The 72,089-nt window shown below is 45.7% G+C and overlaps 1 protein-coding gene across 1 annotated transcript; it reads left to right on the plus strand.

The window, feature by feature from the left end:
• Nucleotides 1-7,298: 7,298 nt before the first annotated feature.
• LOC138662160 (histo-blood group ABO system transferase-like) lies at nt 7,299-53,688 on the plus strand. The gene is made up of 6 exons (XM_069747367.1): nt 7,299-8,192; nt 8,572-8,619; nt 17,510-17,581; nt 19,609-19,644; nt 47,450-47,584; nt 52,913-53,688. The coding sequence occupies exons 1-6, from the start codon at nt 8,080-8,082 to the stop codon at nt 53,595-53,597; spliced, it is 1,089 nt and encodes a 362-aa protein (XP_069603468.1). The 5' UTR covers nt 7,299-8,079; the 3' UTR covers nt 53,598-53,688.
• The last annotated feature ends 18,401 nt before the right edge of the window (nt 53,689-72,089 follow it).

Here is a 72,089-nt window from a genome sequence, read left to right on the forward strand (position 1 = left end):
GAGTCCCCTTGTCCAGGTGGAAATCAGTAGCCTTCCCTTGCGCTGCAGTGTTGTAGTTCCTTACTGCCTAAGGCTCCACATAAGGTCCTCACAGATGTAATTTCTCTCTCTCTCTGTCCCCCATATAGGATAGGACAAACCCGTATGAATGGTGGCTTGAGGTGGTTTATAGGGACTCTATCATGCCCCAGCCTCTAAGGGGTGCCACCGTGCCTCCTGGGTGTAGAGCAGACCGGTAACGTGAAATTAGCTGTCCTGCCGGTCTCTGGAGCAAGGCATAAAGGTCGTTACTCCCTCGGTGTTCCAGCTACCGGGATACTGCGCCTCAGAAGGAGGTAGTCTATGTAGGGCTGGTCCCCTTCTGGTATCCACTCCTTTGCTACGACTTCCTTCACGCTCGCTGCGATACAGTTCTGCCTTTGATGTCTCTTCCTAGGAGCTACAGCTCTGAGGACATGCACAGCTCCATGTCCTTATCCTTCGTTCTCTGACAGGATCCCACCCCTGCCAGGGACCAACTAACTGAGCGGAGCTCAGCCAGCAACTGACTAACTTTCCCTACAGGCGACTAGTTTTACCTATGTGGGGACTGACCTAATAAAGAGGAGCAAGAGCTCCCCCTGGTGGCCTGGAGTGTGAAATGTGTTGCATGTTTGTGATACCTGGATGCAGTTAACCTTCTTTGCCTCCAAACGTAGCATCACTCTCCCCGAGAGGAAAGCAATACCACTGCGACAACCAGAACCCTGGGGTGCCGCACCTCACACAAGGTCCTCACGTTTTCTCTCTGTCCCCCTTTAGGTAGGACTCTACCTGTAGGACAGGTAGCTCAAGCCTTTTTATAGGATCTCTATCATGACCCGGGTTCTATCTGCTACTGTGTCCTCGGGCATTTAACCCCTTCATGACCCAGCCTATTTTGACCTTAAAGACCTTGCCGTTTTTTGCAATTCTGACCAGTGTCCCTTTATGAGGTAATAACTCAGGAACGCTTCAACGGATCCTAGCGGTTCTGAGATTGTTTTTTCGTGACATATTGGGCTTCATGTTAGTGGTAAATTTAGGTCAATAAATTCTGCGTTTATGTGTGATAAAAACGGAAATTTGGCAAAAATTTTGAAAATTTCGCAATTTTCACATTTTGAATTTTTATTCTGTTAAACCAGAGAGTTATGTGACACAAAATAGTTAATAAATAACATTTCCCACATGTATACTTTACATCAGCACAATTTTGGAAACAAAATTTTTTTTTGCTAGGAAGTTATAAGGGTTAAAATTTGACCAGCGATTTCTCATTTTTACAACGAAATTTACAAAACCATTTTTTTTAGGGACCACCTCACATTTGAAGTCAGTTTGAGGGGTCTATATGGCTGAAAATACCCAAAAGTGACACCATTCTAAAAACTGCACCCCTCAAGGTACTCAAAACCACATTCAAGAAGTTTATTAACCCTTCAGGTGCTTCACAGCAGCAGAAGCAACATGGAAGGAAAAAATGAACATTTAACTTTTTAGTCACAAAAATTATCTTTTAGCAACAATTTTTTTATTTTCCCAATGGTAAAAGGAGAAACTGAACCACGAAAGTTGTTGTCCAATTTGTCCTGAGTACGGTGATACCTCATATGTGGGGGTAAACCACTGTTTGGGCGCACGGCAGGGCTTGGAAGGGAAGGAGCGCCATTTGACTTTTTGAATGAAAAATTGGCTACACTCTTTAGCGGACACCATGTCACGTTTGGAGAGCCCCCGTGTGCCTAAACATTGGCGCTCCCCCACAAGTGACCCCATTTTGGAAACTAGACTCCCCAAGGAACTTATCTAGATGCATAGTGAGCACTTTGAACCCCCAGGTGCTTCACAAATTGATCCGTAAAAATGAAAAAGTACTTTTTTTTCACAAAAAAATTCTTTTAGCCTCAATTTTTTCATTTTCACATGGGCAACAGGATAAAATGGATCCTAAAATTTGTTGGGCAATTTCTCCTGAGTACACCAATACCTCACATGTGGGGGTAAACCACTGTTTGGGCACATGGTAAGGCTCGGAAGGGAAGGAGCGCCATTTGACTTTTTGAATGAAAAATTATCTCCATCGTTAGCGGACACCATGTCGCGTTTGGAGAGACCCTGTGTGCCTAAACATTGGCGCTCCCCCACAAGTGACCCCATTTTGGAAACTAGGCCCCCCAAGGAACTTATCTAGATGCCTAGTGAGCACTTTAAACCCTCAGGTGCTTCACAAATTGATCTGTAAAAATGAAAAAGTACTTTTTTTTCACAAAAAAATTCTTTTCGCCTCAATTTTTTCATTTTCACATGGACAATAGGATAAAATGGATCATAAAATTTGTTGGGCAATTTCTCCCGACTACGCTGATACCTCATATGTGGGGGTAAACCACTGTTTGGGCACTCGGCAGGGCTCGGAAGGGAAGGCGCGCCATTTGACTTTTTGAATGGAAAATTAGCTCCAATTGTTAGCGGACACCATGTCGCGTTTGGAGAGCCCCTGTGTGCCTAAACATTGGAGCTCCCCCACAAGTGACCCCATTTTGGAAACTAGACCCCCCAAGGAACTTATCTAGATGCATATTGAGCACTTTAAACCCCCAGGTGCTTCACAGAAGTTTATAACGCAGAGCCATGAAAATAAAAAATAATTTTTCTTTCCTCAAAAATGATTTTTTAGCCTGGAATTTCCTATTTTGCCAAGGGTAATAGGAGAAATTGGACCCCAAATGTTGTTGTCCAGTTTGTCCTGAGTACGCTGATACCCCATATGTGGGGGTATACCACTGTTTGGGCGCACGGCAGGGCTCGGAAGGGAAGGCACGCCATTTGGCTTTTTAAATAGAAAATTAGCTCCAATCATTAGCGGACACCATGTCACGTTTGGAGAGCCCCTGTGTGCCTAAACATTGTAGATCCCCCAGAAATGACCCAATTTTGGAAACTAGACCCCCAAAGGAACTAATCTAGATGTGTGTTGAGGACTTTGAACCCCCAAGTGCTTCACAGAAGTTTATAACGCAGAGCCATGAAAATAAATAAAAAAAATATTTTCTCAAAAATGATCTTTTAGCCTGCAATTTTTTATTTTCCCAAGGGTAACAGGAGAAATTTAACCCCAAAAGTTGTTGTCCAGTTTCTCCTGAGTACGCTGATACCCCATATGTGGGGGTAAACCACTGTTTGGGTACATGCCGGGGCTCGGAATTGAAGTAGTGACGTTTTGAAATGCAGACTTTGATGGAATGCTATGCGGGCGTCACGTTGTGTTTGCAGAGCCCCTGATGTGGCTAAACAGTAGAAACCCCCCACAAGTGACCCCATTTTGGAAACTAGACCCCGAAAGGAACTTATCTAGATATGTGGTGAGCACTTTGAACCCCCAAGTGCTTCATAGAAGTTTATAATGCAGAACCGTGAAAATAATAAGTACGTTTTCTTTCCTCAAAAATAATTATTTAGCCCAGAATTTTTTATTTTCCCAAGGGTTACAGGAGAAATTGGACCCCAAAAGTTGTTGTCCAGTTTCTCCTGAGTACGCTGATACCCCATGTGTGGAGGTAAACCACTGTTTGGGCACACGTCGGGGCTCAGAAGGGAAGTAGTGACTTTTGAAATGCAGAATTTGATGGAATGGTCTGTGGGCGTCACGTTGCGTTTGCAGAGCCCTTGGTGTTCCTAAACAGTAGAAACCCCCCACAAGTGACCCCATTTTAGGAACTAGACCCCCCAAGGAACTTATCTAGATATGTGGTGAGCACTTTGAACCCCCAAGTGCTTCACAGACGTTTACAACGCAGAGCCATGAAAATAAAAAATCATTTTTCTTTCCTCAAAAATGATGTTTTAGCAAGCATTTTTTTATTTTCACAAGGGTAACAGGAGAAATTGGACCCCAGTAATTGTTGCGCAGTTTGTCCTGAGTATGCTGATACCCCATATGTGGGGGTAAACCACTGTTTGGGCACACGTCGGGGCTCGGAATTGAGGGAGCACCATTTGACTTTTTGAATACGAGATTGGCTGGAATCAATGGTGGCGCCATGTTGCGTTTGGAGACCCCTGATGTGCCTAAACAGTGGAAACCCCTCAATTCTACCTCCAACAGTAACCCCCCCACACCCCTAACCCTAATCCCAACTATAGCCATAACCCTTATCACAACCCTAACCGCAACACATCCATAACCCTAAACCCTAAGGCTATGTGCCCACGTTGCGGATTCGTGTGAGATTTTTCAGCATCATTTTTGAAAAATCCGCGGGTAAAAGGCACTGCGTTTTACCTGCGGATTTTCCGCGGATTTCCAGTGTTTTTTGTGCGGATTTCACCTGCGGATTCCTATTGAAAAACAGGTGTAAAACGCTGCGGAATCCGCACAAAGAATTGACATGCTGTGGAAAATACAACGCAGCGTTTCTGCGCCGTATTTTCCGCACCATGGGCACAGCGGATTTGGTTTTCCATAGGTTTACATGGTACTGTAAACCTGATGGAACACAGCTGCGAATCCGCAGCGGCCAATCCGCACCATGTGCACATAGCCTAATTCTAAAGGTATGTGCACACGCTGCGGAAAACGCTGCGGATCCGCAGCAGTTTCCCATGAGTTTACAGTTCAATGCAAACGTATGGGAAACAACAATCGCTGTACACATGCTGTGGAAAAACTGCACGGAAACGCAGCGGTTTACATTCCGCAGCATGTCACTTCTTTGTGCGGATTCCGCAGTGGTTTTACAACTGCTCAAATAGAAAAATCGCAGTTGTAAAACCGCAGTGAAATGCGCAGAAAAAACGCGGTAAATCCGCCATAAATCCGCAGCGGTTTAGCACTGCGGATTTATCAAATCCGCAGCGGAAAAATCCGCAGAGGACCAGCATACGTGTGCACATACCGAAACCCTAACCCTAGCCCTAACCCTATCCCTAACCCTAGCCCTAACCCTAGCCCTAACCCTATCCCTAGCCCTAACCCTAGCCCTATTCTAACATTAGTGGAAAAAAAAAATTCTTTATTTTTTCATTGTCCCTACCTATGGGGGTGACAAAGGGGGGGGGTCATTTATTATTTTTTTATTTTGATCACTGAGATATAATCTATCTCAGTGATCAAAATGCACTTTGGAACGAATCTGCCGGAAGATGGCGGCGCCCAGGGCGAAGACGGACGGACCCCGGCAATGATCGGTAAGTATGATGGGGTGGGGGGGGAGCACGGGGTGGGGATCGGAGCATGGGGGGGTGGATCGGAGCGCGGGAGGGGTGGATCGGAGCGCGGGAGGGGTGGAACGGAGCACGGGTGGGTGGAACGGAGCACAGGGGGTGGAACGGAGCACGGGGGGTGGAACGGAGCACGGGGGGTGGATTGGAGTGCAGGGGGGGTGATTGGAGCACGGGGAGGGTGATTGGAGCAAAGGGGGGAGCGGACAAGAGCACGGGGGGAGCGGAGCACAGGACGGAGGGGAGCCGGAGCAGTGTACCGGACAGATCGGAGGGCTGGGGGGGCGATCGGTGTGGTGGGGTGGGGGCACATTAGTGTTTCCAGCCATGGCCAATGATATTGCAGCATCGGCCATGGCTGGATTGTAATATTTCGCCAGTTATAATAGGTGAAATATTACAAAATCGCTCTGATTGGCAGTTTCACTTTCAACAGCCAATCAGAGCGATCGTAGCCACGGGGGGGGGGTGAAGCCACCCCCCCTGGGCTAAACTACCACTCCCCCTGTCCCTGCAGATCGGGTGAAATGGGAGTTAACCCTTTCACCGGATCTGCAGGGACGCGATCTTTCCATGACGCCACATGGGCGTCATGGGTCGGATTGGCACCGACTTTCATGACGCCTACGTGGCGTCATGGGTCGGGAAGGGGTTAAGGTGGACAGGTAACTTGCATTCAGCTGTCCGCCGGTTTCTACTGTGAGACATAAAGTACTGCTCAACCTTGCTCTTCTGGCTACATGTATATACACGCAGCGTGGAGGAAGTTGTCGTAACTTCTCTCTCCAGCTCTTCACTTCGCCTTTCCTCCTTCCTCCTTTCAGTCTCTTTACAAGTTGCTCTGCTCTCTTTTTTCTTTCCCAGGAGCTGCAGAATCACTTGTCTCCACGGCCCCAGCTTTCCTTCCTCTCTCCTCGCTCTCCTCTCACCAACTGTCTACCTCCAACTGCCTAGCAACTGACTCCTCCTCCCGACCAGAGAGAGCAGCTTCCATTATAGCCAACGACGGACAGTGTAGGATCCGTCGCTGAGCAATTTTCCGACGTACACAAAAAACATTCCTCTGTGCGTTGTCTCCGCCCGACAGACAGCGATTTTATGACGGATCCAGCGCACAACGGATGAAAAGGAAGGCCATCCGTCGCTAATACAAATCTATGAGAAAAAAAACGAATCCAGCAGAAACATTTGCTGGATCCGTTTTTTTTTTTCACAAAACGATGCATTGTGACGGAGAAAGAAAGCCGGAAGTGTGAAAGAGGCCTTAAAGGAATCTTTCCTCGCTTCCAAGCATGACATCACTCTGTACATGAGGAAAGCAATGCACTGTAACAACTGGTTACCTGGGGTGTTACATAGCCTACAGTCTAATATGGTCCCCTTAGTAGTATACAACAGTCTAATAAGACCTCTTTAGTAGAAATCCACCATACATCAAAACACAAAAACACAATCTTAAAGGGAACCTGTCACCCTCAAAATGGAAGTTGAGCTAAGCCCACCGGCATCAGGGACTTATCTACAGCATTATGTAATGCTGTAAATAAGCCCCCAATGTATCCTGAAAAATGAGAAAAAGAGGTTAGATTATACTCATCCAGGGGTGGTCCCACTGCGGTGGGCGTCGCGGTCTGGTCCGGGGCCTCCCATGATCTTACGATCACGTCCTCTTTTCGTCTTCATGCCACAGCTCCGGCGCAGGCGTACTTTTTCTGCCCTGTCAGAAGCCCGGGCCTGCGCACCACAGTACTTTGCTCTGCCCTCAACAGGGCAGACAAATAACTCCTGCTCCAGAGCCGCAGCGTGAGACAAGAAGAGGACGTCATCCTATGAAGATTGGAGGCCCCGGACCGTGACGCCCATCGGACCGGACCGCAGCGGGGAACGCCCCTGGGTGAGTATAATATAATCTCTTTTTCTCATCTTTCAGGATACATTGGGGGCTTATCTAGCGCATTACAGAATGCTGTAGATAAAACCCCTGATGCCACTGGGTTTAGCTCACCTTCCATTTTAGGGGTGACAGGTTCACTTTAAAACAAATAAACAAACATCATATACTCACCTAAATTCAGCGAATCCAGCAGACAGCAGGAGGTCCTGGGCAGCCTGACACAATGATGTAATTGCGCAGGTACTCTGACGTCCGGTGCGTGGAGCAGCACGATGACATCATTGTGTTATTCCTCCTTAGACCGACCTACCACTCTGTAGGCCTCAGGCCTAATGCGACCTGCGGCCTACAGAATAGAGAGCAGCAGTGCAGGGAAACCATCTCTCCCTGCTCTGTGCACCCGCCAATACAGTTAAGTGTAATATAGCTACGGGCTGGCCCCTCAGAGCGCAGTGCCCCGATGGGGGCAGCACCCTCTGATGTAGAAACCATACCCTCATCTTCTCTATGCCTCACATAGCTGGTTCCAAAAATCTCACATTTTGACTCATCGACGGACAGTACAGATTTCCATTGACCTAATGTCCAGTCCTTGTCCTCAACCCAATACAGATAGTTTGGTATGAGTTGGATGCAGAGTGAAGACAAAGTAGCTGACAAGAGCTCAGCGCCTCTGGCAACGTCTTCATGACTATTGGAAGCCATTCCAGAATGACCTGCGAGAGAGAAGTCAAGGGGTGTAACACTGTCAGCACAGTGATGGGGGGCACATGAGGAATCTGAAATGTAACTCATATTCTCCTTTATTTTTCATGTCTCTTTACGACTTGTTTCCAAAAAGAGCAAAGAAAACCATTTCATGAACAGAGGAGTCCAAACGTTTGACCAGTGCTGTATAAATTCTGCATAGTATCGCTCTTCTGGCCATAAATAGTGGCATCTTTATGTGTATTGTAATGTTCTTGTCAGTTCTTCCCTTAGTTGACAAGAGCTGTGGGAGGAGATGCTGCTGTCTTCTGAGTTACCTGCTCGTTCTCCTGGTTCTTGGCGTCTTTTGGTGAGTTTGTCATTGTGAACCTCACGTTACAAGCAACTGGGCTGAATAATGGGTGGCGGGCAAGTACTACAGAACATCTCTCCCACATAGAACATGGTGAGAATTTTCCTCAGACCATGGAGAAGACATATACCATTTTCAACCAATTTCTTACTGCTTTTATCTCACATTCTGATATGAGTCAGGCCACATGTTCTGGTCTTTTCAGATATTTTCCCCTGACTCTATTGTGTAAAACCTTTACTGCTTCCAATATGTTATTTTTTTTCTGTTTTCACCATTTGTTGAATTCCATCCAGCAGGTAAATATAAAGTTTGTGCCAAGCAGCTGCTAATAAAGTCTTCTGGAATGCTCCTAACTTTTGATTTTTTTTGTCAGGTTTGGTATAAGATGGCATCATGGAGTCCCTCTGTCTTGTAGACTACAGTGAGTAGTTATTGTCATGTGTGGAGTTTGTCACTTATCACCAGCTCAGGAACTGAAATGATCGTGTCAGTCACACAGATAAATGTCAAATATTACTTCCATTCATATACCTAATTACGGTACACCACAAAAACGGATCACAGTGCACATAAATGATGCTACCATACCATGCTCACAGCTAATGCCATCACACTGTAAATAACACTGGTCTACAAAAAAAAAATTCTGGCATGGACTTTAACACTAGAACTACTGATGGAGTCATTTTGACTCCTTTCGTTTTTTATTTTTCTTCTGTGACTACATTTTTCAGAATTCCGGCTTGAAACTCGGTGACTTTTCCTCAAATATGATGTGAAAAAAGATTTTGTGAGAATAAATAATTTTGGTAAAAAATGTGCGCGTTTTTTTCAAAATTTACCAAGAACTACTGAAGGGAGTCATTTTGACTCCCTACTATATTTTGAGGTCCTTTTGTCACTAAATGTTGCTATAAAGTTTTGTGCATAATTTTTTCACTCTGTCTTATTTACCCTGATGTTCATATAGATGTAGTTCAATTTACATGTCAACTTTTCACATTTTCCTTGTGTTTTACCTGCTTGTATTACTGTGTAATGCTGAACAAAATAGCTTGTTTACTCTAGGCTCTTATCTTATGCTAATGAAGGGTGGTGTTTTTCTAAGGTCCTAGCAGGAGACAGTATTCTGGATAGTAACTTTACTTTCAGTTCAGCTGAAGAGACAAAGAGAACAGACGCAGACATACGAGCTCTGAAGACTCATACAGGTATGAATTGTTATGAAATAGTTTAGCTGTCTGTCAACTGATTCAGCCCACCTACTTTTGAAGGTGGCAGAACAGTTATTATTTCTTTTAGTTTTCATTTCATTTCTATTTTTCAGCAGGGAACTATATAGAATTATGGAATTTGTGAGGAATATGGAGAGAAGACGTTTGATAAAGCCTCAGGATATTCTGGCTACTTTGCAATCCATACCGGAGGATGAATCGGAATCCGAATTGCAGGAACATGTATTTGATTCTGACAGTGATGAAGATTTCATTCCTCAGAACATATCAAGTGAATCTGAAGACTCAGAAGGAACAAATCCAGAGGGTAAGTAGTTATGTGTATTTATTTGTTCTTCCACACACTGAGTTAGGGCCTGTGCACACTAGCAGAATTCTGGCTGAATAGCCATCTGGATATTCTTGCCGCAATACAGGCCGTACCTGCCCGCTCATGCCTGAAGCTCCGCTCCAAACCCCGGGCTGGAGCCGCTGTCAGGGACAGAGCAGCGCTTGCTTACGCGCGAGCACGGCTCCGTCCCAGACAGCGGCTCCAGCCAGGGGTTCGGAGCGGAGCTTCAGGTATGAAACTCCGCTCTGTACCTGAGCGGGCAGGTACGGGCCGGATTGTGGTGAGAATATCCGGACGGATATTCCGCCGCTAATCCAGCCAGTGTGCACGGACCCTTACAAAACAAAAATTCTAAATATTCATCAACTTTTTTCCAGATATTCCAAGCACATCAACTGGGGATCGGGCTCATGCAGTTATGTTGCCTCGTGACCATCCTCCTGGTCGTGGACAGAAAAAATCAGCAAAACGTCCCAGAAATGAAAGAACAACAGATAACGATGGCGGCGAAGGTAATGCAACAACAAACACCAGAGAAGGCGAATCTGAAGGAATACTAGTTTCAGCGGATGGTATTCAATGGAAACCTGTTGAAATTGGACAATACTTGACTGGTAGGCGTGACAGCCAAAATATTCTTCGAGAAGCACCTGGCCCTACAGGATACGCCAGAAGAAATATAATTATCGATAGTCCTTTGAGCGCATGGCGTTTATTTTTTGATTCATATATATTGACACATACAGTGGGGCAAAAAAGTATTTAGTCAGTCAGCAATAGTGCAAGTTCCACCACTTAAAAAGATGAGAGGCGTCTGTAATTTACATCATAGGTAGACCTCAACTATGGGAGACATACTGAGAAAAAAAAATCCAGAAAATCACATTGTCTGTTTTTTTAACATTTTATTTGCATATTATGGTGGAAAATAAGTATTTGGTCAGAAACAAAATTTCATCTCAATACTTTGTAATATATCCTTTGTTGGCAATGACAGAGGTCAAATGTTTTCTGTAAGTCTTCACAAGGTTGCCACACACTGTTGTTGGTATGTTGGCCCATTCCTCCATGCAGATCTCCTCTAGAGCAGTGATGTTTTTGGCTTTTCGCTTGGCAACACGGACTTTCAACTCCCTCCAAAGGTTTTCTATAGGGTTGAGATCTGGAGACTGGCTAGGCCACTCCAGGACCTTGAAATGCTTCTTACGAAGCCACTCCTTCGTTGCCCTGGCGGTGTGCTTTGGATCATTGTCATGTTGAAAGACCCAGCCACGTTTCATCTTCAATGCCCTTGCTGATGGAAGGAGGTTTGCACTCAAAATCTCACGATACATGGCCCCATTCATTCTTTCATGTACCCGGATCAGTCATCCTAGCCCCTTTGCAGAGAAACAGCCCCAAAGCATGATGTTTCCACCACCATGCTTTACAGTAGGTATGGTGTTTGATGGATGCAACTCAGTATTCTTTTTCCTACAAACACGACAAGTTGTGTTTCTACCAAACAGTTCCAGTTTGGTTTCATCAGACCATAGGACATTCTCCCAAAACTCCTCTGGATCATCCAAATGCTCTCTAGCAAACTTCAGACGGGCCCGGACATGTACTGGCTTAAGCAGTGGGACACGTCTGGCACTGCAGGATCTGAGTCCATGGTGGCGTAGTGTGTTACTTATGGTAGGCCTTGTTACATTGGTCCCAGCTCTCTGCAGTTCATTCACTAGGTCCCCCCGCGTGGTTCTGGGATTTTTGCTCACCGTTCTTGTGAACATTCTGACCCCACGGGGTGGGATTTTGCGTGGAGCCCCAGATCGAGGGAGATTATCAGTGGTCTTGTATGTCTTCCATTTTCTAATTATTGCTCCCACTGTTGATTTCTTCACTCCAAGCTGGTTGGCTATTGCAGATTCAGTCTTCCCAGCCTGGTGCAGGGCTACAATTTTGTTTCTGGTGTCCTTTGACAGCTCTTTGGTCTTCACCATAGTGGAGTTTGGAGTCAGACTGTTTGAGGGTGTGCACAGGTGTCTTTTTATACTGATAACAAGTTTAAACAGGTGCCATTACTACAGGTAATGAGTGGAGGAAAGAGGAGACTCTTAAAAAAGAAGTTACAGGTCTGTGAGAGCCAGAAATCTTGATTGTTTGTTTCTGACCAAATACTTATTTTCCACCATAATATGCAAAAAAAATGATAAAAAAACAGACAATGTGATTTTCTTGATTTTTTTTTCTCAGTTTGTCTCCCATAGTTGAGGTCTACCTATGATGTAAATTACAGACGCCTCTCATCTTTTTAAGTGGTGGAACTTGCACTATTGCTGACTGACTAAATACTTTTTTGCCCCACTGTATAAAGAACTGTACGCTTGCAGAAGCATGCAGGAACAATAATTTACAGTTTACTCTATCTGATGAGGAGCTAGATGCATTCATTGCGATATTCTATGCTCGTGGAATATCTGCCACGAACCGTCACTCGATTAGCAGTATTTGGTGTAATGACTGGGGAATACCGTTTTGCAAAGCGACAATGTCTAGGGACCGCTTTGTTGAAATTATGAGGTTTCTCAGATTTGATGAGAAATCTAATCGATCGGAGAGACTGCAAACGGACAAGTTTGCTCTATTTTCTACTGTGTGGGACAGGTTTATTGAAAATTGTATTGCGTGTTACAAACCTGGCCCATATATAACGGTGGATGAGCAACTTTTCCCAAGCAAAACTAGGTGTCCATTCACGCAGTACATGCCTTCCAAACCAGATAAATATGGCCACAAATATTGGCTAGCTGTTGATAAGGAGAGCAAATATCTGGCAAATGGCTTCCCTTATCTAGGCAAAGATGACACACGCCGTGCTGAGGACCGTTTAGCTGACCATGTGGTAATGAAGTTATTGGACCTGTTTTTGAAAAAAGGTCGCAATGTTACAACCGATAATTATTTTACTTCATTAAAATTAGCTAAACAGCTAAAAAGCAAAGGAACAACCATCGTGGGAACACTGAATAAGATAAGGCGAGAAGTGCCTAAAGAAATAAAATCCATGAAAGAGGAATTGTACAACACTAAAGTGTTTAGAAATGAAGACAATTTTACACTTACAGTATATCAAGGAAAGCCCAACAAAAATGTTGTCATTTTGAGTTCCGTCCATCCAGATGTTGTTGTTGCGTCTGATTCCGCTAAAAAAACTCCAGAAACGGTAAAGTTTTACAATGAAACAAAATATGGAGTAGATGTAGTGGATCAGATGGCACGAAAATATACCACACGAACATCCACAAGGAGATGGCCTGTTCATGCATTTGAAAATGCCTTAGACTTTGCGGGTATAAATGCATGTATAATATTCAAGGAGATTACCCACCAAAAAATGTCACGCAAGGCATTTTTGCAAACGCTTGTGAGAGAGTTGAGTGGTCCTTATGTCACAGATAGGGAAAAGGGTTCCACGTCCCAAGTTTCTACATGTTCAGAAGTGATGGTTCAAACAAAATTTTGCCAGATCAAAGAAAAGTGCAAGAAAAATAGATCTGTCGGCAATTGTAAGACTTGTGGTAAGTCTTTGTGTGGGCAATGTACTGCCATAAATCAAAGGCAATGCCTAAAATGCGAAACAGCAAATGTTTAGAAGGTGAATTCTGCGCCATATTTTCATTTTTATGCTCCTCCACCTACATTTTCTCTGCTTTTTGTTCTTCAGTTGTTGTTTATATGTGTGCACTTGAATAAAAAAAATGTTTGAAAAACGTCTATTATAATTATTGCTATTTTCTGTAGAAAAATAAGAAAAGCAGAAAAAAAACAAAAGCATTACTGTTGGATCTCACAATAATAATACATTACAAAAAATATAATTATTAATAAATAACCACAAATGAAACTCTAAAAATAAACGAAAACAAGCAAGGAGTCAAAATGACTCCTTTCAGTAGTTCCAGGCGGGGTCACGAGTCCAGTAGTCCTAGTGTTAAGAACAGTTTTAGACTAATTTGAGGGTGCTGAATTCAAATCTGATCTTATAATTTCTCTATCACATCACGTTTTGCGCTATAGGTATATAGCCCATTTTCATGAATTCCATGATAAATATAAGCGGTGTATGAAAAGTGCCGGTTTATACGGTTCACTAAGGTAAATTTAGTTTTCATTTAGTCTTCCAATAAATGTGAGAATATCTTTGTTTTCTTTGAACATGCATAATTCCCATTTGTTATGATAACACCCTTGTTTTCTGTGCTACTGGGACAGTAGAGCTAGAGCCAGGGCCGGCTCCAGGTTTTCGAGGGCCCCGGGCGAAAGAGTCTCAGTGGGCCCCCCCCCCCTTTAACACATACCCCAATTTATGATGCACAGATACGGCAGAGAAATGTATAGTACAATGCCAGATTTCACTTCTTACATGAGTGACAGCTATTGTAAATTCTGCAGTGTATATATACAGGACAGGAGGAGTGGTACTGTGCAGTGTATATATACAGGAGGAAAGGTACTGTGCAGTGTATATATATAGGGGGAGAGGTGCTGTGCAGTGTATATATACAGGGGGAGAGGTGCTGTGCAGTGTATATATACAGGGGGAGAGGTGCTGTGTAGTGTATATATACAGGGGGAGAGGTGCTGTGCAGTGTCATGAGCAGGGCGTTGTTGTATCAGAAAATCTTTTCAGTTTTGAGTTTTTCTATGAAACAAAGACTTTTCTACATAAACAACGTTGTTTGGTTTTGCAGCCCCAACAGATCTGTGCTACAAAGTAACAGGCGGCTCGGTCATTAATGAGGGACCTGATGCTGAATCCTTTCCACAAACCCTAATGACCCAATTAGTGCCCCGTCATTAGAACCTCATTAAACACCTCCCTGTCCTGAGCAGTCATGTACAGTATGGGGGGATCCTGCAGCCCACCCCCTGACTGCTCCATACCATACACTGCCCTCTGTCGCGCTCACTATTATCCTGTGCATTTCTCCTTCATCATTACCCCATGTTACACTTGTCACCCCCCACTACAGAGTAGCAGGGCAGCCAATGTCACCCCGTCCCGGATCCTAATGGCAGCAGGAAATGTCTGCTCCTCTATTGGGTTGGAACCTGATTTAATCAAGGAATAATGTGGATTTGTTGCCGGTGGCTGCAGGGGAAGGGTTAAGTGATGCCATGTCCTTGGTGGGAGCAGTGGCAGCTGCTGGGACCTGGACAGAGACAACCAATGTTGCTGTGACTGCACAGTGTGATGTGGAGGAGAGAAGCTGAGACGCAGAAATCACCCACATGCCAGCACTGGGCAGAGTCCCTCCAGCCACCAGCCTGGGGCCACGGGGCCCCAACGTACAGCCCACAGCTCAGTTTTATCCATGGCAGCAGCTCCCCTTCCTCCTGGCATCTGGTTAACCCCATTTATGCGGGTCGGATTGTTATCTTTATGGTTCAGCAATAACCTTCATACAGATGGGAAAGGGTTAAGCTTCTTCCTACCCCACTGGTGCAGGTTTGGTGCAACATGCATGTATTCTGGGAGAGCTGGGTGGCTGCAGGTTGCAGGCTGCACCCCACCAGCTGCTCCTCCAGACATCACCCACATTTTTAGGCAGCGGAGACAGACAGCAGCAGACAGCCACAAGTCCATCTGCAACCACTGCTCTGCTGGATACCTTTGCACTCACTCAGTCACTGGTAGGAGCTCCGGAATCTGCCTGATAAACTTCAGCATGGCAGCCAGCCAGGGGCCAGAGCAGGAGAAAGTGCTCTCTCCACCCACAATGTCACACTGGCTGCCTTCTCTTAACCCGTATGTGTGCCTGCCTGGCTGCACTGACTGAGTGAGAAGATGCTTGTGTCAGAGCTGGCACATAGGGGTTAAGAGAACGCAGCCAGCAGTGACTTTGTGGGCGGAGAGTTCTCCTGCTCTGCTCTCCCAGCTGTATCTATGACAGCTGAGTGGGCCCCCCCCTCTCCCCAGGGCCCCAGCATTTGCCCAGGTGCGCCGGGTGCTGACGCCGGCCCTGGCTACAGCAGAGCATTGGGTGAAAACTGAATGGCCTCAGCGACAGAGTTTGGCATCTGGCGATAAGAATGTCATCCATGATCCTCTAGTGCAGAGGTCCCCAACGTTTCTGACTTTGAGAGCCACATCCAGCCTTGAGAAAGGGTCGCGAGAGACATTCAGCTCCCGCCCTTCTCACAACAGAGGCAACTAAAGCCCCATTACAGGCATAATGGTAACCAAAGCTTTTCCACAAAAATTAATCACCCCAAAGCAGTATACAAAGATCCAGGGGTTCCTACAATACCTCCCATTCAGTATTCTCCTATAAAACTCTCCCAAGACACTGTCGCATACAGCTTCAAACACCTCCTCTGACAGGTGGTGTCATCTTGTCTCCAGCGTACTATACTTAAATCATCTCAAAACCTCTAAGATCTGCTCTTTTATGCAGGGCTGCTCACAAAATTCACCATTTTCTGATGTGCTCTTCATACCTGTTTGCTAGAACTGGATCTAATGCATCAAGCTGCCAGACAGCCATGAGCCACAATTCATGTGACTGCGAACCACATGTGGCTCCTGAGCAACAGGTTGGGGACCCCTGCTCTAGTGGATAGGAAGGACATTGTCTTTCCTCCCTTACACATAAAACTTGTATTGATGAAGCAGTTCATCAAAGCTCTCAATCACAGTGCAGAATGCTTTAACTATATATGTTCAACTTTTCCTGGTCTTAGTGAAGAGAAAAAAAAGGCTGGAATATTTGATGGACCTCAAATAAGAACAATTATGAGAGACGCAAATTTTATCACATCAATGAATGAGACAGAAGAAAGAGCTTGGAATGCATTTTGTAATGTGGTGCAGAAATTTCTAGGGAATAAGAAAGCAGACAACTATGAAGAGATTGTGGAAGAGCTACTAATGAGTCTGCAAAATCTTGGATGTAGAATGAGTATCAAGATTCACTATTTACACAGCCATTTGGACTTTTTTCCAGAGAACGTTGGGGATGTGAGCGAGGAACAAGGGGAGCGTTTTCATCAGTACAATAAAACAATGGAAGAACGGTATCAAGGCCGGTGGGACTCACATATGATGGCTGACTATTGCTGGAGCTTGATGAGACGCAACCCAGAAGTTGTGCATCACAGATCAGCCAAGAAAAGAAAGTTCAAATAACTGCCACTTGTAATTCATCCATGTGCTATATATATATGTGTGTGCTTTTATATTTTGTAGTTTAATTCTGTAAGTATATTTGATTTGCTGTACATAGACTTTGTAATCTCTGTTATTCCTTGATTAAAAATATACAAAATGTAGTACCGAAAATCATGTGTTTTTATCATAAAACATTAGGAGTAATTTTCATCAAAAATTGAAAATATCTCGAAATCATGATGTGATAGCCAAAAACGGAGTTCATATTCGTAGTCAGCAGCCAAAATTGACTTAAAATATGTCTTAAAACCTTTTGCCAGAAAAATTGCGTTGACCAGTGTAATCAATGGCTCTACAGTATACATAAATGATGCTACCATATCATACACATGACTAATGCCACCACAGAGTACATAAATACTACACTGATAGCAGCATTATCAGAATACCTCCATTACCTCCTAGTCAGCAAAGTGCCCCCTGTACGAAGCTGAGAGGAACGTGTTATGCGCTCAGTAGGGATGAACTGTAAGGAGCTTCTGCTCCATCTCAGGCCGTAACATAATATTTAATATCTCCTGTCTCCACACAGGGGCAGCGCCATGACCTTCTCCACTGGTTCGTCCTTACTACAAGACCTTTATAAAAACAATGCTATCCAAAGGTAAACTCTGTTACATCAGTAGTAACTCGCTAATTAAAGAAAAGTCCATGTGACGGTGGGGGCTGCCGACTGAGATCAATTTGAGGTCTGTCCACTGAACAGCGGATGGCGACAATGAGGGCCCCTAACTGTGCCTGATATGGGGGCCGTTGACTGAACTCCATGTGGTGGCCATCGACTTAGCGGCAAATAGTCTAGTACAGACAGGGGTGGGCAATTAATTTTGCCATGGGGCCGCATGAGAAATTGAGATGGTTTTAGAGGGCCGGACTAATATAATTAACTCATTTTTACCCAATAGTATACATATGTCATATGCTATCTTTTCATATAAAAAAACAGTATGTTAAACAATGCAAAGATTTACAATACAAAGAAAATATGGAAGACATACTTATATCATTATTTAATGATGAGATGATGAACTGCAACGAGCTTGTTCACTGTAGAAAACTGTAGAAAACTTGCTGTTGTAGATCAAGATATGTTAGTTTTTTAGCCAGGAAAACAAGGATACAGCCATGTATAGCTATGGAAAAAAATAAACATATCTGGTATCGCTGTATATGAAATTGTCAACTATCGGCCAGGTGGGGGTGTGGATGCAGGAAAAAATAGTATTTAGTACCCCTCTATCACATAGTAAAAGTGCCCCATCTGTGCCCTCATACCCCACTGTGCCTCCATATAGAAAATAGAACACCTATGTCCCTGCATATAGGGATCAGACCCCTCTGTGCCTCTAGCAATCCCCCCGTCCCCCTCCCCAGTATGTGATGTCACCATTTTAGGTAGTATTCCCCATGTAGCACCCAATATGTAATATCCCTTAATGTAGCCATCCCTTGTAAGTAATCCCCATTGGTAGCAATCCCGCCTCCCCCCCTCCCCAGTATGTGATATCCCCCACTTTAGGTAGTATTCTCCATGTAGCCCCCAATATGTAGTATCCCTTAATGTAGCCATCCCTTGTAGGTGATCCCCACTGATAGCAATCCCCCCCTGCCCTGCCCCCCCCAGTATGTGATAGCCGCGGCAGCCCCATGTAGTAGCCCCCCTCCCTCACACTCCCCAGCAACACAGGGACCCCCTCTCCCCCCGACCGCGTGGATACTCACCCTCACCCGAAAGGAGACCGCCAGCCAGCAACTTTCACCGCAGCACATCCCGCGCGGCGCTGGAGTGATGTACGCACGTGACGTACAGGACCGATGCGGAGCTCAGCCTCTTGTGACCGGTGGCACAATGCTGCCTCCGGTCACAAGAATGATTGACACAGCCGGGAGCCAATGGCTAATGATGCTGTGTCAATCACATCCTGACCCTGGAACTATATGCGCTGCAAGCGCATACAGTTCCGACAGCGTGTGGATGAGCTCGGGGCCTTCACTCCAGCGGTCCTCCTCAGAAGCGTCTGGCGGCTGGCCGAGCGGTGCCGGGGGCGGCTGTCAAAGGTGACAGCTAGCTGGCGGGCCGTTTAAAATCATCAGGCGGGCCGGATGCGGCCCGCGGGCCGCATCTTGCCCAGGTCTGTTCTAGTAGCTTTTCTACATCACATACAGCATCTGTGAAGGAGGCCTCATGGACATTACTAGGACAGTGTTTGTATTAAAGTTGGAAGTTTAATCTTGGAAGATGTTGGGTTAAGTTCTCGGAGACCTGAGTGTCACAAGCGCGTTTCCAGGGCAGTTGGAGGCTTTGCAGTATTGTAGTTTCTGCTGAATGTTTTCGGTCTGAATCAGACACATCGTTCCCAAGGACAAATTTTTGAAAAATGTTCTTGTCTCTATAAGGGAAGTCTACTGGCGGTTGCCAAAGAAGCACTTCCCGAGAAAAGAGCAAAGGAGAAACTTACCTATTCCATAGGAGGAGATGTCAGATGTGTGTTTCCGCTTGATCAATACTTGTTTCTTCACATGTGTGAATTCCTTACATGGGGGCACTGACTTTTACATGGCCAGGGATGGAAGTTATTTCCATGATTTTATTAATATTAGGCGCTGATTAACCAATCCACTCTTTTACAGGATGCTATATGAGAAGCCGGACGCCTTGAAGCCTCCGTGAGTATCTCCATCAACTGAATGTATACAGTATATCTTTTTCACTCCTGTCTAACCTCTTGCAAAGTCATAATTCTTTCAAAAATAGAAGTGTTAACAGTTTAATTTTTTAATTTGCAAAATGAAAAGTTATGTAGTTACATAGTTAAAGGTTGAACAAAGACCTAGGTCCATCAGTTTCAACTTTTCTCCACCAATTATACATTTAGTCACTAATTTGAATAGAACCCATAATATTATTGGTACTGAGGAAATCGTCCAGTCCTTTTTTCAAATCTGTTTAGTGTCTGCCATTATTACCTCTAGTGGTAGAGCATTCCAGTCTGACTGCTGTAACTGTAAAGAACCCTTTCCTATTTAGCTACCGGAATCGCCTTTCTTCCACGTGTAATGAGTGCCCCCTGGTCCTTAGTATGGTCCTTGGAAGAAATAAGTCATGTTCCAGTGTTTTGTATTGGCCACACATATATTTATACATGTAAATGAGATCTCCTCTGAGGAGTCTTTTTTTCTAAGCTAAACAAGCCCAATTTTTCCAACCTCTTCTCATATGACAGGCCTCCATCCCTTGTAATAATCTAGTTGACGCCTTTGAACTGACTCTATCTTCTATATATCCTTTTTTAAATGTGGCGCCCAAAACTGTATCCCATATTCTAGATGTGGTCTTACAAGTGATTTATAGAGAGGTAGCAATATATTGGGATTATGGGATACTTTCTTTCAATACACCCTAAAATCTTGTTTGCGTTTGCGGCTGCTGCTTGGCAATGAGTACTGCTGCTCAGCTTACTTGTAACCACAATACCCAAGTCCTTCTTCTGTTCTGTAGTCCCGAGTATACTCCCATTTAATGTATATGCAGCAATAGGATTACTCCGTCCCAGGTGAATTACTCTACATTTATCTACATTAAATCTGGTTTGCCCTTTCAAGCATCTTATCCAGATCATATTGCAATATTGTAATGTCAAGGTCAGATTTTAGTATCCTACATAGTTTGGTGTCGTTAGCAAAGACTGGTACTTTACTCTCAATCTCATCCACAAGGACATTAATAAAGAGGTTAAAAAGAATCGGTCTTAGTACAGATCGTTGCGGTCACAGGGCACCTATTTGCCTGGAGAACATGGCAGGGCTCCTATATGGTATGGAGAACATGAGGGGGGAAGCACGGTATGGACGGCATGTGGGGGGGAGCATAGTATGGAGAACATGGGGGGAGGAATAGTATGGAGTACATGATGGTGTGAAGCACGGCATGGAGAACACTTGACTAATTTACATGAATTTAAATCTCCTGGTCCAGATGAATTACATCCTAGGGTACTGAGGGAAACTCAGAGGAAATTGCAGAACAACTAGCCAGAATCTTTGAAAAATCCTGGAGAACAGGGGGAAGTCCCAGAAGTTTGGAGAAGGGCAAATGTTGTCCCTATCTTCAAAAAAGGAAAGAAGATGGAACCAGGAAATTACAGGCCAGGAGCCTTACTTCTATCCCAGGAAAGATGTTTGAACAAATTATTAAACAGCATGTATGCAAGTACTTGAATAAGAACACAGAGCTGGAAGGGACATCAAGGGACATCATGTCCAACCCCCTGCTCAATGCAGGATTCACTAAACCATCTCAGACAGATGTCTGACCAGCCTCAGTTTGAAGACTTCCATTGAAGGAGAACTGTGACGACATTGGATAATTCAGATTAAATATAGTCTTATTATTTCAGTAGGCCCAGGGACATGAGCTAGAGTTCATGCGAGAATGATTGGTGACTCTTATTGTTATTGAATTATTGTTCACTGGCTGCATTTGTTGACTGGCTGCTGATTAGCTATTGTATCTGTCCTAGTATTGCAGTCCTAGTATTGTTCTGCTATCTTTGGGAAACAAAGGCACAATGTTTGAATTTTTGTTAATATGTTGACCCATTGGTGCTCTGCAATATGAAGGACAATCTATGCATGTTGTTTGAACACTCCAGCAGTGAAAGATGGCCTCCTACTACCTTCCACCAAGCCTGTGGTGGAATGACTGAATGAGAAGTTGTGACTTGTAATGTAGACTCCAAGAACACAGGCAGATCCTCTTTTCTCATAGAAGTCATGGCATGATCACTCTAATTGAAGAAATACAGAGCTGCCTCATTGATCATCACTGAACACTCAAAGTCGTTTAGAGAATCCAGGTTGGGACAGTCGGGTCACCTGGCCTCATACATCAATGGACTGTCAGCTTCCTAAGCTTGTCATTACCTCCTCACTGTGGGGGGCATGCAAAAAGCAGGGAGCCACTAGTTTGGGGTATTTGGCACTGAACACAGCTCTAATCCAGGTGAGTCAGCGGAAGGATGAGACTGTAATTTGCACCATCTTGGGTATTTGCTGGGACTGTTGTGTATGCTATTGTGCGTTGTGGGTCAACAAATTATTGCCACACTTTTTACCTCACACTGTGTGGTCTGACTAGTGTTCTACCAAAGGGGAGAGAGAGTGGGCAATCAGTGGTATGAGCCCTGGTCCATGCTGTCTTTCTAAAAACAGCTGAGCCAGCAGACGAGAGCACCCACTCATCCCCGAGTCTCCACAACCACCTCTTTTGATAGCCTGTTCCACTCATTGATCACACTCACTGTGAAAAAGTTTTTTTCTAATATCTAATCTGCATCTTGTCTCTCTGTTTAATTTCATTGTTTTTTGTATTTCCATGTGCAAATAAGAATAAAGATGACCCCTCTACACTGTGACATCCCTTCAGATATTGGTAGACCGCTATTAAAAAACAAACCACAAAAAAAATACAGTAGAATCCTAGACCACGAGAAAACCTAAGAAAACAAGGATCGCTAAAACATAACTTTTATTACAAATAAGTAAAAAGATCTATTTTCATAAACAATACAACAATACAAAAACCACAAGGTATGTACCTATTGGGCCCTAGGAGGTCGCTATATTCCAAGCTACCTAACAGTGGGGGTAGGCAACCTAATTTACTGCGATAGGCGCCCCCACTCCTCATTGGCTCACCCTCAAAAATCCCTAGAGATCCCTATAATACAGGAGTCCTGGTAAAGCCTAGGAGGTCCCTATCGGGAAAAACTACCTGGCAGTGGAGGTAGGCACCCTAATGTGAAACGGTAGGCGCCCCCACTCAGCGTCGACTGACCCTAGGGTCCTTCAAAATTCCCTACAATGGGGATAGAGAATGCAGAAAATGTCCCAATACACCCTGGCTCCCAGAAAAACAACCAAAACCATATGAAATAAAGAAGAAAATAATAAAAAAAATAAAGAAAAAATATTTCTCAAATATCACAGATGTAATGTAATGGAAAAGTTGTTTTCACCATAGATAAGTGATGTACCAGACATACATGAGACAAAAAATAACCCAAGACAATATTAATAAGAATACAAATAAAAAAAATACAATAAATCTAATATTGTTCGGGTAACCAGGATGCAATAAATTTAATATTGTCCCAATAGCTCCATACAGTGTTCTCAGGAAATGGAGAATAGTTAATGAATACCACAATATAAAGGTGCATGGTATAATGTTTGTCGTCTCCTAGATCAACATAACGGAGCCCTTTAAATATCTGTACTTACAGTATAAGACACAATCATCCCTCCCAACATAGAGGAAGTAGACATCCACCAGTATTAGTACTCCTAAATTAATTGTGGTGTTTCATCCAAACACCCAGAAGACACAATTGTATGGAGTCAGAAAATGAATAAAGCGCTAATCAGCAAATACTCCAAACCATGCCCAGCAGGATGTAATAGATATAATATTGTCCAAACAAAACCATACAATATTCCCAAAATATGGGACTTAATTGATAAATAGCACAAAGTTTAAAGTACATGGTGCAATGCAAGTCATCTCCTATACCGACATAAAAGAACCCTTTAGCCGTCAGTACTATAATATAGGACACAATCATCCCTTTAAAGCATATCCACCAGCATCAGTACTCATCTGTTAGTTGTGGTGTATCATCTTGACACCCAAGAGGCACAATTGTATGGATTGAGATGATGAATAGAGCGCTAGTCAGCAGGCTCCCCGAAACAATACCCGATATTATAATGAACCAACCACAGAAAGTGGCGTAACAGTGCGTACAAGGTTAGAATAAACCATAAAATAGCGCAAAGCGTATGTATAAAGAAACCATAATTGATCAATATTAAACAGCAGCGTTATTAAACAAAAGTAGACCATAAATACTAGGTAACGCCATACACGCATAGAAAATGTATAAATATAGAATTTAACCAGAGCCATGAAAGTCTTCACACACTTAAAACGTGTATATATATGAAATCTCACCAAAAACAATGAAAAGCAATATATGTATATATATATATATATATATATATATATATATATCTATTCACATGAAACAACACTGGGGTAATGAATAAAAGTACCAAAAACGAAGTAAGTAACCACAGCAGAACAAAAGGACAACAAAGGCATGAAAAAATATGAAAAAAGAGCTTAATCAATAAATCATCAAGAAGATGTGATGAAAGATTATATAAACAGTATAAATATACCAGGCAAAACCAAAGTTTCATAAAACAGAACAAAACAAGCGGCTAAATAAAGTTAGTAAAGGTCAATTGTTCATTGAGACCAAGAGGACTCATGGATCTCAGTATATAAATCCACCTCGTTTCACATTGTATTATTTTCTTGTCCCAATCACCTAATCTGACTGAAGGGGGGATAACCTTAATAACCTTAAACAGTAGAGAACCAAAATCACCTCCATGTTCAGTGTTAATGTGACACGCAATAGGTGTGTCTCTGTCATGCCTAATATCCCCACGGTGCTCGCTGATACGGAGCCGCAGTTCACGTTTGGTCTTCCCCACGTAATCCTTGGGGCAAGAGCATGTGCAGAGATACACTACCCCTACAGTTCTGTAATTAGCGAACTGTCTCATAAGGAACGTCCTGTTGGTCACTGAACTTTTTAAGGTACTTGAGACCCCCACTGTTATGATCCGGTGACCTTGGAACAGCATGAGAACTTTCACTGGAGAAGGTGGGCACTATACTGACCGCAATCCTGAACTTAACACCGCAACTAGAAGTGGCCGTGGAGTGTACCTAACAATCCTAGACACCTCGTCACAGCCGGAGGACTAAATACCCCTAAAGATGGAAATAGGAATACTATCTTGCCTCAGAGCAGATCCCCAAAGGATAGACAGCCCCCCACAAATATTGGCGGTGAGTCGGAGAGGAAAAAACATACACAGGCAGAAAAACAGGATTTAGCACAGGAGGCCACTCTAGCTAAATAGGACAGGATAGGACAGAGTTCTGTGCAGTCAGTATTAAAACCCTTCAAAAATATCCACAGCAGAATATACAAAAACTTCCTACATCTAACTAAAGATGTAGGAGCGTATATCTGCAACTCCAGTGAATCCTACAATCAGAGCAGGAATACAAACAAAAACAAGCACACAACAGTGTGCCACAGACACAAAAAACCAAACGCTTATTTTTGCTGAATTTGGCAGCTAGCAGGAGAAGTCAGAAAGTCATCCAACACTTCACAAGGAACATTGACAACTGGCAAGGGCTAATGAATCCTGCACACTTAAATATCCCAGTCAGAACCGCAATTAGCAGATACACCAGGCCAGGACTGTGACTCAGAGACAACTGCATTCCCACCTACAACCACTGGAGGGAACCCAAGAGCAGAATTCACAACACCCCACATGTTTGCAAAAAGAGCAGTTTCCACATCTAAATGTACCCGTGGACCTATTGGTCAGCCAAGTACCTTGTTTCTTTGGGGAGACAAAAAGACTTTGGACAACATTATCCTTGATTGATTTCCCTCTTCTGTATGTAATTGACGGATGTGAAGAGATAAAACCGCCAACGTCAGGGTCAGATTTAAGTATCTGCCAATGCCTCTTAAAGATGTCCAATACTCTTCTGGACTGGTCGTCAAAAGTACCAATAAGACGTGTGATGGATGTCGAGTCGGTCTTGACCTTTGGTACCAATAATGATGTTCTATTTGATTCCAATGCAGCACCATAGGTGGAGTTGATCACGTCATCAGGATAGCCCCTGTCCCTAAAGCGATATCTAAGTTCAGATGATTTTGATCTAAAATCGCTAAGGGATGAGCAGTTTCTCCGTAATCGAAGAAACTGCCCCTTTGGGGTCCCTCGTTTCAGCGGAAACGGGTGATGGCTCTCCCGTCTCAAAAGGCTTTGGTTTACGATAGATGGTTGTGCTGAGAGAGCCATCCTTGAGTCTTTTTATGGAGACATCAAGAAAAGTGATAATGTCACCACCTACCTCATAGGTAAAAAACAGACCTTCCAGAGTGGTATTAAGGTACTGTAGGAAGTTAGAAAAGGAACTAGCATCACCCCTTCAGAGGACGAGGATATCATCAATATATCGGCCCCAGAAAATAATTCTGGGGCTCCACATGTCATCCCCGTCCCTGAAGACAAATATGTCTTCCCACCAGCCCAGGAGCAAATTAGCATAAGTGGGAACACAAGGGCTCCCCATTGCTGTGCCCCTGAGCTGGTGGTAATATTTGCCGCTGAAAAGAAAATAATTCTGTTTTAGTACAAAATCAAGAAGTTCAAGTAAGAAGGCATTGTGTGGTACAAAGTGGGTACCCCTACTACTCAGAAAGTATTTTATGGCCCTAAGACCATCCTGATGTCAGATGCTACTGTACAATGCCTCCACATCAATGGAGGCAATGATTGTGTCCGATTTCACCACAATTCCCTCCAATTTAGTTAAGAGGTCACTTGTGTCCCTGATGTAAGATGGAAGGGCCTCACATAAGGTCTTAGTACCTTATCCAAGTAGATACTTGAATTCTGAGAGAGGGCATCCACCCCTGACACAATAGGGCATCCCTATAAAGGGCTAATGCCCTTATGGATCTTGGGTAGGGCGTAAAAGGTTGATACAGTCAGGAATTTGGGTAGAAGAAAATTGTATTCATTTCTGGAGATAAGTCTAGACTCAAGGGCCCGTACTAGGATTGCTTTCAGCTCAGAGGTGTAACCCACAGTGGGATCACTCCTAAGAGTCTCATATGATAGTCTGTCCGACAAAATTAAGTTACACACCTCCACATACTGAAAATGATCCATAATAATGATGTTCCCGCCTTTGTCAGAAGGCTTAATAACAATAGAATTGTTATTTTTAAGATCATTTAAAGATCTCCTCTCAGCTTGTGTCAGATTAGGATGAGTAGAGTCTAGCACCAGAATGATATTATTGATCTCATCTGTAACTAGTTTCTGGAAGATCTCAATGCTCCCATAGTAACTGCATGGTGGCATTCTTTTACTAGTTGGTTTCAAATCCGAAAAACGACCCTCACCAACTACCCTATCCCCTTCCTCACTCAGTTCCGTAAACGTCTCAAGATCAGCCAAATCATCAATTGAGATGCCCAACTGTTGGCATCTCTGTATGTCATTTTTCTGAAAAAAAAAGTCTCCATTTAAGTTTTTTCGTGAATAGGTTCAAATCCTTGATCCAAGTAAAAGGATCAAATCTCATTGTGGGAACAAGCGTAAGACCTTTACTAAGCACCCGCTTCTCCGTATCAGTCAGACAGTAAGAAGACACGTTTATAATCTGATTTTTGTCTCTCTCAGCAGACATCCTCATTTCTGCTGATTGTTGGGATTCCGATTCCGTAGATGGTACATAATTCCCCCCCCCCCCCGTTCCTCTAAAAAAAGGAAGATGAGGAAGTAGAGGGTTGGTACCCCATTTCTGATCCATGAGCTTGCCATCTTCGCCCACCTCGCCTACCACGATTTTTTGGTCTTGAAAATTGTTTCGCCAAAATCCCCCTCGGTGATCGGGTGCATCCTTCTCTTGTATATTAGCTATGCCAATTCTGACACATTTCGTTCTACCATTTTTGGTGTGTCTTTTCCAACTTGGAATGCGTTGTGTGCTTCATTCGTACAGGCGACGCTAGTTCCGGCTATTACCATGTCATTTCCGGTAGGCCGGTCTTCACTTGGCGCGTTCAGCTCTCTTACTTCCGGGAGTCTTACATGGGTAATGGCTGTGCTTTATTGATGGCACCATTATAAAAAGGAGAATAGTAAGTGTTTTTCCACAGCTCTCATTACATATATTACTGCTGAACCCCTGATGAACCCCCAGTAATATCTATGGGGGGGAAATGCGTCGGGCATTGTTTCGGTGAGCCTGCTGACTAGCGCTCTATTCATCATCTCAATCCATACACACGTGCCTCTTGGGTGTCAAGATGATACACCACAACTAACAGATGGGTACTGATGCTTTAAAGGGATGATTGTGTCCTATATTATAGTACTGACGGCTAAAGGGTTCCTTTATGTCGGTATAGGAGATGACTTGCATTGCACCTTGCACTTTAAACTTTGTGGTATTTATCAATTAAGTCCCATATTTTGGGAATATTGTATGGTTTTGTTTGGACAATATTATATCTATTACATCCTGCTGGGCATGGTTTGGAGTGTTTGCTGATTAGCCAGGGGTGGATTAAGGGTAGCCAGGGCCCCGGGCTGTTCAGACACTGTGGACCCCCCCGGTCATGTGACGAAGGGTCATGTGACAGGGGTCATGTGACGGGGGTCATGTGACAGGGGTCATTATATACCTGAACCAGATTATTCCAGAAAAATGGCCGGGCCCTACTCTACTGTAACCTATTAAATATTTGTTAAAATCTGCAATACAATTTAGGTATATTTTGACCAATAATATCACATACAAGGAACAAATACCACCGCACCATAACCAGACCACAAATTACAACCACAGTGATCGAATAATATCACATACAAGGAACAAATACCACCGCACCATGTCAAGACCACATATTACCACCACTTGGTGACTGTTGTGAATTCCGTTCTGGAGCTCCCTCCTGTGGTTGCTAATGGTATTTTTGTGAGTTCTGCCCTTGGGCTCCCTCTGGTGGTTTCGAGTGGAACTGCTGCTCCTTTAGGTAGCTGTAGCAGCTGCCTTCACTAATCGCCTTGCCTGGGTTTGTTATTTAAACCTGCTCTGGGCTTTAGTCCATGCCTGCTGTCAATGTTCTTGGTTGGATTTGGTTCTCTCCTTGGAATTCTCATATGGCCAGTCCTTGTCTGCAAAAAATAAGTTTTTGCTAGTTTTTGTTTGTCCATTTGTTTGGACTCTATTGCTTTGCAAATATGTCTCTTTTTGTCCAGCTTGTCACTATGTGTTATTCAGGCTAGCTGGAAGCTCTGGGAAAGCAGATTTGCCCCTCCACACTGTGAGTCGGTGTGGAGTTCATTTTTGTAAACTCTGCGTGGATTTTGTAGTTTTTTATACTGACCGCACAGTATCCTTTTCTCTCTGTCTATCTAGTTTAGTATTGGCCTCCTTTGCTGAATTCTGATTTCATTTCTGTGTACGTCATTTCCCTCTCCATCCACAGTGAATATTTGTGGGGGGCTATCTTTCCTTTTGGGGGTTTTCTCTGAGGCAAGATAGCTTTCTATTTCCTTCTTTAGGGGTAGTTATTTCTTAGGCTGTGAAGAGGTGTCTAGAGAGAGTCAGAAACATCCCACGGCTATTTCTAGTGTTGTTGTTAGGATTAGGGACTGCGGTCAGTAGAGATACCACCTTCTCAGAGCTCGCTCCATGTTGCGTTTTAGCCACCAGGTCATATCAGTGTGGCCTCTTAACCACCAGGTCATAACAGTACAGCAGGCCAGAAATTAATTAAATGCATCTCAAAAGAAGGAAAAGAAAGTTCTGAACCATTTTTTTTTTCTGTGCTCTGTTCTTTTTTTTTTCCTCTTGATATCTGGGTGGTGCTGGATATATGCTCTGGCATGGAGGTTCAGAGTTTGTTTTCTCGTGTGGATCAACTTGCTGCAAGAGTCCAGAGTATCCAAGATTATATTGTCCAGACTCCAGCTCTAGAGCCTAGAATTCCTACTCCTGATTTGTTTTTTGGGGACAGATCCAAGTTTTTGAACTTTAAAAATAGCTGCAAATTGTTTTTTGCTTTGAAACCCCGTTGTTCTGGTGATCCCATTCAGCAAGTAAAAATCATCATATCCTTACTGCGTGGTGATCCTCAAGACTGGGCTTTTGCTCTTGAAACAGGGAATCCGGCATTGTTGAGTGTGGATGCATTTTTTCAAGCGCCCGGATTGTTGTATGACTAACCTAATTCAGTAGAGCATGCTGAGAAAACACTGTTGGCCCTGTGTCAGGGTCAAGAAGCGGCAGAGTTATACTGCCAGAAATTTAGAAAATGGTCTGTGCTCACTAAGTGGAATGAAGAGGCTCTGGCTGCTATTTTCAGAAAAGGTCTTTCTGAAACCCTTAAAGATGTTATGGTGGGCTTTCCTACGCCTACCGGTTTGAGCGAATCTATGTTTCTGGCCATTCAGATTGATCGGCGCTTGCGTGAGCGCAAAGCTGTGCACCATATGGCAGTGTCCTCTGAGCAAAGTCCTGACTCTATGCAATGTGATAGGATTTTGACTAGAGCAGAAAGACAGAAATTCAGACGTCAGAATGGCCTGTGTTTTTACTGTGGTGATTCTGCTCATGCTATTTCTGATTGCCCTAAGTGTACTAGGAGGGTTCCTGGGTCTGTTACCATTAGTACTGTACAGCCTAAATTTCTCTTGTCTGTTACCCTGATTTGCTCATTGTCGTCCTTTTCTGTTATGGCATTTGTGGATTCTGGCGCTGCCCTGAACTTAATGGACTTAGAGTTTGCCAAGCGCTGTGGTTTTTCCTTGGAGCCTTTGCAGAGTCCTATTCCCTTAAGGGGGATTGATGCTACGCCATTGGCCAGGAATAAACCTCAGTATTGGACTCAGTTAACCATGTACATGGCTCCAGCACATCAGGAAAATATTCGCTTTTTGGTGTTGCATAATTTGCATGATGTTGTTGTGCTGGGTTTTCCATGGTTACAGGTACATAACCCAGTGCTGGATTGGAGATCTATGTCTGTAACTGGTTGGGGTTGTCAGGGGATACATAGTGATATTCCTTTGATGTCCATTTCCTCGTCCCCTTCTTCTGAAGTTCCTGAGTTTTTGTCGGATTTCCAGGATGTATTTGATGAGCCCAAGTCCAGTTCCCTGCCTCCTCATAGGGACTGCGATTGTGCCATTAATTTGATTCCTGGCTGTAGGTTCCCTAAGGGCCGACTTTTCAATCTGTCTGTGCCAGAGCATGCCGCTATGCGGAGTTATGTAAAGGAGTCCTTGGAGAAGGGGCATATTCGCCCGTCTTCGTCACCGTTGGGAGCGGGATTTTTTTTTGTTGCCAAGAAGGATGGCTCCTTGAGACCCTGTATAGATTATCGCCTTCTCAATAAGATCACTGTCAAATTCCAGTACCCTTTACCTTTACTTTCTGATTTGTTTGCTCGGATTCAGGGTGCCAGTTGGTTTACTAAAATCAACCTTCGAGGGGCGTATAATCTCGTGCGTATTAAACAAGGTGATGAATGGAAAACAGCATTTAATACGCCCGAAGGACATTTTGAATATCTTGTGATGCCATTCGGGCTCTCTAATGCTCCATCGGTATTTCAGTCCTTTATGCATGATATCTTCCGGAATTATCTGGATAAATTCATGATTGTGTATTTGGATGATATTTTGGTTTTCTCCGATGATTGGGAGTCTCATGTAAAGCAGGTTAGGATGGTGTTTCAGGTCCTTCGTGCTAATGCGTTGTTTATGAAGGGGTCTAAGTGCCTCTTTGGAGTTCAGAAGGTTTCTTTTTTGGGTTTCATTTTTTCCCCCTCGGCTATTGAAATGGACCCTGTTAAAGTCCAGGCCATTCATGATTGGACTCAACCAACATCTGTAAAGAGCCTTCAGAAATTTTTGGGCTTTGCCAATTTTTATCGCCGCTTTATTGCTAATTTTTCTAGTGTGGTGAAGCCTCTGACCGATTTGACGAGGAAGGGCGCTGATGTGGTGAATTGGTCCTCTGCGGCTGTTGAGGCCTTTCAGGAGCTTAAACGTCGTTTTACTTCTGCCCCTGTGTTGCGTCAGCCAGATGTTTCTCTCCCTTTTCAGGTTGAGGTTGATGCTTCTGAGATTGGGGCAGGGGCCGTTTTGTCTCAGAGAAATTCTGATGGCTCTTTGATGAAACCATGTGCTTTCTTCTCCAGAAAGTTTTCCCCTGCTGAGCGTAATTATGATGTCGGCAATCGGGAGTTGTTGGCTATGAAGTGGGCATTTGAGGAGTGGCGACATTGGCTTGAGGGAGCCAAGCATCACGTGGTGGTCTTGACTGATCACAAGAATCTGATTTACCTCGAGTCTGCTAAGCGGTTGAATCCTAGACAGGCTCGGTGGTCTCTGTTTTTCTCACGTTTTGATTTTGTGGTCTCGTATATTCCGGGTTCTAAGAATGTGAAGGCTGATGCCCTTTCTATGAGTTTTTTGCCTGATTCTCCAGGAGTTCTTGAGCCGCCTGGGATCCTCAAGGAGGGGGTGATTCTTTCTGCCATCTCCCCTGATTTGCGGCGGGTACTTCAGGAGTTTCAGGCTGATAAACCTGACCGCTGTCCTGTGGAGAAATTGTTTGTTCCTGATAGATGGACTAGTAGGGTAATTTCTGAGGTTCATTGTTTGGTGTTGGCTGGTCACCCTGGGATTTTCGGTACCAGAGATTTAGTGGCTATGTCCTTTTGTTGGCCTTCCTTGTCGCGGGATGTGCGTTCGTTTGTGCAGTCCTGTGGGACCTGTGCTCGGGCTAAGCCTTGCTGTTCCCGTGCCAGCGGGTTGCTTTTGCCTTTGCCTATTCCTGAGAGGCCCTGGACGCATATTTCCATGGATTTTATTTCTGATCCTCCTGTCTCTCAGAAGATGTCTGTCATCTGGGTGGTTTGTGACCGGTTTTCTAAGATGGTCCATTTGGTGCCGTTGCCTAAGTTGCCTTCCTCCTCTGATTTGGTTCCATTATTTTTTCAGCATGTGGTTCGTTTGCATGGTATTCCGGAGAATATTGTGTCTGACAGAGGTTCCCAGTTCGTTTCTAGGTTTTGGCGGTCCTTTTGTGCTAGAATGGGCATTGATTTGTCTTTTTCTTCAGCATTCCATCCTCAGACAAATGGCCAAACGGAGCAAACCAATCAGACCTTGGAAACCTATTTGAGATGCTTCGTGTCTGCTGATCAGGATGATTGGGTGACCTTATTGCCGTTGGCCGAGTTTGCCCTTAATAATCGGGCTAGTTCTGCTATCTTGGTTTCGCCTTTCTTTTGTAACTTTGGTTTTCATCCTCGTTTTTCTTCAGGGCAGCTTGAGCCTTCTGACTGTCCTGGTGTGGATTCCGTGGTGGACAGGTTGCAGCAAATTTGGACTCATGGTGGACAATTTGATGTTGTCTCAGGAAAAGGCTCAACGTTTTGCTAACCGTCGTCGGTGTGTTGGTCCCCGGCTTCGTGTTGGTGATTTGGTCTGGTTGTCTTCTCGTCATGTTCCTATGAAGGTTTCTTCCCCTAAGTTCAAGCCTCGCTTTATTGGGCCCTATAAGATTTCTGAAATTATCAATCCAGTGTCTTTTCGTTTGGCCCTTCCAGCTTCCTTTTCCATTCATAATGTGTTCCATAGATCCTTGTTGCGGAGATATGTGGTACCTATGGTTCCCTCCGTTGATCCTCCTGCTCCGGTGTTGGTTGAGGGGGAATTGGAATATGTGGTGGAGAAGATTTTGGATTCTCATTTTTCGAGGCGGAAGCTTCAGTATCTGGTCAAGTGGAAGGGTTATGGCCAGGAGGATAATTCTTGGGTTGTTGCCTCCGATGTTCATGCTGCCGATTTGGTTTGTGCTTTCCATTTGGCTCGTCCTGATCGGCCTGGGAGCTCTGGTGAGGGTTCAGTGACCCCTCCTCAAGGGGGGGGTACTGTTGTGAATTCCGTTCTGGAGCTCCCTCCTGTGGTTGCTAATGGTATTTTTGTGAGTTCTGCTCTTGGGCTCCCTCTGGTGGTTTCGAGTGGAACTGCTGCTCCTTTAGGTAGCTGTAGCAGCTGCCTTCACTAATCGCCTTGCCTGGGTTTGTTATTTAAACCTGCTCTGGGCTTTAGTCCATGCCTGCTGTCAATGTTCTTGGTTGGATTTGGTTCTCTCCTTGGAATTCTCATATGGCCAGTCCTTGTCTGCAAAAAATAAGTTTTTGCTAGTTTTTGTTTGTCCATTTGTTTGGACTCTATTGCTTTACAAATATGTCTCTTTTTGTCCAGCTTGTCACTATGTGTTATTCAGGCTAGCTGGAAGCTCTGGGAAAGCAGATTTGCCCCTCCACACCGTGAGTCAGTGTGGAGTTCATTTTTTTAAACTCTGCGTGGATTTTGTAGTTTTTTATACTGACCGCACAGTATCCTTTTCTCTCTGTCTATCTAGTTTAGTATTGGCCTCCTTTGCTGAATTCTGATTTCATTTCTGTGTACGTCATTTCCCTCTCCATTCACAGTCAATATTTGTGGGGGGCTATCTTTCCTTTTGGGGGTTTTCTCTGAGGCAAGATAGCTTTCTATTTCCTTCTTTAGGGGTAGTTATTTCTTAGGCTGTGAAGAGGCGTCTAGGGAGAGTCAGGAACATCCCACGGCTATTTCTAGTGTTGTTGTTAGGATTAGGGACTGCGGTCAGTAGAGATACCACATTCACAGAGCTCGCTCCATGTTGCGTTTTAGCCACCAGGTCATATCAGTGTGGCCTCTTAACCACCAGGTCATAACAGGTGACCAAATAGCACATACAAGGGACAAATACCACAACACCATTTCCAGACCACATATTACCACCACATAGTGACTGAATACTACAATACTGATCAGTAATAAAAAAAAACAACACAATACTATCACCATAAGTGCCAGTATTCACAAGAGATCTGTACTTAGTATGCAGTGTCTGTGTAGAGGTAATACAGGGATCACTGGTGGTATTATACACAGGAGCTCTGTATATAATGTATAGGTAATACAGTGATCACTGGTGACATTGTACACAGGACCTCTGTATATAGTATACAGTGTATAGTGTCAGTGTATAGGTAACACTGACTCACCAGTGACGTCTCTAGGTGAAGTCCTTCATCTTTCATCTAGCACAGATCGCCATCAGTTCTTCCAGTCAGGACTCGTTTCTGCAGGAAATAACACAGTTATCTCGAGCTCCGCTTGCAGAACACATTACTTAATTTTTCACAACTTCTACATTACACCACATGAAGAAAAAAAGGCGATATAGTGTCACTCTGCACAGTAACAGGACCACCCCCCATTTAAAACAGTGTCCTCAAAAAATAAAATAAATACATCACTGCAGTAATAATATCCCTTAATTAGCCCCTATGGTAATAATATTCCCCACCCTGGCCCCGTTCATCTCATTCCTGGCTCGAACCATATGTTCTCGCATCCTGCCCTCATGATTATCCATTCTACCCCATATGATCTCCCCATCCTGCCCCATCTGTCTCCATCCTGCCCCATGATCCAATCCTGCCCCATGTTTTTCATTCTGCCCCATGTCTCCAATCATGCCCGTATCTACATTCTGCCCATGCCTCCAGTCCTGTCCCCAGTGTGTCCAGCAATCTGCCCCAGTGTGTCCAGCATATTACCCCTAGTATGTCCAGCATATTACCCCCAGTGTGTCCAGCAATCTGCCCCAGTATGTCCAGCATATTGCCCCAGTGTCCAGCAATCTGCCCCAGTGTGTCCAGCATGGCCTCCAGACAGTGTATCCAGCAATCTGCCCCAGTGTCTGACTCCAGCATATTGCCCCCAGTGTGTCCAGCAATCTGCCCCAGTGTGTCCAGCAATCTGCCCCAGTGTGTCCAGCATATTACCCCCAGTGTGTCCAGCAATCTGCCCCAGTATGTCCAGCATATTGCCCCAGTGTGTCCAGCATTGCCCCCAGACAGTGTGTCCAGCAATCTTCCCCAGTATGTCAAGCATATTGCCCCAGTGTATCCAGCATTTCCCCCAGACAGTGTGTCCAGCAATCTGCCCCAGTGTGTCCAGCATTGCCCCCAGACAGTGTGGCCAGCAATCTTCCCCAGTATGTCCAGCATATTGCCCCAGTGTGTCCAGATTTGCCCCCAGACAGTGTGTTCAACAATCTGCCCCAGTATGTCCAGCATTGCCCCCAGTGTGTCCAGCAATCTGCCCCAATATGTCCAGCATATTGCACCAGAGTGTCTAGCATTGCCCCCACAGTGTGTCCAGCAATCTGCCTGTTGTGAATTCTGTGATCAAGCTCCCTCCTGTGGTCACAAGTGGTACTGCGGCTTCTGAGTTTCCTTCCTCAGGTGATGAGGTTAAGTCGTTAGGTGCTGCTCTATTTAACTCCACCTAGTGCTTTGATCCTGGCCTCCAGTCAATGTTCTAGTATTGGTCTTGCTTCCTCCTGGATCGTTCCTGTGGCCTGTCTGCTCAGCATAAGCTAAGTTCTGCTTGTGTTACTTTTGTTGCTATATTTTCTGTCCAGCTTGCTTTAATTTGTTTTTCTTGCTTGCTGGAAGCTCTGAGACGCAGAGGGAGCACCTCCGTACCGTTAGTCGGTGCGGAGGGTCTTTTTGCCCCTCTGCGTGGTTGTTTGTAGGTTTTTGTGTTGACCGCAAAGCTATCTTTCCTATCCTCGGTCTATTCAGTAAGTCGGGCCTCGCTTTGCTAAATCTATTTCATCTCTGTGTTTGTACTTTCGTCTTAACTCACAGTCATTATATGTGGGGGGCTGCCTTTTCCTTTGGGGAATTTCTCTGAGGCAAGATAGGCTTATTTTTCTATATTCAGGCCTAGCTAGTTTCTCAGGCTGTGCCGAGTTGCATAGGGAGCGTTAGGCGCAATCCACGGCTACCTCTAGTGTGGTGTGATAGGATTAGGGATTGCGGTCAGCAGAGTTCCCACGTCTCAGAGCTCGTCCTATGTTTTTTGCTTATTGTCAGGTCACCTTGTGTGCTCTGAACTTCAATGTCCATTGTGGTCCTGAATTACCTATTCATAACAGTACTGGAGGCCCAAAGTACTATGCTTCTCAATAGAGGGAAAAAAAGAAGTTCTGAGACCATTTTTTTTTCTTTGCACTGTGTTTTGCCTTTTTTTTCCCCTAGACATTTGGGTGGTTCAGGACACAGGTGTGGTGATGGACATTAAAGGTCTGTCTTCATGTGTGGATCTTCTCACTGCAAGATTACAAAATATTCAAGACTTTGTGGCTCAGAATTCTATGTTAGAACCAAGAATTCCTATTCCTGATTAGTTTTCTGGAGATAGAGCTAAATTTCTGAGTTTCAAAAATAATTGCAAACTGTTTCTGGCGTTGAAACCTCGCTCCTTTGGTGACCCAGTTCAACAAGTTAAGATCATTATTTCTTTATTACGTGGCGACCCTCAAGACTGGGCATTTTCCCTTGCGCCAGGAGATCCTGCATTATGTAATATTGATGCGTTTTTTCTGGCGCTCGGATTACTGTACGATGAACCTAACTCAGTGGATCAGGCAGAGAAAAATTTGCTGGCTCTGTGTCAGGGTCAGGATGAGATAGAGATTTATTGTCAGAAGTTTAGAAAGTGGTCTGTGCTCACTCAAAGGAATGAATGTGAAAAAAAACTGAAAATGTAGGCCCCTTAAAAAATAGTGAGGAAAGAATGGCTGTAGATGACGAGGAAAAAGCTAACATATTAAACACCTTCTTCTCCACGGTATTCACGGTGGAAAATGAAATGCTAGGTGAAATCCCAAGAAACAACGAAAACCCTATATTAAGGGTCACCAATCTCACCCAAGAAGAGGTGCAAAACCGGCTAAATAAGATTAAAATAGATAAATCTCCGGGTCTGGATGGCATACACCCACGAGTACTAAGAGAACTAAGTAATGTAATAGATAAACCATTATTTCTTATTTTTAGGGACTCTATAGCGACAGGGTCTGTTCTGCAGGATTGGCGCATAGCAAATGTGGTGCCAATATTCAAAAAGGGCTCTAAAAGTGAACCTGGAAATTATAGGCCAGTAAGTCTAACCTCTATTGTTGGTAAAATATTTGAAGGGTTTCTGAGGGATGTTATTCTGGATTATCTCAATGAGAATAACTGTTTAACTCCATATCAGCATGGGTTTATGAGAAATCGCTCCTGTCAAACCAATCTAATCAGTTTTTATGAAGAGGTAAGCTATAGGCTGGACCACGGTGAGTCATTGGACGTGGTATATCTCGATTTTTCCAAAGCGTTTGATACCGTGCCGCACAAGAGGTTGGTACACAAAATGAGAATACTTGGTCTGGGGGAAATTGTGTGTAAATGGGTTAGTAACTGGCTTAGTGATAGAAAGCAGAGGGTGGTTATAAATGGTATAGTCTCTAACTGGGTCGCTGTGACCAGTGGGGTACCGCAGGGGTCGGTATTGGGACCTGTTCTCTTCAACATATTCATTAATGATCTGGTAGAAGGTTTACACAGTAAAATATCGATATTTGCAGATGATACAAAACTATGTAAAGCAGTTAATACAAGAGAAGATAGTATTCTGCTACAGATGGATCTGGATAAGTTGGAAACTTGGGCTGAAAGGTGGCAGATGAGGTTTAACAATGATAAATGTAAGGTTATACACATGGGAAGAAGGAATCAATGTCACCATTACACACTGAATGGGAAACCACTGGGTAAATCTGACAGGGAGAAGGACTTGGGGATCCTAGTTAATGATAAACTTACCTGGAGCAGCCAGTGCCAGGCAGCAGCTGCCAAGGCAAACAGGATCATGGGGTGCATTAAAAGAGGTCTGGATACACATGATGAGAGCATTATACTGCCTCTGTACAAATCCCTAGTTAGACCGCACATGGAGTACTGTGTCCAGTTTTGGGCACCGGTGCTCAGGAAGGATATAATGGAACTAGAGAGAGTACAGAGGAGGGCAACAAAATTAATAAAGGGGATGGGAGAACTACAATACCCAGATAGATTAGCGAAATTAGGATTATTTAGTCTAGAAAAAAGACGACTGAGGGGCGATCTAATAACCATGTATAAGTATATAAGGGGACAATACAAATATCTCGCTGAGGATCTGTTTATACCAAGGAAGGTGACGGGCACAAGGGGGCATTCTTTGCGTCTGGAGGAGAGAAGGTTTTTCCACCAACATAGAAGAGGATTCTTTACTGTTAGGGCAGTGAGAATCTGGAATTGCTTGCCTGAGGAGGTGGTGATGGCGAACTCAGTCGAGGGGTTCAAGAGAGGCCTGGATGTCTTCCTGGAGCAGAACAATATTGTATCATACAATTATTAGGTTCTGTAGAAGGACGTAGATCTGGGGATTTATTATGATGGAATATAGGCTGAACTGGATGGACAAATGTCTTTTTTCGGCCTTACTAACTATGTTACTATGTTACTATGTTAATGTGCTTTGGCAGCAATCTTCAGAAAGGGTCTCTCTGAAGCCCTTAAGGATGTCATGGTGGGATTTCCTATGCCTGCTGGTCTGAATGAGTCTATGTATCAACCACAGTCGGATCCTTCAGACGGAACCTGAAAACTCATCTCTTCAGGAAAGCCTACAGCCTGCACTGACACCGCTGCTGCCTCATCACCAACGAAGCTACCGCCTCACCAACACCGGAGCTACCGCCTCACCAACACCGGAGCTCCTGCAACCCTCAACCTACTGTCTCCTTCCCCATAATCCTGTAGAATGTAAGCCCGCAAGGGCAGGGTCCTCGCCCCCTGTATCAGTCCGTCATTGTTAGTTTGTTTACTGTATGTGATATTTGTAACTTGTATGTAACCCCTTCTCATGTACAGCACCATGGAATCAATGGTGCTATATAAATAAATAAATAATAATAATAATAATAATAATTTGGCCATTCAGATCGGTCGACGCTTGCGTGAGCGTAAATCTGTGCACCATTTGGCGGTATTATCTGAGCATAAACCTGAGCCTATGCAGTGCGATAGGACTTTGACCAGAGCTGAAAGGCAGGAACACAGACGTCAGAATAGGCTGTGTTTCTACTGTGGTGATTCCACTCATGCTATCTCCGATTGTCCTAAGCGCACTAAGCGGTTCGCTAAGTCTGCCACCATTGGTACGGTACAGTCGAAATTTCTTTTGTCCGTGACTTTGATCTGCTCTTTGTCTTCCTATTCTGTCATGGCATTTGTGGATTCAGGCGCTGCCCTGAATTTGATGGACTTGGGAGTTTGCTAGGCGCTGTGGGTTTGTCTTGGAGCCCTTGCAGTGTCTTATTCCATTGAGAGGAATTGATGCTACGCCTTTGGCAAAGAATAAGCCTCAGTATTGGACCCAGCTGACCATGTGCATGGCTCCTGCGCACCAGGAGGATATTCGCTTTCTGGTGTTGCAAAATCTGCATGATGTGGTCGTGTTGGAGTTGCCATGGCTACAAGTCCATAACCCAGTATTGGATTGGAAATCAATGTCTGTGTCCAGCTGGGGTTGTCAGGGGGTACATGGTGATGTTCCATTTCTGTCTATCTCATCCTCCACCCCTTCTGAGGTCCTAGAGTTCTTGTCTGATTACCGGGATGTATTCGATGAGCCCAAGTCCAATGCCCTACCTCCGCATAGGGATTGTGATTGTGCTATCGAGTTGATTCCTGGTAGTAAGTTTCCTAAGGGTTGACTGTTTAATTTATCTGTACCTGAGCACGCCGCTATGCGGAGTTATGTAAAAGAATCTTTAGAGAAGGGTCATATTCGCCCGTCGTCATCGCCATTGGGAGCAGGGTTCTTTTTTGTGGCCAAGAAGGATGGTTCGCTGAGACCTTGTATTGATTCTTCTAAATAAAATCACTGTCAAATTTCAGTACCCCTTGCCGCTGCTATCTGATTTGTTTGCTCGGATTAAGGGGGCTAGTTGGTTCACCAAGATAGATCTTCGTGGTGCATATAATCTTGTGCGTATTAAACGGGGCGATGAATGGAAAACTGCATTTAATACGCCCGAGGGCCATTTTGAGTACCTAGTTATGCCATTCGGACTTGCCAATGCTCCATCGGTATTTCAGTCCTTTATGCATGACATCTTCCGAGAGTACCTGGATAAATTCCTGATTGTATACTTGGATGATATTTTGGTCTTCTCGGATGATTGGGAGTCTCATGTGAAGCAGGTCAGAATGGTGTTCCAGGTCCTGCGTGCTAATTCTTTGTTTGTGAAGGGATCAAAGTGTCTCTTTGGTGTTCAGAAGGTTTCATTTTTGGGGTTCATTTTTTCCCCTTCTACTATCGAGATGGACCCTGTTAAGGTCCAGGCCATTTATGATTGGACTCAGCCGACATCTCTGAAGAGTCTGCAAAAGTTCCTTGGTTTTGCTAATTTTTATCGTCGCTTCATCTGTAATTTCTCTAGTATTGCTAAACCATTGACCGATTTGACCAAGAAGGGTGCTGATGTGGTCAATTGGTCTTCTGCTGCTGTGGAAGCTTTTCAAGAGTTAAAGCGTCGTTTTTCTTCTGCCCCTGTGTTGTGTCAACCAGATGTTTCGCTTCCGTTCCAGGTTGAGGTTGATGCTTCTGAAATTGGAGCGGGGGCTGTTTTGTCGCAAAGAGGTGCTGATTGCTCGGTGATGAAGCCATGCGCCTTCTTTTCCAGGAAGTTTTCGCCTGCTGAGCGAAATTATGATGTTGGCAATCGAGAGTTGCTGGCCATGAAGTGGGCATTCGAGGAGTGGCGTCATTGGCTTGAAGGAGCTAAGCATCGTGTGGTGGCCTTGACTGATCACAAGAACTTGACTTATCTCGAGTCTGCCAAACGGTTGAATCCTAGACAGGCTCGTTGGTCGCTGTTTTTCTCCCGTTTTGACTTTGTGGTTTCGTACCTTCCGGGCTCTAAAAATGTGAAGGCGGATGCCCTGTCTAGGAGTTTTGTGCCCGACTCTCCGGGTTTGCCTGAGCCGGCGGGTATTCTCAAAGAGGGAGTAATTGTGTCTACCATCTCCCCTGATTTGCGGCGGGTGCTGCAAAAATTTCAGGCTAATAAACCTGATCGTTGCCCAGCGGAGAAACTGTTTGTCCCTGATAGGTGGACGAATAAAGTTATCTCTGAGGTTCATTGTTCGGTGTTGGCTGGTCATCCTGGAATCTTTGGTACCAGAGATTTAGTGGCTAGATCCTTTTGGTGGCCGTCTCTGTCGTGGGATGTGCGTTCTTTTGTGCAGTCCTGTGGGATTTGTGCTCGGGCTAAGCCCTGCTGTTCTCGTGCCAGTGGGTTACTTTTGCCCTTGCCGGTCCCGAAGAGGCCTTGGACACATATCTCTATGGATTTTATTTCGGATCTCCCCGTCTCTCAAAAAATGTCGGTCACTTGGGTAGTTTGTGATCGCTTCACTAAGATGGTCCATTTGGTACCCTTGTCTAAATTGCCTTCCTCCTCTGATTTGGTGCCGTTGTTCTTCCAGCATGTGGTTCGTTTACATGGCATTCCAGAGAACATCGTTTCTGACAGAGGTTCCCAGTTTGTTTCGAGGTTTTGGCGAGCATTTTGTGCTAGGATGGGCATTGATTTGTCTTTTTCCTCGGCTTTCCATCCTCAGACAAATGGCCAAACTGAACGAACCAATCAGACCTTGGAAACATATCTGAGATGTTTTGTTTCTGCTGATCAGGATGATTGGGTGTCCTTTTTGCCATTGGCTGAGTTCGCTCTTAATAATCGGGCCAGCTCGGCTACCTTGGTTTCACCGTTTTTCTGCAATTCTGGGTTCCATCCTCGTTTCTCTTCAGGGCAGGTTGAGTCTTCGGACTGTCCTGGTGTGGATACTGTGGTGGACAGGTTGCAGCGGATTTGGACTCATGTAGTGGACAATTTGACCTTGTCCCAGGAGAAGGCTCAACGTTTCGCTAATCGCAGACGCTGTGTGGGTCCCCGACATCGTGTTGGGGATTTGGTTTGGTTGTCATCTCGTTATATTCCTATGAAGGTTTCCTCTCCTAAGTTTAAGCCTCGTTTCATTGGTCCGTATAGGATTTCTGAGGTTCTTAATCCTGTGTCTTTTCGTTTGACCCTTCCTGATACTTTTTCCATCCATAACGTATTCCATAGGTCATTGTTGCGGAGATACGTGGCACCTATGGTTCCATCTGTTGATCCTCCTGCCCCGGTTTTGGTGGAGGGGGAGTTGGAGTATATAGTGGAGAAGATTTTGGATTCTCGTGTTTCGAGACGGAAACTCCAGTATCTGGTTAAGTGGAAGGGTTATGGTCAGGAAGATAATTCCTGGGTCTTTGCCTCTGATGTCCATGCTGCCGATCTTGTTCGTGCCTTTCATATGGCTCATCCTGGTCGGCCTGGGGGCTCTGGTGAGGGTTCGGTGACCCTTCCTCAAGGGGGGGGTACTGTTGTGAATTCTGTGATCAAGCTCCCTCCTGTGGTCACAAGTGGTACTGCGGCTTCTGAGTTTCCTTCCTCAGGTGATGAGGTTAAGTCGTTAGGTGCTGCTCTATTTAACTCCACCTAGTGCTTTGATCCTGGCCTCCAGTCAATGTTCTAGTATTGGTCTTGCTTCCTCCTGGATCGTTCCTGTGGCCTGTCTGCTCAGCATAAGCTAAGTTCTGCTTGTGTTACTTTTGTTGCTATATTTTCTGTCCAGCTTGCTTTAATTTGTTTTTCTTGCTTGCTGGAAGCTCTGAGACGCAGAGGGAGCACCTCCGTACCGTTAGTCGGTGCGGAGGGTCTTTTTGCCCCTCTGCGTGGTTGTTTGTAGGTTTTTGTGTTGACCGCAAAGCTATCTTTCCTATCCTCGGTCTATTCAGTAAGTCGGGCCTCGCTTTGCTAAATCTATTTCATCTCTGTGTTTGTACTTTCGTCTTAACTCACAGTCATTATATGTGGGGGGCTGCCTTTTCCTTTGGGGAATTTCTCTGAGGCAAGATAGGCTTATTTTTCTATCTTCAGGCCTAGCTAGTTTCTCAGGCTGTGCCGAGTTGCATAGGGAGCGTTAGGCGCAATCCACGGCTACCTCTAGTGTGGTGTGATAGGATTAGGGATTGCGGTCAGCAGAGTTCCCACGTCTCAGAGCTCGTCCTATGTCTTTTGCTTATTGTCAGGTCACCTTGTGTGCTCTGAACTTCAATGTCCATTGTGGTTCTGAATTACCTATTCATAACATCTGCCCCAGTGTGTCCAGCAATCTGCCCCAGTGTGACCAGCAATCTGCCCCAGTGTGTCCAGCATATTACCCCCAGTGTGTCCAGCATATTACCCCCAGTGTGTCCAGCAATCTACCCCAGTATGTCCAATTGTCCAGCATTGGCACAGTGTGTCCAGCAATCTGCCCCAGTATCCAGCATTGCCCCAGTGTGTCCAGCATTGCCCCAGTGTGTCCAGGATTGCCCCCAGATAGTGTGTCCAGCAATCTGCCTCAGTGTGTCCAGCATATTATCCCCAGTGTGTCCAGCAATTTGCCCCAGTATGTCCAGCATTGCTGTCAGTGTGTCCAGCAATCTACCCCAGAGTCTCCAGCATTGCCCCAGTGTCTCCAGCATTGTCCCAATGTGTCCAGCAATCATCTGCTCCAGTGTGTCCAGCAATCTGCCCCAGTGTGTCCTCCAGCATTGCCCCAGTGTGTCCAGCAATCATCTGCCCCAGTGTGTCCTCCAGCATTGCCCCCAGTGTGTCCACCGTTAGGTTATCAAAAAAACAAAACAAAAAAACAAAAACAAACCGAGTCTCCTCACCTGACATGTGCGCTCCAGCGGCGAGCTCCCTCCAGCAGCGCGCACTCGCCAGCGACTGACAATGACGTCAGACGCCGGCGACGTGTGCGCTGCATCTGCGGCCGACTTCAGCTGCCAGCCTCCAATTGGCTGGCGGCTGTTGTTAACTATTGACATGCAGGCGCGCGCCCGCACGTCAATGGAAAACCGTCGCAGCGCCGGAAGGGGCCCAGTGAGCAGATGAGACGGGGTCCGATGCGGGCCCCCTCTCTCTGCCCACCGGGTCCGGGGGCCCATGAATGCCGGCGGGCAATCTATGCGGTAGCCCAGGGCCCCCCCACACCACTGGGCCCTGGGCTACCGCCCATATTGACCCTCTTATAATCCGCTCCTGTGATTAGCGCTTTATTCATTTTCTGACTCCACCAGCAGGTTCACTGACTGCCACTATCTTTGTATAAGGGGAGTGCATGCGCAGTTTTATTGTGACCGCCGCTACCTGTCTGCACAAAGATGGCAGCGGTCTGATTTACTGCGCCTGTGCGAATTACGCCCAGGTGCAGTGAATCATTCGGCTGATCCCAACGGCAGATACGCGATGTGTCTACACGCAGAGGAAGCCGGTCACATTAAAGGGGTTTTCCCACAAATGAAAGTTCATTTTAAAAATTGACTGTGTCTGACCGTGTACGGAGCATACAACATCTCCTGGGCAGGGGAGAAAGCAAAAGACAATACTGACATTACAGCAGGGGGATCACAATGGATTCGGTTTGTGAGGTAAAATATTTCACTGACTGTTTTTAAACAATATTTTACCTCACAAAATGTATCCTCTGCGATCTCCTGCTGTAATGTCAGCAGGGCTGCCACTAGGAATTTCGGGGCCCCATACTGGCAAAATATTCAGGGCCCCCTTGAGACTCCGCCCAGGCTCCACACCAGCCCCGCCTCCACTCATCGAACTGTCCACAGTCAAAAGATTTTTAAAGGCACCACCACGACAAGGTCGGGTCCTACCCTACTCTAATTTACTAAACATTTGTTAAAATATCCAAAACAATTTAGGTATATTTTTATTTATTTTTCAATATTTAAAATGACCAATACCACATACAGGGGACAAATACCACCACACCATTACCAGACACCATATTACCACCACATAGTGACCAAATAATAGCACATACAAGGAACAAATATCATCACACCATGGCCTGACAACATATTACCACCACATAGTGACTGAATACTACAATACTGATCAGTAATAAAAAAAAACACAATACTAATATCACCAAAAGTGCCAGTATTCACAAGAGATCTGTACTTAGTATGCAGTGTCTGTGTTCAGGTAATACAGTGATCACCGGTGACATTATACACAGGAGCTCTGTATATAGTGTATAATGTAAAGCCCCATGTTTTCAATCCTGCCCCGTGTCTCCATTCTGCCCCGTGTCTCCATTCCGCCCCCGTGTCTCCAATCCCGCCCCTGTGTCTCCATTCTGCCACCTGTCTCCATTCTTCCCCCTGTGTCTCCAATCTGCCCCATGTCTCCATTCTGCCTCCTTGTCTCCATTCTGCCCCGTGTCTCCAATCTGCCCCTTGTCTCCATTCTGTCCCCTGTCTCCCTTCTGTGTCAGGCTGGATGGAGACACATGGTCCATATGTCTCCATCCTGCCGGTGAAACATTGTGGCTTGCCTCTATCAATTAAAAAAATAAAAACCTTTTTTCTTACCTGGCGGCGCTCCTGCAGCAGAGCTCCCTCCCGGCATTTTAGCGCGCACTCGCCGGCGAATGACAATGATGTCATACGCCGGAGATGTGCGCTGATGTCAGCTGCCAGCCTCCATTCTGTCCCCGTGTGTCCATTCTGCCCTCTGTCTCCAATCATGCTCCTGTGTCATCTGTGTCATCTGCCCGTGTCTCCATTCTGCCCCGTGTCTCCATTCTGCCCCAGTATCTCCATTCTGCCCCAGTGTCTCCATTCTGCCCCAGTGTCTCCATTCTGCCCCCGTGTCTCCATTCTGCCCCCGTGTCTCCATTCTGCCCCGTGTCTCCATTCTGCCCCGTGTCTCCATTCTTGCCCCATGTGTCTCCAATCTGCCCCTTGTCTCCCTTCTGTGCCGGGCTGGATGGAGACACATGGTCCATGTGTCTCCATCCTGCCGGTGAAACATTGTGGCTTGCCACTATCAATGAAAAAAATTTACAAAACCTTTTTTCTTACCTGGCCGCGCTCCTGCGGCGGAGATCCCTCCCGGCATTTCAGCACGCACTCGCCGGCAAATGACAATGACGTCATACACCGGCGATGCGCGCTGATGTCAGCTGCCAGCCTCCAATTGGCTGGTGGCTTTAATCATTGCCGTGCGGGCCCGCAAGGCGGCAATAGAGTAACTGAACCTGCATCTTGGACGCAGGTTCAGTTACCGATAGAAGCTTGCCGCTGGGGCCCGGGCCCGATGAGCAGAAGAGACGGGTTCGATGAGGGAGAGGGTTCCAGAATATAATTATCTTCTGCTACAATCGAGATGGTCTCCAACCTCCAGCCAAGGCTCCTTGTGGGGATAGTAAAAGTGTAGTTCCATCCCTGTGGTCCAAAGCTGTAAGGCAGCAATGTGGTCACCTCCATCAAACTTCAGTGCCTCCTTCCCGCTTTTACCACAGACTAGACATGACACAGAGCTCGACAGAAAGAGTGTTATAAAAATGTGTTCCTTGATTTTTGTCCCCTCTTCTTTAATCGTTCTCTTTGGATCTCCAGGAGAGAATAAACTGTGTTGGCTGAAAAATGTCCTACCCTAGAGACCAAAGACAGCACAGGATCTCCCAATATAAGGACTGCTGCATGCCGGGCTGAGGCTGGCTGTTTGGCTTACATAATGTGAATTAGTTCACCTATGCTGATTTATTGCTAATTCGTTGTCCCTTCTGCTTGTAACCAGTGATGAAACCTTAACCCAGTCTGTGCTGACCATGGACTCCATTAAAGGCAAATTTCATATCACAAATTTTCTTCCTTGCCTTGTGTCTTCCAGGAGGTCTGACGTCTTGATGATGACGCCCTGGTTCGCCCCGATTGTTTGGGATGGCACCTATAATATTGACATATTGAATGCCCACTTCCAGCAGAGAAATGTTTGCATCGGCCTCACTGTATTTGCTATTAAGAAGTGAGTATATATCTGTGCACTGGGGAGGATGAGTACCGTGCAGATGTGATGGTGTTAATTCCAGCAGAAAAGTGGTGTCTCCTGAAGATGGCCGAGTGTAAAGGTGGCCCATAATTCTCCATACGTTTTCTCACAGGCTGTAGATTGGGATCCTGAGCACCAGTGCAGTGACTGAAGCAGAATGCAGGTCGAGGAGCATTTGAGTCTACATCTGCTTGAAGTCCGGCTGCTGTCCAGCACATGGTGGGGAGGATGCCTGTGGCAGCCATTCTAGTAGAAAGATGTTAAAAAAAAAAACAAACAAAAAAAAAACTGGGAGACACATGAAAAGTGTTCACAGCCTGCTGCCTGACTTGTGGTAGCACCAGAGGCGTAGCTAGGGTTTTGGTCCAGGGGGGGCGAAGCTTCTGAGTGGGCCCCTAACCAAATAACCTTGATTACAACTCGATGACGCCCCCTAATAGTGGAGAACCTCAGCAGATGACCGCGCTGTTACTGAAGATAATCTCTATATAACGACCAACATGGATATTACCGCCATACGGTCAGTGGTATATACCAGCCCTACAGAGCATATAAGAGATCACAGCACAGTTATTGATAATGTCTTACCGTTGACGTTCTTTATGATGGAATCGTCACTTTTCCCGTCTTTTCCATCTAGCCCAGACCGACATGACAGCTTCTTCCAGCTACAACTTGTCTGCAGAGAAAACAACAAAGACACGTTTCACTTCTCACATTCCAGCCATCACCATCTATTCTCAACCTGCACAAACCCCTAATCCTGCTGATACCCTAATACTGAGCCGCTGCTGCCATATATTTCCCTATTACTACACCTGATACCCCAATACTGAGCCGCTGCTGCCCTATGTGTCCCTATTACTGCCCGATACCCCAATACTGAGCCGCTGCTGCCGTATGTGTCCCTATTACTGCACCTGATACCCCAATACTGAGCCGCTGCTGCCGTATGTGTCCCTATTACTGCACCTGATACCCCAATACTGAGCTGCTGCTGCCGTATGTGTCCCTATTACTGCCCCTGATATCCCAATACTGAGCCGCTGCTGCCATATGTGTCCCTATTACTGCCCCTGATACCCCAATACTGAGCCTCTGCTGCCGTATGTGTCCTTATTACTGCCCCTGATACCCCAATACTGAGCCGCTGCTGCCGTATGTTCCCCTATTACTGCACCTGATACCCCAATACTGAGCCGCTGCTGCCGTATGTGACCCTATTACTGCACCTGATACCACAATACTGAGCCGCTGCAGCCGTATGTTCCCCTATTACTGCACCTGATACCCCAATACTGAGCCGCTGCTGCCGTATGTGTCCCTATTACTGCACCTGATACCCCAATACTGAGCCGCTGCTGCCGTATGTGTCCCTATTACTGCCCCTGATATCCCAATACTGAGCCGCTGCTGCCGTATGTGTCCCTATTACTGCCCCTGATACCCCAATACTGAGCCGCTGCTGCCGTATGTTCCCCTATTACTGCACCTGATACCCCAATACTGAGCCGCTGCTGCCGTATGTGACCCTATTACTGCACCTACTCTGTGGTTCTCTGTACCCTCTAAATTCTAAAGCACCCCTCTATAATATAGTAATGCTGGGTGCAAGTGCCCTAGAAAAGAGCCCACATTTTGCCCCTAGAAAGTAATAATGCCCTCTGTGTGCCCCTTTGATAGTCACAGTAACCTGAGTTCCCCTATTTCAATAAGTGCCCACTTTACATTTAATAATGTCCCGAGTCTCCCCCCCGTACAGCTCCCCTATACACAGTATAATGCCCCCTAACTGTATAGTACCACCCACACAGTATACTGACGCCTTAGTAGCCTTCAAACTGTTTGATGGCTCCAACACTGTAATCCCCATACTGTATGATGGCCCCATAGATAAACGCCATATAGTATAATGTGCCAGATAGTCCTCAATATAGCACAAGGCAGCACCCCTATAGGCAGACCCTGTAGTATAAGGCAGCACCCCCCATAGGCAGATCCTTTAGAATAAGGCAGCACTCCCCCCATAGGCAGATCCTACAGAATAAGGCAGCACTCCCCCCTCTAGGCAGATCCTGTATAATAAGGCAGCACTCCCCCCATAGGCAGATCCTGTAGAATAAGGCAGTGCTCCCCCCTATAGGCAGATCCTGCAGAATAAGGCAGCACTCCCCCCTCTAGGCAGATTCTGTATATAAGGCAGCACTCCCCCCATAAGCAGATTCTGTATATAAGGCAGCACCCCCCATAGGCAGATCCCGTATATAAGGCAGCACCCCTATAGGCAGATCCCGTATATAAGGCAGCACCCCCATAGGCAGATCCCGTATATAAGGCAGAAACCCCCCCAATAGGCAGATCCTATTAATAAGGCAGCCCCCCCCCAATAGACAGATCCTATTAATAAGGCAGCACCCCCCCCCCCAATAGACAGATCCTATTAATAAGGCAGCACCCCCCCCCCAATAGACAGATCCTATTAATAAGGCAGCACCCCCCCATAGACAGATCCTATTAATAAGGCAGCACCCCCCCCCAATAGACAGATCCTATTAATAAGGCAGTACCCCCCCAAATAGACAGATGCTATTAATAAGGCAGCCCCCCCCAATAGACAGATCCTATTAATAAGGCAGCACCCCCCCCAATAGACAGATGCTATTAATAAGGCAGCACCCCCCCCCCCCATAGACAGATCCTATTAATAAGGCAGCACCCCCCCCCCCCAAATAGACAGATCCTATTAATAAGGCAGCACCCCCCCCAATAGACAGATCCTATTAATAAGGCAGCACCCCCCCCAATAGACAGATCCTATTAATAAGGCAGCCCCCCCCAATAGACAGATCCTATTAATAAGGCAGCACCCCCCCCAATAGACAGATCATATTAATAAGGCAGCACCCCCCCCACCCAATAGACAGATCCTATTAATAAGGCAGCACCCCCCCCCCAAATAGACAGATGCTATTAATAAGGCAGCCCCCCCCAATAGACAGATCCTATTAATAAGGCAGCACCCCCCCCAATAGACAGATGCTATTAATAAGGCAGCACCCCCCCCCCATAGACAGATCCTATTAATAAGGCAGCACCCCCCCCCCAAATAGACAGATCCTATTAATAAGGCAGCACCCCCCCCAATAGACAGATCCTATTAATAAGGCAGCACCCCCCCCAATAGACAGATCCTATTAATAAGGCAGCCCCCCCCAATAGACAGATCCTATTAATAAGGCAGCACCCCCCCCAATAGACAGATCCTATTAATAAGGCAGCCCCCCCCCCCCAATAGACAGATCCTATTAATAAGGCAGCACTCCCCCCCAAATAGACAGATCCTATTAATAAGGCAGCACCCCCCAATAGACAGATCCTATTAATAAGGCAGCACCCCCCCCAATAGACAGATGCTATTAATAAGGCAGCACCCCCCCCCCATAGACAGATCCTATTAATAAGGCAGCACCCCCCCCCAAATAGACAGATCCTATTAATAAGGCAGCCCCCCCAATAGACAGATCCTATTAATAAGGCAGCACCCCCCCCAATAGACAGATCCTATTAATAAGGCAGCACCCCCCCCCCAATAGACAGATCCTATTAATAAGGCAGCACCCCCCCAAAATAGACAGATCCTATTAATAAGGCAGCACCCCCCACAATAGACAGATCCTATTAATAAGGCAGCACACCCCCCAAATAGACAGATCCTATTAATAAGGCAGCCCCCCCCCAATAGACAGATCCTATTAATAAGGCAGCACCCCCCAAATAGACAGATCCTATTAATAAGGCAGCACACCCCCCAAATAGACAGATCCTATTAATAAGGCAGCACCCCCCCCCCAATAGACAGATCCTATTAATAAGGCAGCCCCCCCCAATAGACAGATCCTATTAATAAGGCAGCCCCCCCCCCAATAGACAGATCCTATTAATAAATACTCACCTCTCTTCCTCCTTGTTCTTCCAGCGGCGCTCCCTGCTCCCGCTCACATCTACACTGACTGCGGGTGCCGGACAGTGACGTCATCGCGCCCGCTGTCAGTGTGGGGGATGATGGGAGAAGGAGCGCAGCGCAGCGCTCCTTCCCTCATCACTGCAGTGAGCTGTATCGGCTAGATGCCGATACAGCTCACATTGCGATAGTGGGCGGGGGGCCCACTGCTGGCACCGGGCCCCCCCGCCTGCTCAGGGGCCCTGTAGCGGCAGAGCAGGGAGATCGATTCTCCCTGCCCTGTCGCAGAATGTAACTGCATCGGCGCGCTGCGCGCGCCGATGCAATTACAGTAGCGTAGCTCCGGGTGGGCCCCCTCAGAGCGCGGGGCCCGGGGCGATGGCCCCCTCTGCCCCCCCGGTAGCTACGCTACTGGGTAGCACCCATGACATCTTTGCCGTTGTCCTCCAAAATGGCCTAGCTTCAGGGGCTATCTGGCAGATTAAGGCCTGGGGACAAACATCAAGCACTGACCCAGGAGTGGTGGCCCATCTTTAGGTTTGGCTTCTCGCTTAGCAGTCATGGAGTGAAGTGTGCATCTGAGATGTGGCTACTAAGAAGCCATTTCATAAAACCCAAGCCTCTTTCTGTTGTATCAATAGAAATTGATTACAAATGGGTTGCTTATTGTTAATGGCTCCATAGTTAGTACAAACCCATGCAGCCATTAGTCAATCTGGAATTATACAATGCAAAGTCACTGCAATGGTGATCCTCACAGCAGCCATTCTTCAATGTTTTACACACAACAAATGCTCCCCGAGACCTCGGTCTTAACCTGCCTACTCTTATAACCACATGCGTAGTAGCTCTCCAGACTATATAGCCGCATATAGTGTTAGATTTCGATACAGACTTGACAATCGACAAAGAATCTCCAGTGTGAAAGTCTACTGAATCCGATAACATGCTTAGCCCCATATTCATTAAAGTGTTTTTGCCTCAGTTCTGGTTTAAAACACTTTGAAAAATATCAACAACCTTTTTCACAACTCACAGTAGTAAAGTTGTATTTTTATTTTGAAGACATCGTCCCAGTTTGACACTAAGATCATCTCTTAATCTTTGGAAATTTGCCTTCCTGAAGTTGTCCTTGTAGCCTCTCTATTGTACATCATATCAAAGGAGATGTGAAAACGTATTATAATGAAATCACTATTACACAGGTAACCTCCAACCCACACATCTGATATTCTGTCTGGTCTATTGGTTAACATTAGGTCTAGCAGTAGCCCTGCTTGTTTGATTCTGTGAGGGGTCAGGGTATATTATTATTGTTGGGCTGTCTTGTTTTTATCTTGCAGATATACCGTCTTTGTCCAGACCTTTATAGAGACGGCAGAGAAATATTTCATGGTGGGACACAAGGTGAATTACTACGTCTTTACAGACCGTGTTACTGACATTCCCATCATGGAGCTGGCAGAGGGCAGGCAGATGCGGGTGCTGAGAGTGCCGGCTTACCAGAGGTGGCAGGATGTGTCCATGAGGCGCATGGAGATGCTCCGGGACTACTCCTACCAGCAATTCAGAGGGGAGGTGGATTACCTGGTGTGTGTGGATGTGGACATGAGGTTCAGTGATGAAGTTGGGGTAGAGATCTTAAGTGACCTGTTTGGGACCCTACATCCGGGCATGTACGGGGCTAAACGTGAACATTACACATATGAGAGGAACCCGCAGTCGGAGGCTTACATCCCCTTTGATGAAGGAGACTTCTATTATGCCGGGGGCTATTTTGGGGGGAACATAGAAGAGATTTACAAACTGACCAACTTTTGCCATAACGCCATGATGGCGGACAAGGACAAGAACATCGAGGCCATCTGGCATGACGAGAGCTACCTGAACAAATACTTCCTGTACCACAAACCTACCAAGGTCCTCTCCCCCGAGTATCTGTGGGACAATGGCTTTGGGATCCCAAAATTCCTAAAGCGACAACGATTTGTAGCCGTTCCAAAGAATCATAATGAAATACGAAACTGAGGACCATCACCGGGAAGCCAAGAAAACCACCATACTAGTGTGGAAAGTGTAACTATGAAGTGTGCAATCAGTAATAAAACATCACTGCTTAGTTGTGTGATACTGTCTGCTGAGCTGCTGTATCTAGTCCAGTCATGTATGATTACTGTCTGCAGAGCTGTGTATCTAATCATATCACGACTGAGGTGGCATACCTGTTAATGAATTAGATGGGCAGGTTTAGTCTCTACAATGCTTCGCCCATTTTGGCTAAGCTGCCAGCACTGTATGGAAACCTCAAAATGTATCAAATTGTCTACACAACATTCAAGACAAATGAAGGTGATTTACTCCAGAAAAGTGACTTAAACTTCTTCATGAATTGGGCCCTAAATGTATGACTGATATAATCTCAAGCAGAACTGCACCTCAACCTAGACACAGTTATCCTGCAGATTCATTGTGAACATCAGACTTACCCCACGGGCTTCAGACTCCTTATTGATCCTCCATGTACGGAAGATCTTAAGGACTAGGATTAATTTTGAAGTCTTGTGCAGAAGGTGAATCCTTAACAGGAGGAATGAAGAAATCAGCTGATCACCAGATTGACCATTGACAAACACATAGAAGTCCACCATATTAATCAAAACATTACAACTCACAATTCCAAAATGGAACAAGAATTAAGCAAGCTATGAAATTGGCACATGTCCGGTTAGATTATTTAAGTAACCAAATCAATTTATGGCCATAAACTCAAGAAAGAAGTGATAGCAGTCTGTGCCGGATGAAGAAGAAAAGTCAGAATGAATTACTTGAAATAGAGATGTCACTGGTAAGCAGGGCCAGACTGGGACAAAAAAGTAGCCCTGCTACACAAATCCCACCAGCCCACATATAACATATCCCACCCCAGATCAGTGAATTTTTTTTCAGTTACTCCAGCCATTTTGGGGGGGGGAGGTGTTAGCGCTGGAGTGACGCTTTAAGTGTAAGCCCCAGAGCCTCAGTGATATACTCACCCTCCGGCGTCTTCCCTGCTTTTCAGCACCACTCCGATCCCCTTTCACCATTTTGTAAGCACAGCTTCTGACAGCCGGAAGTCAGACGCTACATCACAAGCTCTCAATACAAGGATATGAGAGCCAGGACGAGGCTCTCATAGACGTGTACAGAAAAGTGACCTCCACGCCGCTCCATGAAACACTTGAGCTGCCAGCAGGTCACTTTTCACAGGAGGCTACTCGGAGCAATGCTGGATACCAATGAAGGCAGTGGAAGTGATTAATAGACAAGGGACAGGGGACTTACATTTAAAGTACCATTCCAGTGGTGCGATAAAAAAAAAGCTGGAGTGGTGCCTTAAGGGAGTGATACGCCAGGGCTGACGTGCATCCACCCCACAGACATACCGGGGCCGACGTGCATCCACCACACGGGACACGTCGATGGCAGTGGGTGGCTGTTCCAACCGAAGTGCATGCCTACAGACTCCCCCAGATACATTCTCCTCCCCTAATAGAAGAAGCCGGCCTTCCTACACCGCTTTACAGGATTCTCTGGATTGGTCTTCCTATCATACCATTGGATGGACACTCACACAAGCCACAACATGTAAGGAAAATATACAGGTGCCACATTTATGTGCTGATCAGGGTTAGTATCCAACAATTGGTCATAATACTCGCCATCTTTCACTATCACAGGGTGCAATCTAGCAACAGGTCTTTTCTCTGTGGCCTTGTCCATAGCTTTTGAACCAATGCCCTGGACACAGAGAATGAGGCAGCAACCAAGTACCACAATGGTCACCAAAACAATCACCAAAGTACACACTATGTTTCTAAGAAGGGATCCCCATTTACCAAACGTGTTTTCTAACCACTTACTGAAAGGGTTGCTAATACTTGAGTTTTCAGCAAATGGGCATCAATGCCTCTCAGGGCTTTACTTATGCTACCATCTGGAGCAGTGTTGTTGGGAATATATAGTTAGGTCCATATATATTTGGACAGCGACAACATTTTTCTAATTTTGGTTATAGACATTACCACAATGAATTTTAAGCAAAACAATTCAGATGCAGTTGAAGTTCAGACTTTCAGCTTTCATTTGAGGGTATCCACATTAAAATTGGATGAAGGGTTTAGGAGTTTCAGCTCCTTAACATGCGCCACCCTGTTTTTAAAGGGACCAAAAGTAATTGGACAGATTCAATAATTTTAAATAAAATGTTCTTGGTTCTTGGTTGTTAGTACTTGGTTGAAAACCCTTTGTTGGCAATGACAACCTAAAGTCTTGAACTCATGGACATCACCAGACGCTGTGTATCCTCCTTTTTGATGCTCACTGCGGTGGTTTTCAGTTGCTGCTTGTTTGTGGGCCTTTCTGTCTGAAGTTTAGTCTTTAACAAGTGAAATGCTGCTCAATTGAGTTGAGTTCAGGTGACTGACTTGGCCATTCAAGAATATTCCACTTCTTTGCTTTAATAAACTCCTGGGTTGCTTTGGCTTTATGCTTTGGGTCATTGTCCATCTGTAGTATGAAACGATGACCAATCAGTTTGGCTGCATTTGGCTGGATCTGAGCACACACTATGTCTCTGAATACCTCAGAATTAATTTGGCTGCTTCTCTCCTGTGTCACATCATCAATAAACACTAGTGACCCAGTGCCACTGGCAGTCATGCATGCCCAAGCCATCACACTGCCTCCGCTGTGTCTTACAGATGATGTGGTATGCTTTGGATCATGAGCTGTACTTCGCCATACTTTTCTCTTTCCATCATTCTGGTAGAGGTTGATCTTGGTTTCATCTGTCCAAAGAATGTTCTTCCAGAACTGTGCTGGCTTTTTTAGATGTTTTTTAGCAAAGTCCAGTCTAGCCCTTTTATGCTTGATGCTTATGAGTGGCTTGCACCGTGCAGTGAACCCTCTGTATTTACTTTCATGCAGTCTTCTCTTTAGGATAGATTTGGATATGGATACGCCTACCTCCTGGTGAGTGTTGTTCACTTGGTTGGCTGTTGTAAAGGGGTTTCTCTTCATCATGGAGATTATTCTGGGATCATCCACCACTGTTGTCTTCTGTGGGCGCCCAGGGCTTTTTGCATTGATGAGTTCACCAGTGCTTTCTTTCTTTCTCAGGATGTACCAAACTGTAGATTTTGTCACTCCTAATATTGTAGCAATTTCTCGGATGGGTTTTTTCTGTTTTCGCAGCTTAAGGATGGCTTGTTTCACCTGCATGGAGAGCTCCTTTGACCGAATGTTTACTTCACAGCAAAACCTTCCAAATGCAAGCACCATACCTCAAATCAACTCCAGGCCTTTTATCAGCTTAATTGAGAATGACATAACGAAGGGATTGCCCACACCTGTCCATGAAATAGCCTTGGAGTCAATTGTCCAATTACTTTTGGTCCCTTTAAAAACAGGGTGGCACACGTTAAGGAGCTGAAACTCCTAAACCCTTCATCCAATTTTAATGTGGATACGCTCAAATGAAAGCTGAAAGTCTGAGCTTCAACTGCATCTGAATTGTTTTGTTTAAAATTCATTGTGTTAATGTCTATAATCAAAATTAGAAGAATGTTGTCTTTGTCCAAATATATATGGACCTAACTGTAGGTACAGCATGATGCCCCAACCATCTTACATACCCAGGGCCGCCATCAGGGCATTACTGCCCTGACTGGCGTATGGGGCCCGGTGGGCAGAGGGGGCCCGCATAGGGCCCTGTCTCTTCTGCTCATTGGGCCCAGGCCCCAGTGGCAGGCTTCTATCGATAACTGAACCTGCGTCCGAGACGCAGGTTCAGTTACTCTATTGCAGTTTTGCAGGCCTGTGTGGGCCCGCACGGCAATGGTTAAAGCCACCAGCCAATCGGAGGCTGGCAGCTGACATCAGCGCACATCGCCGGCGTATGACGTCATTGTCATTCGCCAGCGAGTGCGCGCTGAAATGCCGGCAGGGATCTCCGCCGCAGGAGCGCGGCCAGGTAAGAAAAAAGTGTTTTTTTAATTTTTTTAATTGATAGCGGCAAGCCGCAATGTTTCACCAGCAGGATGAAGACACATGGACCATGTGTCTCCATCCAGCCCGGCACAGAAGGGAGACAGGGGGCAGAATGGAGACACAGGGGCTGAATGGAGACACGGGGGCAGAATGGAGACACGGTGCAGGATTGGAGACACGGGGCAGGATTGGAGACATGGGGCAGGATTGGAGACACGGGGCAGAATGAAGACAGGTGGCAGACTGGAGACACGGGGGCAGAATGGAGACACGGGCAGAATGGAGACACAGGGGCAGAATGGAGACACGGGTGCAGAATGGAGACACGGGCAGAATGGAGACACAGGGGCAGATGGGAGACACAGGGGCAGGATTGGAGACTGGGCAGAATGGACACACGGAGACAGAATGGAGACATGGGGCAGATGGGAGACACGGGGGCAAATGGGAGACACGGGGCAGATGGGAGACACGGGGTACAGGGTAGAGACATGATGCAGGATGGAGACATATGGGGCAGGATGGAAACAGATGGTGCAGGATCATGGGACAGATGGGGCAGGATGGAGACAGATGGTGTAGGATCATGGGGTAGGATGGATACAATGGAGACAGATGGGGCAGGATCATGGGGCAGGATCATGGGTCAGATGGGGCAGAATCATGGGGCAGGATAGAGAGATCATATGGGGTAGGATGGGACTTCACATGGGGGCAGGATAGGAGAACATATGGCTGGAGCCAGGAATGAGAAACACGGGGGACAGGAAGGGAGATATTGTTACCATAGGGGCTAATTAAGGGATATTATTATTGCAGTGATGTATTTATTTTATTTTTTGAGGATATGATTTTAAATGGGGGGCGGCCTTTTTCTGTGCAGAGTAGCACTGTCACTTTTTTCTTCCCCTGTTGTAGTTTAGAATTTGGGGGGAAAAAAGTAATGTTTTCTGCAAGTGGTGCTCTAGATAACTGTTATTTCCTGCAGAAACGAACCCTGGCTGGATGAATTGACGGCGGTATGTGCTGGATGAAGATTAAAAGCAAAGATGAAGGACTTCACCTAGAGACGCCACTGGTGAGTCAGTGTGTTATCTGTACACTGACACTATACACTGTATACTAAATACAGAGCTCATGTGTACAATATCACCAGTGATCACTGTATTACCTTTACATTATACACTATATACAGAGCTCCTGTGTATAATGTCACCGATGATCACTGTATTACCTGTACACAGACACTGCATACTAAGTACAGATCTCCTGTGAATACTGGCACTTTTGGTGATATTAGTATTGTGTTTTTTTTATTACTTATCAGTATTGTAATATTCAGTCACTATGTGGTGGTAATATGTTGTCCGGCCATGTGTGATGATATTTGTTCCTTGTATGTGCTATTATTTGGTCACTATGTGGTGGTAATATGGTGACTGGTAATGGTGAGGTGGTATTTGTCCCCTGTATGTGGTATTGGTCATTTAAAAAATTGAAAAATAAATAAAAATATACCTAAATTGTATTGGATGTTTTAACAAATGTTTAGTAGGTTAGAGTAGGGTAGGACCCGACCTTGTCGTGGTGGTGCCTTTAGAAATCTTTTGACTGTGGACAGTTCGAGGGGTGGAGGCAGGGCTGGGGTGGAGCCTGGGCGGAGTCTCAAGGGGGCCCTGAAAATGTTGCCAGTATGTGGCCCCGAAATTCCTAGTGGCAGCCCTGTACATACCTTTCCTATCTTTGCCAAGAACATGTCAAGGGCAAGTATATTCTGAAAGGTCATGGTCGAGGTGGCACCCAACTGTTCAGCTATCCCCCAAAATCTATCTCTTCTAAAATTAACAAATCTCTGTTGGTCATAGTAGTTATAACTTATCCCATCAACATTTTTATTTGTGGTAACAATGAGGAATAGCTATTCATATCCTTGATCACTGGCTTTGAACTCGTCTGGTACTCCTCTTGGGCCTCTAATAGCATCAATGTACACATGAGAATCGAAAGAAGTAGTAATGCTGGTGTCACACTTGTGTCTCTAGTTTTCCGTTACATATTCATGTAGCTTGTCTGTATTTGGAGTCACAATCTGGAGTGGTATCAGGAATATAACTATAGTACATGTACCCTTCCATCCCACTGGCAGTTCGGGATAAAATCAACATTTCCACAAATCCACCACAAGTTAGCCGTAGCTACCGTCTGAATCAAGAAGGCATGGCCTGATACCAAATTTGTAGTGGTGGTGGTGAGATTGCAGTATGAGGAATGTAAATGCTTTAGGTCAATGGTACTCGTTAAACTCTGGAAACACGTATAATTTCTGGGATAGAGGCTAACTCCATTGTCCTTTACATGTTTAGGGTTTACGGGGGATACAACTGCCGAAGTAGATTACACAGACATATTTTCTCCTTCTGTAGCAGAAAATAGTTGAATTAGGCAAGAGACAGCAATGGCGTTTGTCTGGTTGCTTACAGGGAAGGGCACAGTGCATAGATGGGGTGTAGCTAGGGCACAGACTATACAATCACTCTTGTTCATGGCGAGTGTAGAGTATTTTATACTTGTATACTTGTCCAAACATTGTACAGCAGGGTCCTATCTTAGGCCGGCGTCATACTAGCGAGTTTTACGGACGTATGAGCGCATAAAATACATCCGTAAAACACGCATTACACACGGCCCAATTATTCTCTATGCCCCCTGCTCCTATCTGCCGTATTTTACTGATCCGTATTATACGGCTTTGTATGGCCGTAGAAAATCGCAGCGTGCGTGTTTGTCACCGTATTGCGCAAAAAAATCGCCTATGGAAGCCAGAAAAATACGGATTACACACGGACCAGCAGTGTGACTTGCGAGAAATACGCAGCGGTGTTAGAGAGAAAAGCCGGTAATTCAGTGCGGTGTACAGTAAAATCACACTGACAGCTTACAGTAGAATAGGTAGAATAAATGTGTACACATAGAATAGGTATATATATATATATATATATATATATATATATATGTCAGTGAGACGCATATATGTATATATATTATTATTTCATACAGCGCTAGATAGCTTTAAAGCCGGTAATTCAATTGCCGGCTTTTGCTATCTTCTTCCTAAACCCGACATGATATGAGACATGGTTTATTAATAGCCTGGAGAGGGTCCATGGTTATTGCCCCCCCCCCCCCCCCCCCTGGCTAAAAACATCTGCCCCCAGCCACCCCAGAAAAGGCACATCTGGAAGATGCGCCTATTCTGGCACTTGGCCACTCTCTTCCCATTCCCGTGTAGCGGTGGGATATGGGGTAATGAAGGGTTAATGTCACCTTGCTATTGTAAGGTGACATTAAGCCAAATTAATAATGGAGAGGCGTCAATTAATGAAATAAAAACAAAGGTTGTTGTAATATTTTATTCTACGCTCAATCCATCTGAAGACCCTCGCTCTGTAACAAAGAAAAAATAATAAACCAACAATATACATACCTTCCGAAGATCTGTAACGTCCCACGATGTAAATCCATCTGAAGGGGTTAAAATATTTTACAGCCAGGAGCTCTGCTAATGCAGCGGTGCTCGTGGCTGCAAAACCCCGGGGAATGAAGGTAAAGTAGGTCAATGACCTATATTTACCTTCATTTGCGGTGAGGCACCCTCTGCTAGTTGTCCTCATATGAACTCGAGCCTGGGAGCTTTCTAGGAAAGTTCCCACGCTCGAGGAACAACCAGCAGAGGGCGCGTCATTGACCTACTTTAGGTTTGTTTTTATTTCATTAAAATACTTTCAAATAATGTGTTTTTTTTTTTTTTAACCCTTTACTACTATTGGATTAATAATGGATAGGTGTCATAATTGACGCCTCTCCATTATTCATTTGGCTTAATGTCACCTTACAATAGCAAGGTGACATTAACCCTTCATTACCCCATATCCCACCGCTACACGGGAATGGGAAGAGAGTGGCCAAGTGCCAGAATAGGCGCATCTTCCAGATGTGCTTTTTCTGGGGTGGCTGGGGGCAGATGTTTTTAGCCAGGGGGGTAGGCAATAACCATGGACCCTCTCCAGGCTATTAATATCTGCCCTCAGTCACTGGCTTTACTAGTCTGGCGGAGAAAATTGTGCGGGAGCCCACGCCAATATTTTCCGCCATTTAACCCTTTAATTTAATAGCTAGAACGGCCAAATTTTGCATATACACACTACTAACATTAGTAGTGTGGAATATTAAAAAAAAAAATGGGGATATGAGATGTTTTACTGTATGTAAACCATGTCTCATATCATGTCAGGTTTAGGAAGGAGAAAGCAAAAGCCGGTAATTGAATTACCGGCTTTAAAGCTATCTAGCGCTGTATGAAGTAATAATATATATACATATATGTGTCTACTGACATATATATATATATATATATATATATATATATATATATATATATAAAAATAAATAAATAAAATATATATATATATATATAGACAGTATATATGGTTGTTTTTTTTTACACATGGATTCCTTGTATAGCCGTATGACGGTTTTGCAAGCCTGCGAGAAAAACACGCAGTACGGATGCCATACAGATTACATACGGAGGATGCCATGCGCAAAATACGCTGACACACCCTGCCTACGGAGGAGCTATGGACCACTATTTTGGGGACTTTTCAGCGTATTACGGCCGTAATATACCGACCGTATTGTCTTACGCCGAGTGTGACACCGGCCTTACTTGTAAGTTTGACAACTTTCTTCTCCTATACTTGACGATAGAGAACCCCTCATTTATGGACGCTGGATTATATGTAATGGGCATAAATATCCCAGGTGCAGTGATCGATTAGGACATTTTTATCTGAGGGATATCAGGGACCAATCTATCTACTAGATAATTGTCTAAGGGGTACTTCCGTCTGTCCTTCTGTCTGTCTGTCTGTCACGGATATTCATTGGTCGTGGCCTCTGTCTATCATGGAAATCCAAGTCGCTGATTGGTTGCCGCAAAACAGCCACGACCAATCAGCGACGGGCACAGTCCGGAAGAAAATGGCCGCTCCTTACTCCCCACAGTTAGTGGCCAGCGCCCGCTCCATACTCCCCGCAGTGTCCCCGGCGCCCGCTCCATACTCCCTGCAGTGTCCCCGGCGCCCGCTCCATACTCCCCGCAGTGTCCCTGGCGCCCGCTCCATACTCCCCGCTCCCCGCAGTCAGTGTCCCTGGCGCCCGCTCCATACTCCCCGCTCCCCGCAGTCACTGTCCCCGGCGCCCGCTCTATACTCCCCTCCGGTCACCGCTAACACAGGGTTAATGCCGGCGGTAACGGACCGCGTTATGCCGCGGGTAACGCACTCCGTTACCGCCATTAACCCTGTGTGTCCCCAACCTTTTACTATTGATGCTGCCTATGCGGCATCAATAGTAAAAAAAGTAATGTTAAAAAAACAAATAAACCTGCTATACTCACCCTCCGTTGTCTGCTGAGGCGCTCGCGCCTGCCGCCATCTTCCTTTCCCAGAGATGCTTTGCAAAATTACCCAGAAGACCTAGCAGTCTCGCGAGACCACTAAGTCATCTGGGTAATTTCGCAAAGCATCCTGGGAATGGAAGATGGAGGCCGCCGTGCGCCCATCAGCACAGCGCCGTTGGATCCCAGGAGGCGGAGAGACGGGACGCTGAGGAGCAGCGACAAGAATGGTGAGTATGTTAGACTACAAGGGGCCCTCGGATCGTTAGGTGAGTATGTTTATTTTTTATTTTTAAACCTGTGACTTACGTGGCTGGGCAATATACTACGTCACTGGGCAATATATTATGTAACTGGGCAATATACTACGTGGCTCTGTGCTGTATACTACGTCACTGGGCAATATACTACGTCACTGGGCAATATACTACGTGGATCTGTGCTGTATACTACGTCACTGGGCAATATACTACGTGGCTGGGCAATATACTACATCGCTGTGCAATATACTACGTGGCTCTGTGCTGTATACTACGTAACTGGGCAATATACTATGTGGCTGTGCAATATACTACGTGGCTGTGCAATATACTACGTGGCTGGGCAATATACTACATGGGCTGTGCAATATACTACGTGGCTGTGCAATATACTATGTGGCTGGGCAATATACTACATGGCTGGGCAATATACTACGTGGCTGGGCAATGTACTACGTGGCTGTACACTATACTACGTAGCTGGGCAATATACTACATGGCTGGGCAATATACTACGTGGCTGGGCAATGTACTACGTGACTGGGCAATATACTACGTGGCTGGGCAATATACTACGTGGCTGGGCAATATACTACATGGACATGCATATTCTAGAATACCCAATGCGTTAGAATCAGGCCACCATCTAGTTCTAAATAAAACTGAGACCCCACAACCTGATGCTTCCAAAGATGCATTCCTAGTGCCCCTAATGCATGAGGATAAACTATCAGTGGAGAAGGGACACTCTGAGACGTGATGGGGAGAGAGATACACATGGAATAGCAGGGGTGAGACACATGGAGCGTGATGGGGAGAGAGATACACATGGAATAGCAGGGGTGAGACACATGGAGCGTGATGGGGAGAGAGATACATATGGAATAGCAGGGGTGAGACACATGGAGCGTGATAGAGAGAGAGATACACATGGAATAGCAGGGGTGAGACACATGGAGCGTGATGGGGAGAGAGATACACATGGAATAGCAGGGGTGAGACACATGGAGCGTGATGGTGAGAGAGATACATATGGAACAACAGGGGTGAGACACACGGAGTGTGATGGGGAGAGAGATACACATGGAATAGCAGGGAGGGGTGAGACACTTGGAGCGTGATGGGGAGAGAGATACACATGGAACAGCAGGGGTGAGACATGGAGCGTGATGGGGAGAGAGATACACATGGAACAGCAGGGGTGAGACACATGGAGCGTGATGGGGAGAGAGATACACATGGAACAGCAGGGGCGAGACACTTGGAGCATGATGGGGAGAGAGATACACATGGAACAGCAGGGGTGAGACACATGGAGCGTGATGGGGAGAGAGATACACATGGAACAGCAGGGGTGAGACACATGGAGCGTGATGGAGAGAGAGATACACATGGAATAGCAGGGGTGAGACACATGGAGCGTGATGAGGAGAGAGATACACATGGAACAGTAGGGGTGAGACACATGGAGCGTGATGAGGAGAGAGATACACATGGAATAGCAGGGGTGAGACACATGGAGCGTGATGGGGAGAGAGATACACATGGAACAGTAGGGGTGAGACACATGGAGCGTGATGAGGAGAGAGATACACATGGAAGAGCAGGGGTGAGACACATGGAGCGTGATGGGGAGAGAGACACACATGGAATAGCAGGGGTGAGACACATGGAGCGTGATGGGGAGAGAGACACATATGGAGCATGATGGGGAGAGAGATACACCTGGAATAGCACACATTGCAGATTTTGATGCTTTTCCGCAGCGTTTTTGGATGCGCGGAATTGCATCAAATCCGCAGTGTAGTGCACAACCAATGTTAGTCAATGGGAAATTGAGAATTGTGCTGCAGAAAAATACGCGCGGATTTGAAGGGTTTTATTTTTGCGCAGCATGTCAATTCTTTTTGTGGATACACAGCGTTTCTGCACCCATTGACTACCATTGAGTTAGGCAAATCCGCAGCAAAACTGCAGGTTTAAAAATCTGTGGTTTTGCTGCGGAATTGCGTGCAATAAATGCTGCAGATCGGGAGCAGAAAGAGTGTGGGTGGAGACTGAGCTGTGAATGTGTGCTTGTCTGTGTGTATCTGCGTGTATGTGTGTGTGTGCGGGAACAGGGAGTATACTGCTGGTTTATTATTTTCAGGAGATGGAGGGTGTTGCATGGATTAGCTGAATAATAAAGATGGCAAACTGTGTAGTGTTTTATTTCATTAAAATACTTTATTCTGCCTGTGTGTTTATTTAACCCCTTACAACTATAGGATTAGTAATGGATAGGTGTCTTATTGACACCTCTCCATCACTAAGCCGGCTTTATGTCACCTTACAATACAAAGGTGACATCAACCCCACAAATATTACCCATATGACACCACTACAGGGCAGTGGGAAGAGAGAGGCTAAGTGCCGGAATTGGCGCATCTTAAGAGATGCGCCATTTCAGGGGTGGCTTTGAGCTGGTGTTTGTAGCCGGGAAAGGGGGAGCAATATCCATGGCCCCTTCTTAGGCTATTAATATCAGCCCGCAGCTGTCCATATAGCCTTTTCTGGTTATTAATTATAGGGGAACCCCACGTCGTTTTTTTGGGGGGTCCCCTATTTTAATAGCCAGTTAAGGCTAAAGATACAGCTGCGGGCTGATGTTCCTAGCCTGGGAAGATCGATGGGTATTAACCCCTTCCTAGGCTATAAACATCATATAGTTCTCACATAATACCGCCATATAGTTCTCACATAATGGCGCCAATTAGTTCTCACATAATACCGTCATATAGATCACACATACCGCCATAGTGTTCTCATATAATACCGCCATATACTTCTCACATACCGCTATATACGTCTCACATAATACCGCCATATACATCACACACAACACCATGTAGATCGCACATAAAACCACCATATAATTCTCACATAATAATGCCGCATAGCTCACACATAATCCCACAATATAGTTATCATATAATACAGTCATATTTTTTACATTATTCCACCATACTGATCAAACATAATACCACCATACAGATCACATATAATACCGTCATATAGATCACACATAATGCCATAATACAGATCACGCATAATAATTGCCAGCATCAAGTGTGGTCTATATGGCAGTACTATGTAAAAAATATATATGGCGGCATCATGTGTGATCTATATGGCAGTATTATGTAATAAATATATATGGCGGTATAATGTGTGGTCTTTATAGGAGTATCATGTGATAAATAAATAAGGCGGCATTATGTGTGATCCATATGGCAGTGTGCTGGTCTATGGGGGGTCACAGAGACAGATATATGGTGGAGGGAGCAGGGTGACAGGAGCACAGAGTATTTCAGGAGAGTGATATGACTGCTCTCAAAGACAGCCGGTGATACACTGACAGGAGGTGATCGACCCCCTGCAGTGGACCACTGCGCCGCAGTGAGTATGTTTTTTTATTTTTATGTGAATGTGTATGTAATGTAACTTTTTTTTTTTTACACTGTGAGCACAGGTACCAGCAGATGATACTACTCTCCCATCAGGCATAGCCCAATGGGAGCAGTAGTCTCATCGGTCATCGCCTGCTTTTTTACCGCAGGTCACAGTCAGCTGCGGAATCACCCTGACATCTGCCAGCATGATCCCGCAGAGCTGTGACCGACAGTACTGGCGGTAGCTACCGTAGCGTTACCGCAGGTGACAGTCACAGCTGTGGGGTGACGCTGACATGTGACAGCATGACCCCCGCAGCTCCTGTTGTTGCAGCACCCATGGGGAGAGACAGTCACCTCCAGGGTCACAGAGGGAGATTTATGCCTTGTGCCAGTCATTACACTGGTTACCCATCCACTCAAGAATCCAGTACAAAACTACTACCCTCATCCACAAAGCACTCCATGGCTCAGCACCACCCTACATCTCCTCTCTGGTCTCAGTCTACCACCCTACCCGTGCCCTCCGCTCCACTGATGACCTCAGGTTAGCATCCTCAATAATCAGAACCTCCCACTCCCGTCTCCAAGACTTTACACGTGCTGCGCCGATTCTTTGGAATGCACTACCTAGGATAATACGATTAATCCCCAATCCCCACAGTTTTAAGCGTGCCCTAAAAACTCATTTGTTCAGACTGGCCTACCGCCTCAATGCATTAACCTAACGATCCCTGTGTGGCCTATATTAAAAAAAAAAAAAAAAAATTAATTAACTGGTTCATGCAGCTTTACATGAACACCCAAGCCTTACACTATGGCTGGTCCGAATAACTATAGCAATTGTTACCATCCACCTCTCGTGTCTCCCCTTTTCCTCATAGTTTGTAAGCTTACGAGCAGGGCCCTCACTCCTCTTGGTATCTGTTTTGAACTGTATTTCTGTTATGCTGTAATGTCTATTGTATGTACAAGTCCCCTCTATAATTTGTAAAGCGCTGCGGAATATGTTGGCGCTATATAAATAAAAATTATTATTATTATTATTATTATTATTTATGGGGGAAGAAACAGGTTGACTGCAGCACAGAATATTTCAGGAGTGCAATGGGGAAAGACATGCAGGGGAAGAGGAGGGAGAGCGATCCATGAGGAGTGAGACATGCAGGGGGACAGGAGTGCATAGGAGCGAGAGCGACCCATGGGGCGTGAGACATGCAGGGGGAGAGGAGTGCATAGGAGGGAGAGCGACCTATGGGGAGAGAGACATGCAGGGGGAGGAGTGCATAGGAGGGAGACTGACCTATGGGGAGAGAGACATGCAGGGGAAGAAGAGTGCATAGGAGGGAGATCGACCTATGGGGAGAAAGACATGTAGGGGGAGAGGAGTGCATAGGAGTGAGATCGACCTACGGGGCGTGAGACATGCAGAGGGGAGAGAAGTGCATAAGAGTGAGAGCGACCCATGGGGCGTGAGACATGCAGAGGGGAGGAGTGCATAGGAGCGAGAGCGACCCATGGGGAGTGAGACATGCAGGGGGGAGAGGAGGGAGAGTGACCCATGGGAGAGAGACATGCAGGGGGGAGAGGAGAGAGAGTGACCCATGGGGCGTGAGACATGCAGAGGGGAGGAGTGCATAGAAGGGAAAACGATCCATGGGGAGAGAGACATGCAGGGGGGAGAGGAGGGAGAGCGACCCATGGGGAGAGAGACATGCAGGGGGGAGAGGAGGGAGAGTGACCCATGGGAGAGAGACATGCAGGTGGAGAGGAGTGCATAGGAGCGAGAGCAAACAGGCACACTGAGAGAGACAGCACCCATGGGGAGAGACAGTCACCTCCAGGGTAACAGAGGGAGATTTATGGGGGAAGAAACAGGTTGACTGCAGCAGAGTATTTCAGGAGAGCAGTGTGCTGGTCTATGGGGGGTCATAGAGGAGATATATGGGGGAAGGAGCTGGGTGACAGGAGCACAGAGTATTTCAGGAGAACACAGAGGAGATATATGGGGGAAGGATACATGATCCTTGCTGTGTGCATGCTGCTTCTCTCCCGTTTTGTGAATGACATTCTTACCATCCCCCCTTCCCTCACCATAATCGCTGTCCTGTCAGCTGTCCTGCTCTCTCTCCAGGTGTCAGCTTCCTCTCTGCAGGCTGTGAGTGCAGCTTACCAGAGATCACCCAGACTGTGTGTGAGTGGGGAGGCGGAGACAGAGCAGAAGTGTGTGAGAGCAGAGGATGTCTGCTCAGGATGCACAGTGCAGGGCCTGGAGTACAGAGGAGCACGGAGGTAAATTACCCTCACACTCCATCCTCCGGCTCCAGTGAGCGCTTCTGTCCTGTGATAGAGAGTAAGTGGAACTTGGCAGATAGCACAGGGCTATAATAAAATGGCGGCCAGTCACACCTACAGCAGTGAGTTGTGCAGCACACAGAGGCATGCCCAGCTCACTGCTAATGCTGCTGCAATGTTAGGCTGGAGTCACACTCAGCGTAAGACAATACGGTCCGTATATTATGGCCGTAATACACTGAAAGGTCCCCAAAATAGTGGTCCGTAGCTCCTCCGTAGGCAGGGTGTATCAGCGTATTTTGCACATGGCATCCTCCGTATGTAATCCGTATGACATCCGTACTGCGTGTTTTTCTCGCAGGCTTGCAAAACCGACATACGGCTATACAAGGGATCCATGTGTAAAAAAAAACAAAAAAACATATATACTGTCTATATATATATATATATATATATATATCTGTCTATACCATGGTTATTGCTCCCCCCTCCCCCTTCCCCCCCCGGCTAAAAACACCTGCCCCCAGCCACCCCAGAAAAGGCACATCTGGAAGTTTACAAAAAATCTCCACACCTGACTAAAGGTGTGGAGGGTAAATCTGCTTCCCAGAGCTTCCAGCTACACAGAATTAATTCATACTGACAAGCTGGATAAACATAGAAAGCACAGAACGGATAAGTCCACAACCTGTGGACAGAAAAGAGCAAGCAAGGACTTAGCTTTGCTGAACTGGTCAGGATAACAGGGAAATCCAAAGAGATGTGAATCCAACCAGGAACCATTGACAAGTGGCACAAGCAGAAGGAAAGAGCCAGGCTAAATAGCCGAGCAGAATAGACAATCAGTGGAAGCAGCTGCTGACTGCTAAATCCAAGGAGCAGCCATTCCACTTAAAACCACCGGAGGGAGCCCAAGAGCAGAACTCACAAAAGTGCCACTTACAACCACCGGAGGGAGCCCAAAAGCTGAATTCACAACAGTACCCCCCCCTTGAGGAGGGGTCACCGAACCCACACCAGAGCCCCCAGGCCAATCAGGATGAGCCCGATGAAAGGCACGAACCAAATCAACGGCATGGACATCAAAGGCAGAAACCCAAGAATTATCCTCCTGGCCATAACCCTTTCACTTGACAAGGTATTGAAGCTTCCGCATCGAAAAATGAGAATCCAAAATCTTCTCAACAACATATTCCAACTCCCCATTGACCAATACAGGGGCCGGAGGATCAACAGAGGGAACAACGGGCTCCACATATTTCCGCAACAAAGATTTATGGAAGACATTATGAATAGCAAACGAGGCCGGAAGCGCCAGAGGAAAGGGCACCTGATTAATAATCTCAGAAATCCTATAAGGACCAATAAATCGAGGCTTAAACTTAGGGGAAGAAACCTTCATAGGAACATGACGGGAAGATAACCAAACCAGATCCCCAATCTGAAGCCGGGAACCAACACACCGACGACGATTAGCAAAACGTTGAGCCTCCTCCTGAGACAGCACCAAATTGTCCACCACATAAGCCCAAATCTGCTGCAACCTGTCGACCACAGAATCCATACCAGGAAGGTCAGAAGGCTCAACCTGACCAGAAGAAAAACGAGGATGAAAACCAAAATTACAAAAAAAAGGTGAAACCAAAGTAGCCGAACTAGCCCGATTATTAAGGGCAAACTCGGCCAATGGCAAAAAAGCCACCCAATCATCCTGATCAGCAGACACAAAGCATCTCAAATAGGTCTCCAAGGTCTGATTAGTTCGCTCAGTCTGGCCATTTGTCTGAGGATGAAATGCAGAAGAAAAAGACAAATCAATGCCCAGCTTGGCACAAAAGGCCCGCCAAAACCTAGAAACAAATTGGGAACCTCTGTTGGACACAATATTCTCCGGAATACCATGCAAACGCACCACATGCTGAAAAAACAACGGAACCAAATCAGAAGAAGAATGCAATTTAGGCAAAGGCACCAAATGAACCATCTTAGAAAATCGGTCACAGACAACCCAGATAACCGACATTCTTTGGGAAACAGGAAGATCGGAAATAAAATCCATAGAAATATGTGTCCAGGGCCTCTCGGGGACCGGTAATGGCAAAAGCAACCCACTAGCGCGGGAACAGCAAGGCTTAGCCCGCGCACAAATCCCACAGGACTGCACAAAAGAACGCACATCCCGCGACAACGAAGGCCACCAAAAGGGCCTACTAACCAAATCTCTGTTACCAAAAATCCCAGGATGGCCAGCCAACACAGAACAATGAACCTCAGAAATCACTTTAGTAGTCCATCTATCAGGAACAAACAGTTTCCCCACAAGACAACGGTCAGGCTTATCAGCCTGAAATTCCTGAAGAACCCGTCGCAAATCAGGGGAGATGGCAGAAAGAATCACCCCTTCCTTCAAAATGCCGACCGGCTCAAGAACCCCAGGGGAATCAGGAAAAAAACTCCTAGAGAGGGCATCCACCTTAACATTCTTAGTACCAGGAATGTACGAGACCACAAAATCAAAACGGGAGAAAAACAGGGACCATCGAGCCTGTCTAGGATTCAACCATTTGGCAGACTCGAGGTAAATCAGATTCTTATGATCGGTCAGGACCACAATACGGTGCTTGGCCCCCTCAAGCCAATGTCGCCACTTCTCAAATGCCCACTTCATAGCCAACAACTCCCGATTGCGTTCCGCAGGCGAAAACTTCCGAGAAAAGAAGGCACACGGTTTCATCAAGGAACCATCAGAATTCCTCTGAGACGAAACGGCCCCTGCCCCAATCTCAGACGCGTCAACCTCAACCTGAAATGGAAGAGAAACATCTGGCTGACGCAACACAGGGGCAGAAGTAAATCAGCGTTTAAGCTCCTGAAAGGCAGAAACAGCCGCTGAGGACCAATTCGTCACATCAGCGCCTTTCTTGGTCAAATCGGTCAGAGGTTTAACTACACTGGAGAAGTTGGCAATGAAACGACGATAAAAATTAGCAAAGCCCAAGAATTTCTGAAGGCTCTTCACAGATGTGGGCTGAATCCAATCATGAATGGC

This window comes from Ranitomeya imitator, chromosome 2 (genome assembly GCF_032444005.1).
Source record: "Ranitomeya imitator isolate aRanImi1 chromosome 2, aRanImi1.pri, whole genome shotgun sequence".
Lineage (NCBI taxonomy): Eukaryota > Metazoa > Chordata > Amphibia > Anura > Dendrobatidae > Ranitomeya > Ranitomeya imitator.

Bases quoted from the DNA above. Each gene is read 5' to 3' on its own strand.
- LOC138662160 (XM_069747367.1), top strand. From the start codon at position 8,080: ATGTGTATTGTAATGTTCTTGTCAGTTCTTCCCTTAGTTGACAAGAGC. The intron at 8,620-17,509 runs GTGAGTAGTTAT...GTCTCCACACAG, and splicing joins CCTCTGTCTTGTAGACTACA to GGGCAGCGCCATGACCTTCT. The intron at 17,582-19,608 runs GTAAACTCTGTT...ACTCTTTTACAG, and splicing joins AAAAACAATGCTATCCAAAG to GATGCTATATGAGAAGCCGG.